The 72,089-nt window shown below is 40.0% G+C and overlaps 1 pseudogene; it reads left to right on the plus strand.

Moving 5' to 3' along the window:
- The first annotated feature begins 54,054 nt into the window (after positions 1–54,054).
- On the plus strand, positions 54,055–55,424 carry LOC117706331 (sentrin-specific protease 2 pseudogene; annotated as a pseudogene).
- Positions 55,425–72,089: the final 16,665 nt, after the last annotated feature.

Consider the following 72,089-nt stretch of genomic DNA (forward strand, 5'->3'; position numbering starts at 1 on the left):
ATACAAAGCAACAACAGCAGAATGGCAGAAAAATGACAATCTGCAAATTTTGCTGGAAGTTTCAAAGTGTGTTACTCAGGAAATAACAGATCAAAGCTGGTTTTATAAAACAGACATCTTTAAGATCTGAAAAAAATAATTAGTAAATTCAGGTTACTATAATGGACTTTTGGCCAGGAAAAAATTCAGGTTTTCTAGTATAAAGGCAGCATCTATGAAAGTTTATTTTATAATAATCTGAGAGATCTCAACTCCATGACAAAAGACTATGTTCTTAAAATATATTGCAGTGAAATTAGGAATTAGTAACAAAAGATTAATATACAAAAGCCTAAGGTTTAAAATGAAATAACCATTAGGGATAAAGAAGGAAGTTGTTTGCCTCTGTGTAGGAAGATTTCTCATCCCTGCATGGTATAGCTGAGTGAGACAGGACCTTATCTTAAGTAGCTGACGATGGAGTCCTTTGGTATGAGGCTGTCTGCAGGGCTTATAATTGAAAGTAGGATGAGAATACTTTTCATGTTGCCTGCTGTGGGGCCAGGGTACATTTATTGTCCCAGAATAATTGTTTACAGTTCTCAATTTTACTCCAAAATGCCCTAATTTGATCACTCTAGTTAAAGCTGCTGATTTCCTCCCATTAGTCCTCTTGCTACTTCAGAAATGTCCACCACTGGGAACCTCCTGTCATTCTATTTGTTAGGGTTATTTACAACTACTTCCAAATTTTCTGAGAACCGTCTGTCTTCTTGTTTCCTTTGGATGGTTCTTTTGTGCCTCTAGAGTTATTCTTTCCTAGCTTGCCTTTAAATGCGGTCCATTTCTGATCCAGGAGAGACACCCACACATCCTTTCCCCAAACGACTCTAAAACCACAAACCAACACTTGGTAGCAACTTCTGTTTCACATGTTACAGGGTATTCACACTCTTGGTGTGTTAATTAGCAGTTCTCCATGCTCCCTCCAAATAAGGAATATCTATGTGTCGCCAGGTGATCTCATGAAAGTCTAGCCTCACAGGGATCCCTGCCTAAGAGCAGCACGCTGGACATGCTCCCTTTTAATGGAGTAATGGCTGCTGTGCAGTGGGTCTTTAAAGAAATACCCCTTTATCCAAGTGTGGCAGCAGAACCTGTAATCCCAGCAGTTGGGGACTGAGACAGGAGAGCATGAGTAGAAGACGCCTAAGCTACATGGTGAATCTCTATATAGGAGATAAAAAGACAGATCAAAGGATGATGAGAAGGAGGAAAAGAAGAGGGGAAGGGGAAGAAGAAAGACCAGGAGGAGGAAGTGGAGATTCTCCTGGTCTTAAGAATAATCTCAGTGTGAATGGATGGTCCCTAAATACATGACCTGGAACTCAGAAATGTGGCCTTTACAATTTTATTTCCAAAGACAAAAACGAGGGAAACCTGCCTCACTCACACTCTGAATCTGTTCCATCAAAGCCCTCAATCACAGATAACATGTTGACTTACAACAAAAATAGTTATTTGAGTAAAATAAAACCATCTGGGAGTAGTTCTTTGTGACTCACAGTTAATATTTTCCTGCTAAGCTCATTCATTACAATGAGAGAGAGAGAGGGAGAGAGAGAGAGAGAGAGAGAGAGAGAGAGAGAGAGAGAGAGAGACAAAGAGAAAGAGAGAGAAAACTAAGAAACCAACTAAGGAACCCATTGTGTGAACATCATGGGGCACATTTAACCGCACTGACATGGCTCCAATGTTACCCAGCCATAATATCTTATGGAACTGCCATCATGTGAGACATTCACCATGGATGGGTCTCCTCATTCTCTAGTGAGTATGTTGTGCTAATGAATAGGCACCTCTTTTCATCAGCTAACACAGTCTCAGTAGTTAGTCAATCCCAAAGTCATAAAATCTTTCCTTTGTCCCTTAGCATGGACTCTTGTGAGAGACAACAGAACCACACAGAAGTCCAGGCCAGATCAATTGTTGTCTGTGGTACATTTCACAGGGGACTGCCTCAAACTCCAGCCTGGAATCTGTCTTCCTCAGGTGGCGCTGGTGTGCATGCTGCTTATTGATATAGTGTCCAGATGAACCCTTTGCTATGGTCTAATTCACCCAGCCATTGGCTTAGTATTCTGCTTAAATACTCAGGGGTGGGTCTGGGTGAGGTTTTGGGAAGGAGTGATGGGAACAAGCCTCGGAACATAGCTTTGTCAGTGTTAGCAGATTATTTGATATTTTTGCTGCAGAAGAAAACCACACCTGTTTCTATGAAGAAAGGAGAGACTAACTGAACACAATCTTGACCTGATAAAACACCCAGTGGAAATTTTTATTATTCCTCTGTTAAATTGTTCTTCTTCACAAAAAGCTGTGTGGACATTGGGTTTTAAAAGAATGTATATCAGGTTTCATATTCTGAAACCCAGCTAGAGAGGTGTGCTTTGGAAATCTCAAAATAAAGACTTAAAGTTGATGCCAAATCAACCAGGGAAGAAAAATGTATTTGGTTACATTTAGTTACATTAGATCATCTTGCCCACCCCACCCGATCTTGCACACACCCGGAATATCATTTACGGTCTGTTTCCTCATTCTGTCATATTTCCTAGCAACCGTTCACTCCAAAACCATGTGTAAAAGCCACCCTCCATGATAAAAAGCTTCGCTTGGACAAGCTCCTTTATTTGCTCACTTTACAAGCCCTTCTATGGACTCCCTCAGGAGTGACTGGGGAAGATTTCTTCTCCTGGGCTCATTAGGTCTACAAAGAAAGAAAAAAGTTTGTATATCCTTACCTTTCCCATTACTTTTCCATCTTCCCAGCTCCCCCTCCCGAGACTTTGGTCTCACATCCTGTGTTCCTTGCTGAGACTAGATTGGCCCCGCCTCCAGGTCTCTCTGAAGGCCTTTCTATCAAGTCAGCATTGCTTACGGAGCAGATGTGTAGGAGCTGGTGAACTGGATAGTAATGAATCAACCTAGCATTTTTTCACTAATCGCTCATTTGCTCTCCCTCCAGGTACCCTCCTCTTCTCCTGCTGGCTCTAGGAAAGTGCTGGGGTCATTGTCACATGAATAGTCAGGGACAGGCTCTCATCTCATCCCTCAACCCAGTGGGCAGTGGGCCCCCAATCACCTGAGAAAGGTTCATGGAGTCCTGGACCACTGCTTCCTCCAGTGTCTCTGAATGGTCAGAAATGCGTTTAGCTCACATTCCCCAGAAGCTTTTGGAAAAACATACAAGAAATTTCACTTAATTGTCACTTCAGATTCACTAGGTAATTAAGACTATGGAAAGTTCTGAGTGTTAGTTCATGTGGTTTATTAACATAGGACTCTGTGACTATGTTTTTATAATTATAACCCCACAAATCACCAGTGCTCTCTGTGGTCGGTGATGAGTTATCTTTCTTTACATAAGAATGCACTGCTTTTTGTAAATGAACTCCTTACAATATTGTTTCTTCATAATCCTTGTAGGCATTACGCTGGAAATTGGTTCTGTGGTCACATAAGCTTGGAAAAGGCTTTTGAAAATAAACTTAAATGGGTTTACAAAAGAGTCTCATAATGCTGCCCACTGTGTTGTGGTGCTTGGTGAGTGTGTGGAGGTGCTAGGGAAATATGGAGCCCTTCTCAAGTTCCTGTAACTTTATTCTCTAAAGAGCCTTTGGGTATTAGTATGACACAGAGCATGCTTTGGGAAATATTATCTTGCAAAACTCTTACAGGAACAAAAAACCATGAGGATAAATATTCTTAAATAAAAATTACCTCACCTTACTGATATTACATGAGAGCGTCTTGAAAGTCTGAAAGTTATTATTTTCATAAGGTTGATTCACTTTCTAAGAATTCGGACTTCAAGAACTTTTCTTAGCGTTTCCCCTTCTGTGGTCTTATGTCTATTTCCCTTAGTGCACAGGGCAGAGAGGCAGGCTGTTGTCCTAGAAACAGGCTCTATGTTTCTCCTAGTGAAATGCAAGCCACTGTCAGTACCCAAGCCGCTGTTAAATAGAGTGGGTATGATTATGCTTTCTTTAGCCCTGAAAGTCTGATTTGGTTGGTCCGAACATTGGTATCTCATAAAACACCCCTAAGTGTCACCTTTGAGTTCTGGAGTCTCTAGATATGATAAATTATTAAATTTAATAACTCAGAACTCAACTCAGTAAGTAAATTCAGTAAGTAAAAGGCCATTTGTACTTTTTAAAAAAAATAGTAAATAAATATCTACGAAAATGCAAAACAAGATAATTTAGAAATACTCATTTTTAAGAAACACTTTTTGGGAGACCATTTTCCATGTCTTAACACTAATTTTCCCCTTCAATGTTTCTCTGCCCCTTTCTGAGTCACTTGCTGCTTACGTTCCTGTTGTGTGTGTGTGTGGGTTTGCGCGAGTCCTTGTTGCTCACACATACACACCTGCCTGCACCCCCGTGTCTTTGTCTCTGTGTGACCTGGCCTCCTACTACCACATGCATGTGGTGTCTCCATCGGCTCAGCTGGGCTCCTCTCAGCCTCCTGCAGTTTACACAGGTGTCTGGCTCTTTGGCCTGGCCTGGTCTGCTTCCTCCAATCCTCGAGGGCGCCTCTGGCATGCATCGTCTCCTCCAGCCCATGCATTCTGTCTGTCTTCCTTCTGTCCCACAAGGACAGGAATACCAAAGGCCATCCAGACAGATGGTTTGGAGTCCCGATAATGGGCGTGCCCCTGGGAGAAACCTCTTCCAAGACTCTGGTACTTTACACAGTAAAGGCAGGCAGAGGGGACTGCATGCAGTTCTAGCATGGTTCCCTGTCAGCCAACCTTATCTCCCCCCCTCCTCCTCCCTCCTGGCTCCTTTTGTGCTGGCCTCATTTCCAACAACTTCCTCCTACATTTTGCTGTATTTTCTCACTCCCCACCCCATGTTTTGAAAAATCGTCTCGCTTTTCTTTCTCACTCAAGGTTTTTTGGTGGGGAAATTGAAACTACGGATTGTAAAGTAGCTGGGAAAGATCTGAGGTTGTGAGATTTGCATGGGGTGACTTCCATTCACCTCTAGCAGGATAGGACATGTGTGCAGATATCGTTCTTATCTTAAATCTGTATACAAATACTAGGCATTTCAATGTGGCTCTTTTCAAGACTTTCACTCCAAACAAGGGACAAATTTGAATGCATTCCCCAGACCTTGGGTTTCATACTAGAAAGTTAGACATCCAAGGATCAGAAAACAAAACAAACTAACCAAACAACCAAGAAAACAAAACAAAACAAACTAACCAAACAACCAAACGACCCTCCTTTTCCACCAAAGAACCTTCTGATAATATTTCTAAGCAAAGATGTTATTTGAATGAATTCCACAAAATCCCTCAGGATTTCTTTTGGGACATTTTTCTGTGATTAAGATGATCGGGCTCCCAGGAGACTTTAGGGTAATGTGTGTGTTCACAGTGCATGGGGATCCTGTCAGACAGACACATGTGGTAAGAGTGTAGCCGCAGGCTTGCACCTCTTGCTCTGCCCTTCCTGACCCAGCTTAAACTCTGCCTGCTATGCAAAGCTCACGTCTCAGGCTCCCTCTGCCTCCATGTTTTCCGGTTCTCTCACAATTCAGCACTTGGGGCATCCATTTGCCTTCAGCCCAGCAAGTTTCACCTCTCTTTCATTATAACTAATCAATCCGTTCATTTCCTCAGCTGGACCACCATAGTCCTAGGCGACCACTTACAATCAAGCATCAACCACTTGCTGAGTCTACATACCAACCCCAGGGCAGTGGGACGTACACCCATGAGTTCCTCACAGTTAGAGTTAAACACCATCGTGAAAGCAAGTGTGGCCTTGAAGAGCTCTTGAGACCTCTTGGGATTCTGGGGTTTCTTTGGACCTCACTTGAGAATATTATGGGCTTTTTATACACAGTAGTATTTACCAATTATTTAGACAGAATCACATGGTAAATTATTAACAATGTAATTTCTAATTCATATGTTTGATCTTTTATTATAGGCCACAAGTTCCTCATGTGTGTTGTGTATAGGGCTAAGCTTTGTGTTTGAGAGGCACAGAAAGGCAGAAGTTATGAGAATGTTAGTAGTTCTGTTTGCTTGTTTGTTTTGAGACAGGGTTTCTCTGTAACTGAGTCCTGGCTGTCCTGGAACTCACTCTGTAGGCCAGGTTGACCTTGAATTCAGAGATCTACCTACCTGTGCCTCCCTAGTGATGAGATTAAAGGTGTGCACTACCACTGCTTGGCAGGTTGATAGTTCTTAAGTACCATTTTTTTTTTTATTAAAAATAAAGAAAACAAGAAAAAAAATTGGTTTGTTTTCTGGCTATACTATAAAAAGAAACCTCAAAGTTTGTATGTAGAATTTCTTAAAGTCACATTTTTGTTTAAAAAGCAAAAAATTTAAAAATCTGTTATATATGTATTTACTCTGAATTTTAATGGTTTTTGTCTTAAAGTCTAGATTTCACATGATCATATTTTATTGGCTTAGCAGTAAGAATAACTTGAACTCGAATTCTAATTCTACCACAAATTGGCTACATAAGCTTAGGTAGGTCATTATGCTTCTTATATTTGGTTTTCATTTGTACAAACCAAGGCACACAGCAACACGGGTGTCTCTCTCGTCAGATTCTGGTAGCATTGGAATGAGAGTGTCTTTAACGTGCCTAGCACGGTCCTTTCATGCGTAGGACAGATGTTCATTCCATGCCTGTTGTAGAAACGATTATTCTACTGAAGTATGCACTACAATGCATTACAAAGTCCCCTTGAGGAAATAGGTTCTGTGTCTGTGCCTTCTTTTTATTTAACCATCTGTTATAAAATTGCTTCAGTTGCTTTTTCTATACTCTGTAAGTGTTTCACATCTGGGCCTTGGAATGTGTGTATGATGTGTTTTTCAGGTAAAAGCATCAATTATTAGAGAAATGTGTGCACTCACCCCATGTTCCCTATGCTTATATTCTGTTCCCAAATTAGGTAAACATATTGTGATATTATTGTAGCTCCCTTTAAGTTATTGCTCTTGTATTAACCATCATCTTTTGGGAATTGTGACCCAGACTTTTCACAAAGCACCCATTTGGGGGGATGTTTTTAGGTACTAAGTTTGCCTTGAAATTTTTCCAGTCTGTGTCTTCACTCTAAAAATGAAAATTAGCCAGCAGATGTCACGAGACCTTTTCCTCGTCTCTAACTGTTCTCACTCTCTCCACACCTGACATTAGATGCATGTGCCTGTGAGTGACCCTTGGTTTCTTCTATGACTCATTGTTAATCATTATAAGGAATGGCTCCATCAGTTCATAAATTTGAAGGAAACTCAATTTCCCACACAGTCTGTTAAATGATCATCAGCAAGCTGTTTGAGGTGATTCATAAGCTTCCAAACTCCCATTATTCGGCAGAATTTTGAGGTAATATTGACAAACAAATTTACATATTCCTGGTTTGTCCAAACTAGTGCTTTTCTATTGGCTAGTGTGCATAACTGGACTTGGAAGCATCTTGTCCACAAACTAAATATTTGAAATTCAAGCCCATTAAGTAAGTGCAGTTTTTATCTACATCTCATGTTGTAATGGGAATGAACTTCGAAGAATTCTACTCATTATGAGGTCAGCATCCATTCCCAAGCATCTACTGTAAACCAAGATCACTTAGCTAAAGATCACTGTAAACAGACATCAATCCACCAAATGGGGGCCTGTCACTAAATCACAGAGCAGAGAACAGCTTCCAAAATTCACAACACCCTTGTTTTGTAAGGCAGAGGTCATCACTCAGGAAATCACAAGTTGTATGCATGCATATACATGTGTGTAAAACTGCATTTTAAATTTCTTTGGGTACATATTTACAGAATCAGGAGACATAAATGTTTAAAAGAAGCCACTAAAAAAAAAAAAAGGCAAAGTGTCAATCCTACCTGACATTCTGTCAAGAAGAGATTTTTGGTGTGTTCTTAAGTTTATGAATGAGATCTGTAGTTTGGGCGTTTTGAAGGTAGCATGCTATTTTATTGCTGAAATAGGGGGCACAGTTCATTGCTCATATTCGTGTGTGATGCAGACTAATTTGATAAGTTTAGTATTATTTATTTCCTCATTTAAGAATGTCCATGGAAATAAAATTATAGAAATTCAAATAATAAGAAATGCTATGCTCCTAACCACAAGGTTATTCCTTTAAATAGTCACTTGTTTTCCTTCAGAATTTATTTTTAAGGAATAATTTACATATGATGAAACTCAAACATTTTAAAGTGTGAATTGTCTCATCTTGTTGACAATCTACAACCAAACAGTTGCCAATGTGATCATTATATAGAACATCTCCATCACCTAGGGTCTCTTCTTTGTACTCCCTTAGAGTCAAGCCCTCTTTTCACCCCATTCTTGGTAACTGCTGATATGTTTTTGTTTTTACTTTTTATTTTTTAATAATTGTACATAAAAGGAGTTAGATACTGTTCATCTTTTGTATCTGGCTCCATTTGCTCTGCATGATTTTAAGAGTTCTCCTATGGCATTGTGTAAATCATTTACTCACTCATTCATTCATTCATTCATTCACTTTTATTACTCAGTTGTATTTTATTGTGTAGATAAACCATAGTTTGCTTACTCATCCAGTAGTTAATGGACATCTGTGTTATAAATGGATTTTAGATTATGGATGTGAGGCATTAACTTATTGTACAACATTCTTGTACAAGTCTTTTGTGAAACTGTGGTTTGCACCTTTGATATTGGCTCAAAATCTAAGTGAGTGTTTTCATTGTTCAGCAGGTTTTCTTGTCTGGCAGATAAGTTTACATTTTGTACATCTGGTGTGTATGGTAATACACATGGTTTTAATTTGTATTTTCCTAATGATAAAGGATGTGGAATACCTTTTCATGTAACTATTTGACATCCAATATTCTCTGAGGAGGTATCTATTAAAATTTTTTACATTATTATTAGGTTGCATTTTTTATTGTTGAATTTTTAAGGGATGTTTGTCTGCCCAAGACACAAGTTTTCTACAAGATACATATTTTATAGGTTTTTTTTAGGCTACTGCTTCTTTTTCCTGATCTTAATATTGTGCTTCAATGGATGAAATCTAATTTGGTTGAAAATTATTTATCATCTTTGTCTTTTTTTGAGTTGTACTCTCTGGTGTTGAATCAAAGTTTTCACCCTAAATGAGGAGCACATGTTTTTCTCATAGTCTCTTGCTTAATTTAAGTTTTTAATGTGAAATCTGGGATTAGCTGAGAGATAATTTGGGGTCTACGAAAAAGGCTCAAAGCTGTCTTTACACTTACTTGTAAAATCACTTTAGGAATCTTGACAAAAACTATCTGTTGCTCAAGGGATGGCTCAGAATCTCTTGGAAAACCAATTGACTTCACACCAGTGTATGTCGTTATATCTGGACTCTTCTTCTGTTTCATTTTTTGTATGCTTTATCTTATGTGAAGATCATGATAACTTGATTTGTACAAAACTTCTCTTGACTTTATACTGGAGTCTTTTCTCCATCTCATGGTCATGATTTCTTTTGCTTTCTTGGACACACAGAACCTATTTATGATATCGCTTAAATCTCCTCTGCTCAATCACATCCTCTCTGTGATTTCTGTGGTCCCTCTCAGTTGGTTGATTTCCCTTTGGGCTATGAATACTGTATACATCATTCCTCACATCCAAGGTAATTTTTAATTTGATAACATGCATAGTGGAGTTTTCACTATTGATTGCAGATTTGTTTGGTATTCATTTAAATAGCATTTCAAACACTTGGAATTATGCAATGCTGGGGTTGGTCTTGTGTGCTGTGTATTCAGAGGCTGAGTTCTGTGCCCCCAAATCAGGTCGCAGTCTAGACATGAGCATTATATTGACCAATGTGCTATAAAGAATGTTTCCCAATAATCTTTGATTGTACACAAAAGGCAAGAGCCCATGACTGGGCAAGGGAGAGAGTAAGGCCAGACTTGAGATTGAGTAGGGAGTCTCAGGTAGATACCGTGAGGGGAAGGAAGAGAGGAGAAGAGGAGGACATAGCCATTAGGAGGGATGGACCAGGAGCAGGTGACCAAGAGAAGCACACCCTGAGGACAGACAGCTAGAGCAGAAGCTGTCCAGGAGCTCATTTGGTGAGTAATGGGGCATTCATGTGGGTTTTATCAGCGTGGAAGATTAGGATAGCTCAGAACCTGCCCAGCATCATGCCCGCAGCCTATTAATACATTACAGCATTTCTTGGTAGCAAAATAGGCAAGAGTGGGGCAGAAAGTCCCTATAAAGTTTCTTGAATTATGCAGATTACTATGAATCTTTCAAGACATTGTACAGTTTGGTTTGGGGGTACAGTGAGTGCAAGGCTGTGTGAGCCCCATCATCTACCTGATGTAGTAGGTATTACCCCTTGCACTGCAGCAGGCAAAGAGTAAGAATGACAGCTGAGGGTCCCCGCTCCAGGAACTGTTCTGGCCACATCCTTCAGTGAATCTTTCCTCTGCCTTATGACTGACAGGTAAGTATTCATCCTGCACTTTTAAGTGTTTTTCTAAATGCATCTGCTCATTTTATTGCTATTCCTGGATGTACCAGGACCAAATATTCAAAGAAAATCCGAAATAGCCACAGTTTCTGCCTCATGTCCTCTGTGGAAGTCCACTTTAAGTGTGTGTGTGTGTGTGTGTGTGTGTGTGCGTGTGTGTGTGTGTGTGTGTACCTTCATTCATACAATATACATATATTTCTGTACTTTTAAAAAGTTTCTCTGTGTACAGGTGTGCACAAGAATTTACAGGTGAATATGTCTGGTGTGTGTGTGTGTATGGTAAAGGGAAATCTTGATTGTTGTTCTCAGGTGTTATCTAGCTCTTTTTGCTTGCTTGATGTCTTTCCTTTTCCTCTCCCTTCTCCTCTTCCTCTTCTTCCTCCTCTTCCTCCTCTTCCTCCTCTTCCTCCTCTTCCTCCTCTTCCTCCTCTTCCTCCTCTTCCTCTTCCTCTTCCTCTTCTTCTTCTGGTTTGCTTTTGTTTTTGCTTTTGTTTTTGTTTTTGTTTTTATACATAGTCTCTCAGTGGCCTGGAGCTTGCAATGTGACTAGGCTGGCTGGCCATGAGCCTTGGAGTGCACCTGTCTCTGGCTCTAGGGATGAGACAGCAGCCCTCAGGCTCACGAGGTAAGTATCTGGCTGACTCAACCAGCTCCCTGTTCCCTCTAGTTTCAGTTCTTGACTCATTGACACTAGATGTGACCTGCCAAGTTGCCCCTATGCTAAATATGAGCTTCTTTTTTCTGACATCAGCTTCCGTTGCCCTCTTCTGATGACAGATTTATTTGTCTGCAGTGTGTCCTTCTTGATCCATCTGCTGTCAACTGAACTTCTTGTGTCTGAACTTTTAAGATGCAGGTGATCTTGCCCTCCCTTGGTGCCATGCTTCCTGTCACAGTCTACTTCCTACCTTCTCTACTCCTGTTTTGTGTGTGTGTGTGTGTGTGTGTGTGTCAGAGCTGATAATCACACTCTTCACTATGAGCCTGTTTTCTATCAGTTGTGAAAACCCTACTTTCAGAATACATATTTCTACATAACCTTTGTTTACCACAAAGCCTGTATTATCAAATGATTGGGTTTTATTCTTTGTGTTCTTTTCACTGTGTGACCCCAGTCAACTTCAACAACAATATTTTGGGGCTGGGAGATCAGTAAGTGTACTGATCTTATAGAGGACCTGGGTTAAGTTCCTAGCACTCACGTGGTGGCTCACAACCACCTGTAACTCCAGTTCCAGAGAATCTGAGCCCCTTTTCTGATCCCTGTGGGCACCAGGCACGCGTGTTATAATAGACATACATACAGGCAAAGCACTCATACACAAATAAAAACAACCAACAAGTTGAAGGAGGGAATTGGTAAAGGAGAGAGGGAGATATTTCCACTGGGGGACAATCTCTTTTGTCTCTCTGTATAAGTTTTCTGGATTTTATCTTCAGTCTTGGTCTTTTGAAAATGTACAAGAGTGTTCCTAAGAGAAGGAACACTAAGCTGAGGTAGGTAAATATCGACAACATATGCTTTTCATAAACCTATTGATGAGCCGGGCAGTGGTGGCGCACGCCTTTAATCCTAGCACTTGGGAGGCAGAGGCAGGAGGATTTCTGAGTTCGAGGCCAGCCTGGACTACAGAGTGAGTTCCAGGACAGCCAGGGATACACAGAGAAACTCTGTCTTGAAAAAACAAACAAACAAACAAACAAACAACCCATAAACCTATTGATGTTATTTTTATAATTCCTCCTCTGAACTCCCTTTTCCTGTTCGGATGATTTTTCATGGATCTTATTCCCTTTCTCTCCCCCAATTTTCTTCAGTTTTCTGTTTTCAACTTATTTCCTGACAATTTATTCAATTTTATCCTTTACATTTTAAATTAAATTGTTTCATTTTAGAATTCACCTTGTAATATTTACAAGGTCTTTATTTTTGTGTGTTTATGTTTTAAATCCTTCTTTTATTTTAAGGATAAGTATCTCCTTGATTCTCTTTAAAGATCTTAATTAAAGTTAGATCTCCATCACTTACCTTGACAGCTCTGTAGTTCCTCTTTCCTGGACTTTCTTTTCTAGAGACTCATTCACACCTATGGTTGAGTTCTGAAAGACATTTCTGAGCTGTGCCTGGGCACAGGCAGCTGGCTTTAGCTGACACAGAGGCATCATTGGTGAAGGTTTAAAATGCATATATAATAATATATACATTTATTATATATTTATTGTATATATGTACATTTATTCAGATATACACAAATTTACAATTAGCGAAATTAGCTTTTACTTTTTATTAACATTATACTAGTGACTAAAAAGATGGCTCCTTTTATAAAAAATATATCAAAAATATTTTTGAATATGTGAATAAAAGTTTAATTTCTTTTTTTATTGGATATTTTATTTATTTACCATTCAGTGTTATTCCCTCTCCCATCCTCCTTATCCCATCCCCCCTCCTTCTACTTCTATGAGGGTGTGCCACCACCATCCACCCATTCCTGCCTCCCTGCTCTCGAATTCTCCAACACTAGGGAATCCAAACTTTCAGGGACCAAGGCCCTCCTCTTCCACTGATGCCTGACAAAGCCATCCTCAACTACCTATATAGGTGGAGCCATGAGTTCCCAGGCTGGAGGTTTAGACCCTGGGAGCTCTGGTTGAGTATTTTGATACTCCTTCTAAAAAGGACCAAAGCACCCACGCTTTGGTCTTCCTTCTTCTTGAGCTTCATGTGGTCTGTGAGTTGTATCCTAGGTATTGTGAGCTTTTGGGCTAATATCCACTTATCAGTGAGTGCATACCACATGTGTTCTTTTGTGATTGGGTTGCCTCACTCAGGATGATATTTTCCAGTTTCATCCATTTGCCTAAAATTTCACGAACTCATTGTTTTTAATAGCTGAGTAATACTCCATTGTGTAAATGTACCACATTTTCTGTATCCATTCCTCTGTTGAGGGACATCTGAGTTCTTTCTAGCTTCTGGCTATTATAAATAAGGCTGCTATAAACATAGTGGAGTATGTGTCCCTGTTGTATGTTGGAACGTCTTTTGGGTATATAGGAGTGGTATAGCTTGGTCCTAAGTTTAATTTCTAAAATAAGTAATGATATCCTATGTGATCTAATCACAATGAAACAAACCCAACAATTGTTTGTAAATATAAAAAATAAATTTTAGCTTGCTCATAAATGGACCATGACTTTTTAATACAATTGCGTTTTTCCCTTTAATTTCTACCTGTTACCTTCAGTTATTCTGGCTTTTACATGGCTTTGTTGTTGTTGTTGTTGTTGCTGTTGTTGTTGTTGAGTTACCATGAGTAATACCTTTTATTTTAAAAAGAAATTTGCTTTTAAAAATACACTTCATTTGTAAAATATTTTATTAGAAAGCCTACAAACATTTTTTAATTTGTGGGAAATTTTAATGTTTATAGCTAGATTAATTGCAGCTAGAACTATGAAGAAACATCATTAGTGAGGTAAGTATCACAAGATTGGTGAAAAAAAATCCATGTTTAAGGACAAAACAGTACAGAGGATGGGGAGATGGCTCTGTTGGTAAAGTGCTTGCCACACAGCATGAGGACCTGAGGTAGATCCCTGGTGCACACATAAAAAACAAGCATCATGGCATACACCTGAAATCCTAGACCAGGGGCAGGGGGACATGGAGACTGGAAGCTTCCCAGATCTGGCTGCCTCTCCAGTCTAGTCAGTTGGTGAGCTCTTGGTCCAGTGGGGGAGCCTGTTTCACAAAAACTAAAATCAAAGAGCTATAGAAGAAGACATCTGACATTGACCTCTGACCTCCATACACATCTGCACACATTTTCATACATACACTATACACATACATACATACACATGCACAAAAATCTTATAAAATGATTTTATAAAGGGGAAACATAATGATCCAGTTTCTAATATAAACCTAAATAGGCCTAAATCATAGGTCACACAGGTCACAGATCACAGTCAATGGAGATGGTTATTTGAAATTCACTGGAAACATTTTTGGTAAAGTGGCTAGATAAAACTCAACTATCCTGATAACAAGGTGCAAACTAAGCATAAATTAAATTATATAGAGACTCTACCTTCCTGGCTCAACCTTTCTTTTCTCTAGGTAAAAACTTCAACTTCTCCAGGTTTTCAAACAAAAGGTTGTGTCAACAATTATTTTCTGCCTGCATGCATCCAGCTTAAACTCCATTTAGTCCCATGACATGCAGTCTCCCCAATAATTTTAAACAAGGCTAAATCAAAATATTTGGGGCTTAAAGTTTCCTGTTTATTTGGAGCCAACTGCTGCACTGAGAATGATCGATTTCCAGGTTGAGATTCCTCAGCCATGTGGCTTTCTGCTGGTCTTGGTTATCAGACCATCCTTCTTCCCACAGTTAACTCTAAATGCACTGAAGACTGTCCTCTTGGTCCATGTAAGAAAGCACATAGTTTTCCCTTGCTTGTAGTAGTTCGTCTTGGTGTAGAAGTTTAAGTTAAGACCCTCGGTGTTGTATGTCTATTTACTTGTGTATTGCAAATAATCGTTGAGCTTGTTTCACCATGATTAGAGCACATAGGATATAATTGCTTATTTTAAAAAAATTAAACTTTTCTTTGCATATTCAAAGAAAGTTTTTGTAAGTGTTTTCTGGAAAATAGGCCATCTCTCTAACCACTAGTATAACCTTAAAGAAAAATAAGAGCTACTTAATTTAATTGTAAGTTTGTGTATATCCGAAAAATTCTTCATTTCTAATGAAAAATCTTGGGTCAGAATCAAATGCTGTAGCTCACCAGATTTGTGTGTGTGTGTGTGTGTGTGTGTGTGTGTGTGTGTGTGTGTGTAACAGCAAGGCAAAGTCTAATCTTTTATAATTTTTTGTTTTGATGATTTTAATAAGGTTCTCTATTATTTTAAAAATTTATAATTTTATCATGCTTGGCTTTTCTTACTCTTCACTAAATTTATTTGATTCGTGATATGTTTTAATTATGTAATTCGCACTGCTTTTTTTTCAGTAAAGTTTTCTTTTTGTGCATCTTTGACAATTTATTCTATTCCATTTTTCCTGTGCACTGGCTAGATTTCCTTGACCAGTTTTCTGTCCACAGTCTTTACTCTTGTCAACTTAAGCTCTTTGTCATTCCCCTCTGTCCATGGAGGCTTCTTAGTCCTGTCTTTTATAGCATGCATTTTATTTTTAGTGAGTTAATTCAGGGTTTTTTTTTTTTTTTTAATGGCGTTTGTGCTATTTTGAAGCAATGCTGTCTTTACTTGTGTATATTGGGAGTCTGCATGCCTCCTCCCCGCTATGCTTTCCACTTAGCCAACTGTCTTCTTGGCTCACCATTTCTCTGTTTCAGAGACACCATATCTTCCGGAATCCTCCAGGAGGGGATTATGTAGACTCTGTTTTACATTGTCTTGGCTTATTTTCTTTTGTTTCATTTACTTTATTAGCCCTGGGTTTCCATATGTAACTTAGGCTATACCTTGGACTCACTCTCCTCCTGCCTCGGCCTGTGACTACTGGGATCATAGGTGTACCCTATCTCACCAGAAATCTTGGCTTATCTGTTGCTAATTGTTTCCAAAATTTAGCTCTTCACACTCTTATATTAATGTTATATTTTTAGGACAAGGAACTATCAAAAGTTTGAATCTGTACACCAAATATTATTTGTAAACCTCCCCACTTTGATTCATCCTCATTTTATTGATAAATCGGGGGTTCTGGCTAACTTAAGTTTACATCACCAGTTCAGAGATTCGGTATTCAGAAGAGAAGGAAAGCAGAAGCTTGGATTGATCCAGGAAATGAGTTGTTTTCTTTTCTCTGTTTACTGAAAACTATTGTGTTATCTTAATCTTAACATTGAGTTTGTCTACCTTTCACTTCCCATTGGATTTCTTACTTGGACTTATGTGCAGAAGTTAGGTCCGAGGTTTTCCTCCCAGCCCCATGCTCCCAGAAATAAGAACCAGACTCAAAATATATTAGCAAATACCTTGGCCATATGGCTAGGCTCTTCTCTGACTAGATCATAACTAAAGATAACTCATTTATATCAATCTATATTCTGCCATGTGGCTGATTACCTGTGCTCAGGTGCCATGCATTCCTCTAGTTACATCTTTCCAGCCCACCCTCCCGCCTGGCTCTATCCCATACATCTTTTCCTTCCAGATGTTCCACCTTTCATTTTCTGCCTAACCCACAAGCCATAGGCTTTTTAATTGACAGGTGGTGCATCCACACCACACACAAGATATTCTCTCTACACTTTTGGCTGCATCACCATATTATTTGTTTTCCAAGACAGAATAATTTTGAGGATGGTAGCAGAACCCTTACTATCAAGCTAGCATAACTGGTCCACACTGAGACTGTTGTAGTCACCTGGAGCATGTAGTCCCCCTCCATATGCCTTGCCACTGTTCTTAGCTACCCAGACTTCACATGATGAAGTCTTGGTAGGGCTCCCTGGAGCAGTTCCATAACTAACATACACATCAATCCAATGACAAATCCCAGTGAAGCAATGAGAGCATCATTAATATAACCACCCATTGAGCACTTGCTACAATGATAATCTACTGCATGGCTCCACAGGAAAATTGCATCTGCATGCAGATTTTAATCCATCTTTAAAACCAGTTTCTTCACACACCTTCCAAGACCCATCTCCCAATTTGGAGACCCACTGACAAAGACGAAAGCTGATTTGTCACTTTATCTTTTCTTTCTATTTGTTTGCTTCTACGCTAAGAAGATTCCTTTGGTTACTCCATACATTAAGTCCTTGCTCTCAGATGCTGGTAAATTCTGAGAAGGTGAATCTTTCTCCTGAACTTTGGTAAGTCTAATACTTCCCAGGGTGCTGGCTACAAAGCTCCTTCACATGCTGAGATATCCTTAATAGTGTCTAAAATCTTGCAGGTGGGGACAGTTTTCTTTTTTCTTTTTATTATCAAATCATAATTTTTACTTTTAACACAGGGGTTATAAACACAAAAATGCAGGATGTGGGGAATGGGATGACACAGGAGCATAGGTGTTCAGGAGGAGTACAGATATCTTTCAGAACAGGGTATCGGCTGGGTGAAGGTTCAGGGGACAGGTCACTAAGACTTTGTTTATGATTCACTTGTCCTTATCTAAGTTGGTACTATCCATTAAGGCTGTCTATTTACAAGGTCTATGACTACTCAGATTGGTAAATTTCCACAAAAGCTGCCTGTTTACAATAGCTTATAGCCATCTGTTTCAGTGTTTTTCCACAGAGACCCAAGATTTTGTGTTAGCAGGCATGTATTTCAGGCCTATTGCTGATTTTAGGCTTATGGCTGATTTTAGGTCTTCAGTGTATAAGCAGGGTTGCCTCTGACATCTCCTCCCTTCTCCAAGTATAAAAGGGCCACGGTGATTCTAATCTTGCCAAGGCTGGAATAGAGGCCTGACCTCCAGTAATTAAAGGGGGGACAGGTTTTCTAATGGTGACTATTTTGAACCTTCATTGTCTGGCTCTCATTAGCACTTGGCTTCCGACATGATATCACTGTTACAGCTGCCTTTGCAAAACCTCACATTTCATCTTAAAACAAAGACTGACCAGTTAGCCAGAGTTTATCTGTCTTCCCTTTCTAAAAAAAAAAAAAAAGTGAAATTCTAAATTCTAAGTATCTCAAGGCAGATTCTAAATTTGTGATGGCATAATTTATACAAAAAAATTTATTTAGTCTTGAAGAAACAAGCTATAAGTTGAGAAGATCCATTTGGCCATTACAAGCCATCCTTTGCCAGATCTGTATCTCTCCAGTGCCATTATTTTTTAATTGTGCAGCTACTATTTGATTATGATCAAACTACATTAGATTGATGAGTTCTAATTTCAAAAGAGTTCTAATTTCAAAAGAAAGTCATCTTGTTATATGGAAACAAAGGTGTGGCATATGGTACATGCAAGAAAAAAATGGACAGTAGAATCTTAAAAGACTTCTCTAAAATTAAATCCAATTGTTAAAAACCAAGTTTGACCTACAGCCTACAGAAAGACTCAAGACTCTTGGTTTAGAACACTGTGTATTCAGACACAACCATTATCTTCCACCATTGTTATGGGCTGGATAAACTAATCAAGATGGATCTGATGTTGCCTACTGCATCTCTTAAACTAGAAAAGAGAAGAAATGTCAGCAGACTTTTGAAAAACAGCTTTTCAGTTCAGTTCCCCTAGCACAGCACACACCCCCAAACTTCTCCACACCTCTTTGCTGCCTACTTAGCACCTCATTCAATTTTTGGGTAGTAGCCCATGCTTATTATGAATTTTAAAAGTTGAACTGAACTTTAATTACCAATTCTAGCAGACTTAGACCTGGTGTTTACTGAATTTTGAGAAAACATCTTGTCCCAAATCTACCCTACTTCAAGCTCGGTTCATGCTCAGATGTCTCTCTCTCTCTCTCTCTCTCTCTCTCTCTCTCTTAAAGATCACATTTAACTTTAAGATGCCCTCTGATAGAAACAAAAAGTTAATTGAGTTAATTGATAAGTCTTGATTTCATGTATTTTAACCAGATATAACCTGAATATATCTTTCAGGATACACTATATATTATCTAAACCTGATTTTTAGAAAAGCTATATTGGTGATGGTGTATTATCTGTAGGGCTTTATTCAGTCAACACTATTGTTGCACATTTTACACTTTAAATTATTATCTTGTATGGGCCTTTATTTTCTTTTTATATACAGAAGCTCAGTAAGTTGCTAATGAAGTAACTAGGAAAATATCATTTGTAAGCACACCCCTTTATTATCAAATTAAGTACATATTGGAAAGTTCTTAGGATTCTTCTGGGGCTGATGAGATGGTTCAGTGGGTAAAGCACTTGCCATGTAAACATTCAAATCTCCGAGTCCATGCAAAGCCAGATGAGGTAGCTTGTGCTGGCCATTCCAGTGCTACTGTGGCGAGATAGGAAACAGAGACAGGAGAATCCCCAGAAGCTCATGGGCCAGCTTTGCTGGATTATGTATGCAGTGCATCAAAAAGAGACCCAGCGTCCAACGTCCAACAAGGTAGAAAGTGACAGCTAATGCGGGAGGTTGATTCCTTTCATATGTAAATGAAGACTCTGTTTCAATGCTCTGATAGGTTAGACTGAAAATATATTTGCAAATACCTATTAAACAGATGAGGCCACTAGTAAATGTCATCTTGGGATGTCTTCTTCACAATGATCCCCTGCCTGTGCAGCACACTCATGCATGTAGTAGATACTCAGTGTTCACTCAGTGAGTGTGTGGTTAAGGAAGCGATGGGTGGAACATTTTTTCAAGTGGTTGGGATGGGGTCACCGCATCACTGTTGTTAGACGTATTTGTCATCTACAGAAGCATCTCCTGGCTAGCACCCTGGTTTCACTTCTCTTTGTGCTTACTTTCCCAGGGAATGCTGTGTCTTCTTGCACCCTCTGCCTCAGTACCCTATTGCATGCAGCTTGCCCAGCAGAAGGGATTCTGGTCCAGCCTCCAGAAGCACCATCCAAGGAAGCATTGTTTGCATGTGTTCTAAAGATGGAAATGATTATCATAGAAGATGTAAGCAGGATTATGTCAGGCCTTCGTTCCAGAGCTGCCCATTTAGCAAGCCATCCTGTTTTGTATTACAAAATCACATTCTGTTCTGCAGTTCCTCTGGGGCTGTTTGGTGTTGGTCATGGATTTGTGAGAGACTGGGGTCAAAGTCAGCAATGTTTACAAACACAGGAGGAATGTCAGCAAGATATAGCCAAATCCAAATATGATCTTTGCTATTTTCTAAAGGGCTCATCATTTGACTTGCAAACACAAAGCACGGGTCCTGGCTTGGCAAGGTGTTCCCTGCACTTGGAGCCTGAAATGGCGTAACCAAATCAAACCATTCTTCTGGCACTTCAAGAGCTGGCAGGCTCACCCCATCCCGATGCCAGAGACTCTGCCTAATACCTGGGACAGTTTTCTATGAAATTTTACAAGGAATCACAAGGGCCTGGTGCATCTCTGAGCTCATGATGAACTGAAAGCCTGGAAATACACACGAACCATTAGAATGGGGCTGCTGGAGTCTTCAGGCAGTTTCAGCCTTGTGAGTAAGCTGGGCAGGAAGAAGCAGACAGTGGCTTCATAAGTAGAGGGCACTGTGTTCAGTAGATATCTCCATGGTGTTTCCCTCTTCAGAGCTAGCATCTTTCATGATGGTCTCATGAGAATTTTGTGGCAATTTTCACTTTTCAAATGGAGCCATTTTAAGAAACACACACACACACACACACACACACACACACACAAGCACTAATCTTTGTGCTCTGAGTAGGAGAGTGAGAGGAGAGGGTCTTTTTTTTTTTTTTTTTTTCTTCTAAGTCTGTGGTTTGGTGGAGATTTGTGGTCATGTGACTGAGTCTACCCTCGAGGAAGCAGGATGCTTTTTACCAGTTTTATTGAGACCACTTTTTGCAGTTTCTGGTCAGAGTTCTGCTTTGGAATCTAGAAGATCAGCCTGAGGAGGAATTTTGGTTACATAGCATGCTTGCCACTTTTCTTTTAAAAAGAAAGAAGGAAAGAAAATAATAAAATATAAAACGCCATAGTTTTGGCATTACATTACGGGCTTGGATAGAGAGCAGTGTGACTATAATTCAATCTCTGTAGCAGTGCTCAAACATTCTGCTAAGATTCCCACTGGGCAGAGGACTGACATACACATGAACCAGAAAGAGAAGCTTTTGGAGCAGATCACATCCTTAAAGGAGTCCTGAGACCCATGTCGGAGCTGGGGTGTCAGTTTTATGTCTTGGAGCTGAGGAGTGAGTGTCCCACAGCTGGGTGCATGGTTCAGTCAACTGACTCACCTCAAGAGGCTTACTCAAAGGCCTTAGCCTCTCTGTTTCTCACCTACTCCTGCCTCTGAGCTTTTCCCACAGCTGCTTCAGATAGGGGAGCAGAGAGAGAGCAGTGGAGTGTGGAAAGGAGCAGGGACCTTAGCCAGCTGTATCCTGGCTAAGGGTGGGTTCAGTGTGAAGAGTGTATCAGTTATACTTCACTCTTCTCCATATGGATTTCTGCATCACCTATCACCTTCATTTAAGCCAAAGGGAGAGTGAAGAGAGGGGGGAGGGGTGGGAAGGGGAGGGGAAGGGAGAGGGAGAGAGAGGAAGAGACAGAGGAGGGAGAGGAGGGAAGAGAGAGGGAGAGGGAGGAGGAGAGAGGAGGAGAGAGGGAGGGAGAGAGGAAGAAGAAGAAGGAGAGGGGGAGGGAGAGGCAGAGGGAGAGAGGAGGAGAGAGAGAGGGAGAGGGAGAGAAGGAGAGGGAGAGAGGGAGAGAGGAGGAGAGATGGAGAGGGGAAAGAAAGAGGGAGGGGTAGGGGTAGGGGGTAGGGGTAGGGGTAGGGGTAGGGGTAGGGGTAGGGGTAGGGGGAGAGGGAGAGGGAGAGGGAGAGGGAGAGGGAGAGGGAGAGGGAGAGGGAGAGGGAGAGGGAGAGGGAGAGGGAGAGGGAGAGGGAGAGGGAGAGGGAGAGGGAGGAGAGGGAGGAGGGAGGAATAAAATTGCCACATGCAAAAGTTTCTGATTTAGGGAGGAACAGAGCAGATCAACATGTGCTTCAGAAATTCCTTTCTGGAGGTTTGTGATAAGATACTAGTGGAAGCTCATCCAGGATGTTTAAAAGACTCAGGAAGCAATGTTGAATTTTATGGTCTTTGTGTGGGTTGGGGTAATAACCTATAGAGAAATAACTGGGGTTGATTTGGGAGTGGAAGAGTAGTTACCATCTTGAAACTTAACCCTACAGAGCTTAGTTTTCTTTCCTTTGTGGAAGGGTTGTGCTACTCCCAATGACTTCATGGGCATCACAGACTCTCTCAAACTATGTGGGTACACAGGCTCCTCATGTCATTAAGTCTGTGCAGCAGACATACAGGGGGCTCTTTTATTCTTAACTCAAAGGCCCCAAAGAGCCAGTACTTAAAAATGCAAAAGTTGATGGAGATGCTAATAACATTTTCTGTGAAGGCATCTTTGTCTTGGCAACAGAGCCTAGAGACTCAGTCTAGTGGGAGAAAGGGCGATGAGTCTTACTGGATAATAATTGTGCACAAAGCAGAATTATTGGGAGAGACACAAATAGGAAATGGGAGATGGACAATGTGGTATGGAAGCCACCACTGAGTTACACACTTAAGAAGCATTTTAGTTATTTTTAATGGTTTGGGGCTTGAAAAATGCTGGGTATTTGTAAATCATAGTTTTTGAATTTTAACGTTTCTCAAGTCACTTTTTATTACGCTATATCCCAAATCCTGAAAAGTGGGTAGATTATATTTCACTCACTCGGGTATCTGAAATAACTGTGGTGGGTGATGCTGATGCTTTGAAATCTCCGAGGAACTATATTTGAGAATTGTTCTTTCTAGTTGCTACAAGCAATTTCCCCCATCAAGTCCTATAGGACCTCTTTGAAGCCCTCTAGCTCTCTGATGGCAAAAATGTACGTTAAGCTGTTCATCCTGGTGTTAATCGCAGTGATTTATGAGGTCTTTCAAGCTTTAATTCTCTGTCTGTCAGGACTCTTCCTTGGTAGTGAGTTGACAGTTTAAATTAGTGTGTAGACACGGCTTTTATAATGTCAGCTTCGTTTTGTCTCATGAGCCTTTTGAAATTCCTTCCATTGTACCTCAAGTGACTCACGGCAGTAAATGACTCCCTTTCCTTTTGTTCTTAATCAGGGAAGAATGGAATGAACCACAAAATGTTTGTAAGAGAGTAGCCTTAATTAGTTTTCAGTTGTAGCCAGAGATTCTTGTCTTGACTCTTCAGCAGTCAATGTAGGAGGTGGTGCATTCAGGTGAATACTCACCACTTTCCTAAAAAGCTTCCCTGGGTTCTTTTCTACAAAAAAGGAAACACTTGTGCAGCAGACACATTTTAAAGCCGACTTCCCAAGCTGGCAAGGGAGAGCCCTCAGTTACCTTCCAAGACTGTATTAGCTTCAGCTTTGAGGCTGACTCTTGGAATTGAATGACTCAACCACAAAATGAATGAAGGTCTTCTGCAGGGAGTTTCCCCGCTCACCCTAAGCCCCTCCTACTCTCTGGGGAATGGTTCCAGCATGTGCCCAAGGCTAAAGATGCCTTGTTTGCCAACTGCCATCCAACTCCTCATCATTTTAAATATAAGAGTAAATCCCAGATTCTCAAGGGTCCAAGCTTGTTTACTGGCAACGACGTCTGGCTCACGAAGAAAAATGGTGAACGAAAGTATAAAATTGCATTTAAAAACCCTCAAGGATTCTCAAACATCAAACAACCCTTATGACACAGGCCTTTGATGAGTTCCATATAAATGAATCAGAAGCATATGGACAATGCCCGAGCTCAGATGCATACACGTTTAAGACTTTTAGGAGAAGTTAGCTTAGTGACCTCTCCCTGGAGCAGTTCCAGCGTCGGAAAGAATTTGGAAAATCACTTCTCATGAGTCAAGATGTGGAAGAAATGATTGAGCACTTCTTGAATTGAAAATTGGGCACTTTTGGCAGTCCATTTTGTGTGCATGTCATAAACACAGTAGCAGGGGGAATAGGGTTGTTTGGGGCTACTGATGGAGCAAAGTGTTCCTGTGTCTTATCTGCCATCTGCCTGTACCTGTGCAAGACTGTTTCACACTTGAGAAAATGTGTTCTCTGGACTCACTGAGATCTTCCTAAATCACATTTTGTACTAGGATATCATAATCTATTAGTTTTGTAGCCTCCAGTCATGTAGTAAATGTAAAATACTGTCATGGGGCCCTATCTCTAATTATACCAGTGGTGTGTGTAAAGAGTAAGAGCATTGTCATATCATATGACATGACCCAAAGACCGTAGCATTTGTCACTGTTAGCTAGGCCCCAAATATGACATTTTAAAGGAACTTTTCCCCCCCAAATCTATGGAATCATTTGTGGAAGAAGCAAATGATAAAGGCTAGTAGGCCTTCATACATATTTTGGTTTCATTTCTATGGCTGCAATAAAATATCTTGATAAAAAATCAATTTAGGAGAAAAGAGTTGGTTTTAGCTGAGAGTCCAAGGTTCCTGTCCACCAGAGCATGGAAGTGACAGCAGCAGGAGCTCAAAACACCTAGTCATATTGTCTCAGTCTCTACTGCTGTGACAAAACACCATGCCCATAAGCCAATTGGGGAGAGAAGGGTTTGCTTGGCTTATGCTTCTGTAGCATAGTCCATCATCAGTGAGAGAGTCAGGCTAGGAACCTCAAGAAGGACAGGGATCTGGAGAAAGGAATGAAATACAATCCATGGAGGAGCACTACTTACCAGATGTTCCTCATGGGTTGCCTGTCCTGGTTTCTTATTGTTCTCAGGGCTGTCAACTCAGCGTTAGCACTACCTTCAGAGAGCTGGGCCCTCCCATGTCAATCATCAATCAAGAAAATGTTCTGGGCTTGCTCACAGAGCAATCTGGCATTGACATTTTTCCAATTGAGGCTCCCTCTTCCCAGATGACTCTAGCTTGTGTCAAGTTGATCTAAAAACTACTCAGCACACCTATCCGCAGTTCAGAGCAGACAGAGAATGGTTACATTCACCTCTGCTATTCAGTTACTGTACTGCTACTCTTATAAAGTCCAGGGCCCCAAACCAGGAAATGTTGCTGTCCCCCAACACTCAGATTGGTCCTTCCCATATCAATTAAAGCCGTCAAGACAATCTCCCATGCATGGGCCCTTTGGCCAACCTGATCTAGGCATTCCCTCATTGAGACTGTCTTCCCCCGTGATTGTGATTCTAAAGTAAGATGACTACTTTGGAAGTGAAAGCCTTCTCAGTGTCTCTTCATAGCTTCATATTGTGGAAGAAAGCAGTTATGACCTGTTCACTGTGATCAGTATACTAAAGGAGCTAAATATTTGCTACTGTGTAAGTAACACTGCACATGCTGCTGAGAGTATAAAATATGCAGATGGAATAGGATCTCTATCTGCAAAGAAGTTGAAACTGAGTGGCGGTTATAAAAGATGTAAGATAATATCATTGGTGATATGACAGTGAAGGTGCCAAGTCACTAAGCTAGTGACAAACAGCATTGTTGCAACGAATTGAGGGCTTTAGAGCAAATGTAAGTCATGTAAGCTCATGAGCAATTTGAACATGCTAACAAAAGCGGAGTCCACTGTATTTGCTAAACTTTTTCGAGATGAGTACTGTGTGTGTTGAGATGCCTTCAAAGGTCCCTTAGTTGACTAAAGGAAAGAAGGTGATAGAGTTAAAAAGGCCTGCTCTGTCGTGAACCAGTTCTGCATCTGTCCAAAAACAGCCATTTGAGCTGATGCAGCTGTGAAAGAGATGGTATATGTTAATACTTGCTGTGTCTTTACTAAATCTCTCTCTGAGTGCCTGTTGTATGCCAAGTCCAAGGAAGAAAATGGAACTATGAAAACTTGCAAAGCTCCATTGTTCAGCCTGGCAGGGCTGGTGGACCCAATGGGGTTGGGTAAGACTGAAATGGAAGTGGAAGGTAAGTTAATGCTATATACTAGACAATTTTTACGTTACCTCATAGAACAAATGCTTTAAAAGAGAATGCCCAAGAAATACCCCCATAACGTATTGTAATATTGTTTTTTTTTCTGAATCAAGATCTGTACACGTAACTCACTTAATTGCTGGTCTATTTCTTTTTATTAATTTTTGAGATTATAATATAATTATAATATTTCTCCATTCCTTTTCCTCCTTTTATAACCTCCCAAACGCCCCTCCCCACTCTTTTATAAATTTATGGCTTCTTTTTTCCCTAATTATTATTGCATATGTATATGTTTATATATATACAGATATATTTCTGAATATATCCTGTTCAATACATATAATATCTGTTTCCAGGGCTGACCATTTGGTACTGGACAACCATTTAGTATTCTCTTCTTTGAGGAATTCCACCTTGCCCGATTTCAGTGTTATTCAATTGGGTTTGGTTCTCTGTGTCAGATTGGTGACTGGGGCCTCTTAGGATTTCCACCATCCACTTTGGCACGTCTATTGTTGTCTTTGCTCAGCTCACATTTGAGCAGTCATGTTAGTAAGACTTTATGGGCATACCTTCTGATATAGAGACACAGTCTCACAGCAAACTCCTTGATCCTCTGGCTCTTACCATCTCTTTGGCCCATCTTCCACAATGTTCCCAGAGCCCTAGGTATGAGAATGTTTCGTAGATATATATGTTGGGACTGGGCTCCACAGCTCTGCACTTGATTGGTTGTGTGTTTCTGTGATGGTCTCTATATGTTGCAAAGATAAATTTCCTTGGTGAGGAGTAAGGACTGCACTTGTCTGTGGGTACAAGGACAAATGTTTAGAGATTGCTGGTAGAGATTACTAGCTCATTGACTGTGCTCCAACAGCCATGGTTTCACTTTCTTTACTTCCTGTTCTTCCACATCCTCTCAGATGTGTATCATGATGGGAGTGATAGGTAATGCTGCTGACTGTAGCCGCTTGCTTTTATTTACAAGCTTGGTTCTCAAATGGAACTTGGTTTAAACATGGCCTTATAGGATGCCATGCTGCTGCTCTGCCGTTAGTGTAGTGTGTGACTTTGGGAATGTCTAGCATCTCTTTCTGTGTCGACATCTCTTCATTTCTTTTAGACTTTATTACCCTGATCTTTGTAAGACACTTGTCTTGCCTTGTGATACCAAAGGAATAGGATGCAGCAAAAAGAACTGACATCTTGTGAGGCAGGGCAGAGAGTAGGGCACTGGTGTGGGTTAAAGAAATTGGAAATCGGAAGGACTTTGATGACACTGTATTTCAAATGTGGTAACCATACACACATATATGTGTGGATATGTGGATATATATATATTTTCATTTGATTTGGTATAGCCCATTAAATAGCCTGCTCTAAATGTATTCCAGATTACCATGACAGCTAAGGACCCACTCATGTCGGAGTAGCTTCATACTAAAGAAGCCATACCCTAAAGAGACATGATGAGTTATGGGTAATAGTAAAAGAATCAAAGAGGGAGAATATAGACTCTCTTGCAAATTATCCACAGAGTCACATACACGGGTCTGTATCATAACCTCAATGGGAGACTGTTCTTCAGAATAAATGGCTGATAAAATAGTAATGTTAATTGTGGTTCCATTCCACCCACGTCACTTTCTTTATATTCAACATAACAAGTTTCCCCAGTGTTCTTAGAACCATGGAAATGCTGAAGGGTCACAGGCCTTATTTTCCTTCCTTTTCTTGCATTGAACTGTTCCTTCGGATCATGGGAAACACACTCAAAGACTTTGAAAGGTGTCATATGATTAGCCTGATGGGAGACAGGTGAAGCTCAGGAAGAGTCCTCATGAGGGCTGAGCCCCCTCAGCACTGAGTGAAGAAGATATGCAGAGGGAGTTGGATACTACACCGCTCATAGATGCTTGGCATCTGGTGTTATTCAGTCCTTAATAATGGGATTTTGTGGGTACATTCAGTCAGGGTAAAAATAAAAGGATGTCTAGGCAACTAGCTTGTCTTCCTGAGAGAGACATAGGTTTCTAGCAGTAATATTCAATCCTCATGAACTATCTCAGACCTCCAAAAGAACAGTGAAGTGGAAACTGAAGGGTTCTTCAGAAAGTCAACTGTGTTGGATGGTGTTTTGTTGGTGCAAATACGTGAAGGAGTGTTTTCCTGAAGTGGACACAAGTGAAAGGCTAAAGTACACTCATAAAGAAATGTTTAGTTGAGCCAGACACAGGAGAAAGAATGTTCTGCTATAGTAGACATGTGAAAGGACGTGTGATGAAGGAATCTCCACTAAGTACACACATGTATTGGTCTGCTTTACGTTGTGTAGTTGAGCTCCATTTGTTAGGACTCAACAGGCGGTGCCTGGGGGAGCTTGGCTTACTGGTAGAGCTACCTGTGTAACTCTTGTGGGTCTTGAGTCTTCACTGATCTTCTCTTCCCTGAGAGAGGCACAGCTGAGAACTTCTCCTGGCATTCCTACTGGTCTCTTCTGCTGACCTGTGCTGAGGCTGAGGCTGAGGCTGAGGCCTAGCTGTCTCTGCTAGGTCATGTGCTGTTGCTAACCTGACTACTGAACTGGACTGCTGGTGTATCTGTGAAATGTTTGTGAGTGGATCGAGTTGCTGCTGCTGACCTGTGAACCAAACTGCTGATTTCCAAGCAACACAGATGGGAGTTGCTCCAAACAACCTTTCTAAACAGGTCCACTTCCCCTACATCCTTTCTCTTCCACTATCTCTTTTGGGTAGTGGGCTAAAAGGAAGGTTAAATCGTTTTTACAAACCATCATTAAAAATAGGTGTTGAAAAGCTTAAAGTTACAAATAGGCTCCACCATCACCCCTAACACATGTTGTCTTTCATTAGGGAATATGTAAAATGCATGTCAGTGTAAATATTTTTTGATTTAACTTTATTTTTAACATCATTAAAATATAACTACATCTCTTCTGACCAACAGCATGTTGAGATAACAAGCCTCTCCATTCAGTTCTGTGAGCCTGTCATATAGTCCTCAGAGAGTCTCTGTCTTTCTGGAGCTCTGGTTCCTTGTCCATTCACTGGGGCATGAGGATAGTTCTATTCCTCAATTTCTCTGCTGCTGTCGGGGCTGGGATAAATGGTAACGTATTTTATCATAATTTCTTCAGTCTATTTGCAGAATGTTGTTCTTCTTCAAAGCCCATACATATATTTTCCTATTCATGGGAATCAAGTGAGTACTAAGGCTTCTTAGATATGAATTTCCACATATTTGCACATTGAATTATTTCCACGTTTAGGCCAGAGAAAAGCCAAGGTTTCAACATTGCATCAGGAAAATTTACTGTTAAGCATACAAAAGACCTACAGGTGCTGTTTTCCTTCCTCTCTGTACGACCTCCTGTTTAAGTGTGCCGAAGAGTGACAGTGGACCATGAAGACTACAAGTCACTGCTTGCCATTAAAAAGTAGAAATAAAGATCTATCTAAGCTACTACAAGGAAGTTCACTAACATACGTATTTCATCTCAGTACATGGAAATGTATTATTATTAAAATCAATGGTCATTCTGTACAATAAATCTAATTCTTTCCCCACTCCATTTCTATTTCTCTCCCCAGAGCTCTTATTTCTGAGTCTCTGAAAATGAAGAAATTGGTACAATCCCATGAAGTATATTAATCTACAACATGAACAATGTGACTTCTGTCATATTGTCCACCATCACACCCAATGTTTAAAAAAAAAAGTATTCTAGTTCTTAAATGACATTTTGACACCAGTGCTGTAAACATTATTAACTAAAGTCATAAGTAATTTCACATTCTTAGCCAAAATTCAATTTAAAATTAACCATGTGGGCTGGAGAGATGGCTCAGCAGTTAAGAGCGCGTCCTTTTTCAGGGGTGTAGAGTTGTGTTCACAAGAGCCACATGACAGGTTACAATTTCTTTTGACTAGTGCTCAAGGATACCTGACACCCTCATCTGACTTCCAGGGACACCTGTGTACATTGTGCGCACACACACACACACACACACACACACACACACTTACACTTTTTAAAGTAACTATGAATTTGCCATTTAAAACATAGTTCTTTAAAATTCTAAACAATTTTGGTACTGAATTTTAAAAATATCCTAGTTTTTGGGTTGTTATTCAGGACAACTGAAGCCTGAGTAACTACCCTCATCCCTGGTTAGCTACACTTGTATCATTAGTGATGCTTTCAATCAGGGGTTTTACATTAAAGGACATGTTTACAGTTTTGTCCATGTTGTGCAAATGGACATTATCGTGAAGTGAAGTCACATAGCTGGATACAGCAAGGTTTCAATGGCTTGGAATCCACAGTAATACTTATGTCTGCGGCCTCCTGATCTAGGATTGCCTGATTAGGATTTGTCTATGGCATATACCACATAATATACACAGTATAGGCTTCCTTGTCGATCTATAAACAATTGAAGGCAATACATATATAATATACCAGTAGAAATTCTAGAGTATTTATGTGCCCGATGGATCATCTCATTACTGTTTTAGGAATAGCCTTTGAGAGTGTTGACAAAAATTTATTAATGTTTGTGGTCACTAAGTATGACCTCTTAAATATTATATCACTTCCTGTCCGCATTCCAGATCTTCACAGCCTTCTGGGATGGACATTCCTAGACTGGCTTAGCATTCATTAATATCTGGTTTTCATAATGACTCTGTTCACTTCAGGGTGTGGTGATGGTAATTCATTGGTGTGTAAGGCTTCCCTATGATGCCTTTGATGTCTGTTGATGTCACTGAGAAGCTATAGTTGGCACGAACGCTGACTGACAGGTTACTGGCTCAAGAGAAGCAAACAGGAGGCTTCCCAGTGACGATGTGAGAGCTCCACTCTCAGTGAGGCTATTCTAGCAAGTTTACCAGGCCAATAAAAGAGATTTTGATGTAAAAATATCTGCTTGTAACATGGCCAGAAGAATGCTGCTTTATGCAGTGTTCTCCTGGTTCTCCCTACTTACTCTGTATATTTTGTAGGAATTGGCATTAGCTATTAATGGTCACCACAGATAAATCTTGCAACTTTGTAACACCCGACTTTTGGTTTTTTGGGTTTTTGTTTGTTTGTTTGTTTGTTTTTGCCTTTTCCCTTTTTAAATCCCACAATGTCACAGGTATTGATGTGACAACAAGGTAATGTTGGAAGAAATGTCACAGTTAAATAAAGTTGAGTCTGTTAATACTCTCACCCTTCTGGTCTGTTATCTGAAAGAATCCTGTGTAAGTTTCAAAAATCTTAGACAGTCTCAGACACTTGGCAAGGTTTTCAGACTGTTTAATAAGCAAGACCAGGTGGCTTCTTAAAACTAGCCTTGCTTGGGCAACAGGCAAATCGTAGAGCCTTGCCTCGGCTTTATTGGATATGGTTCAAGTGACTGGTACTCTCATAACTACAACGTCTCTTTTCCTACACAGAATGGAGATGGCTAGCTTAGTCAGTGAGTCTTCAGCTATAGTGGGGACGCCTTGAGGAGGTATCACGCCATTGACTGCTCCCTGCTAAGCATATCCTTGTCCTTCTCTTCCTACTGAAGGGTCTCCTGGAACCTTGGGCACCAGTACAGCAGTGCTCACTGCTATAGATACTAAAGCTTTTAATGACAGCTCTGTACAGGCAAGAGTCTTCCTTGAAAGCTTACTTCAATCTTCCTCTGCAGTTGCCTTTCACTGTGGGATTCTGGAGCAAGCACTGGAGGACAAAATGGAGTGAGAGGTGCTAGGCTGCTCCTACTTGCCCAACTCTTCTGACTATTGGAATCCTTCTGAACCAACTACTATGTTTGGCCCTATCTTTCCCTCAAGAGTTCTTTCCCAGGAGCCTCCGGGACTCCTTTTATAATTCACGAGGGGACCAGGCCTGCACAAACTTGTTTGTAGCCTGTTGTAAACACAACTGTTGGTGTGTATCGGGGCATGGTGGTGATGGGCACACCTTATCCACACAGCTTTAATAGGTAGAATCAATTACTAATAAGTATATTTTCATATTTTCAGATATGTTCAGCTTGTTTCAGATGTGTTGAATTTTGTTAGAGTCTGACAGAAAAAAATGGTACAATGGCAAAAAAAATTTATAGCTCTTATTTTAATTACTCCCAGATGCTTTTATTATTTTTTTTTTTCTGGAACCAGCTGGCTGACTGATTCAATGTAAATGTCCAGAAGGGTGGGGCAGTTTATAACCATAGAAACAAATACCAGACACTTACCATCAGCTCCACTGGGCAGATAAACAAACACGGGGAGGGACAGCTGATACCTTTTTAGTCCTTTAGTAATTGTTTCTAAAGAACTCACTCTGCAGAGAGAACTCCAAGCTCTTTATCCTGCAGCAGACTGGTTCTTTTGTCAGGCAATTGTGTTATGTGGAATTTTTCAAAAATTTTATAGAGCATATTAAATAGATGGGCTAATGTCAAAATCAATTATTTTTATAACTCAGTCTTGAGAACTGAAACATTATTTATTATAGTAACTATGAAACAGATGTTGTAATGTATGTCCTAATTCAATAAAAGAAAAAAAAAACGTTAAAGCAGTCATTTTATAATTTCTCCAAGAACACCATGTTAAGGTTGATGTATGAAGCTTAAAATAAAAATTCACATGAAGTTTGAAACAATAAACTTAGGCTAAGAAATACGCAAGTTTTGGATCCAAAAGGGGGTCTGAAAAATAAAACATCCGATAGCTCACAGACATCTAGAGAGCCTGGGCTGGAGGTGCTGGCAGAATTCAGGAAGCATCATCCGTCAGAGAGGGCTACAGGTGAGGCACAGTCCATGAGAAATGCACCCAGCCCAGCTATGTTCCGCCAGGACAGACAATGGGGAGCTGGCATCGCTGGGGGTGGAGTTAGAAAAACACCTGCTTATGGCTATTGCTAGTGTGAGAGTGAAGTAACAGGTAAGGTATGAAGGCCAGCCATTTCTTCTCAGCCTTTGTCGTTTTGTCTTTTCTTTTTTTTATATTTATTTATTTACTCATTTATTTTATTGGATATTTTATTTACATTTCAGATGTTATCTGATGCTAGACTCCTATCTGTAAGAATAGCAGACTATCCTTAATAGTGTCAGGGATTGGTGCTTACTCATGGGATGGCTCTCAAGTTGGGCTGGTTATTGGTTGGCCATTTTCTCAGTCTCTGCTCTATCTGCTGTGCCTGCATTTCTTGTAGACAGGATAAATTTTGGGTCAAAAGTTTTGTGGGTGGGTTGGTGTTCCTATTGCTCTACTGGGGTTTCTGCCTGGCTACAGGAGGTAGCCTCTTCAGGTTCCATATCCCCAGTGCTGTGAATCACAGCTAAGGTTGCTCCATTGATTCTGGGGCACCTCCCTTATCACAGGCCTCTGTCTTGTCCAGGAGATATTATCTACCCTCCCTTTCCTCATCAGTTGCAGATTCCCATCCATCTCTCCTGTCCCTCCCCACACCTGATCCTGAACCTCCCCATTCCCTTCCCCATCCCCTCTTCTACCCAGTTCCCTTCCTTCATCTACCTCTTATGACTATGTTACTCCCTCTTCTAAGTGAGATTCAAGCATCCTCATTTGTGCCTTCCTTCTTGTTTAGCTTCTTTGGGTTTGTGGAGCATGGGTATACTGTATTTTTTGGCTAATATCCACTTATAAATAAGTGCATACCATGCATATCCTTTTGGAACTGGGTTACCTCACTCAGGATGAAATTCTTAAGATCCTTGGGGAAAGGGGATGACATCTGAAATGTAAATAAATAAAATATCCAATAAAAAGAAAAACAACAGCTGAGTAGTATTCTGTTGTGTAGGTGTACCACATTTTCTTTATCCATTATTCACTCGAGGGACACCTAGGTTGTTTCCTGTTTCTAGCTATTATGAATAAAACTGCTATGAACATAGCTGAGCATTATTTTTGTGGGATGGTAGAGCATCTTTTAGGTATATGCATAGGAGTGATATAGCTAGGTCTTGAGGTAGATCTATCCCCTGAGAAACTGCTAAATTAATTTCCAAGGTGTTTTTTTTTTACAAGTTTAGACTCCCACTGGCAATGGGGAGGTGTTCCCCTTGCTCCACATCCTCAACAGCATGGGCTGTCTCTTGAGGTTTTGATCTTAGTCATTCTAACCAGTGTAAGATGCAACCTCAGAGTTGTTTTAATTTGCATTTCTGTGATGACTAAGAACTTTGAACATTTCTTTAAGTGCTTCTTGGCCATTCAAGATTGCATGAAGAGCTTTTTTAAAGACAGTGTTCAGAAGGTTGAGAACCATTGCTCTAGACACCCCCCCCCCCTTTTTTTTGCTGTGATTCACCAGATGTTGGATCCCCCTTGATTAGTTACTAACAGTCTCATCTTATTTTGTAAAAGATATTCCTAAAATATCTGAATGAATACTGAAATAAAAAGGGAAGAATCTGTAAGAGATTGTAGATTCACAATTACATTGGACATTTAGAGCTGAGCTCGGCTTGTGATTTGATTTATAAAGTGAATGATCAGACACATGTTTAGGGGCTATTCCCCATCACAATACAAGGTGTCCACTTCTTTGTGGGGTTCAGGTAAGGAAACTGCACAATTTTCTTGGTCTGTTATGTCCATAAGTTCTTGGGCCTTGTTTGCCTGATAGGATTTTAATTATGCCCATGTGGCCTGCAGCCACAGTTCACCTTGAAAATTAAAAGGCATCATTCTCTTTACTTCAAGGAACAACAGTCATTATCGGTATGTGTTTTTTGGGGGGTGCAGACAGACATGGTCATTCATGTACCCACCCACTGCACAGTCATCTTCTGTCCTTAAAATGTTTATCAAAAGCTGCTCATAGAATGGATAAGGCATGGCTGTTAGAACTACATTCTTTTACACAGTGTGAAATAGCTTGGGGGTGGGGCAAAATCTGGTCTCAACAAATACTTTGCCCTCACTGTTTTTGTTTGTATTTCTTGAGCTCTTGCTTCTCCAAGCATTGTGAATGTACCTCACAAGACTGTGATGAACAGCTCCAGAGCCTTTCCCTCAAGGGGCTCCCCTAGGTTACCAACTTCAAAGGTTTGGAATAATGCAAATACACTCAATAGAAAAAAAATCATATTGAATCAATTAGTCTATGATGATTCATGAGATACTTCCTGATCTTGCAGTAATCAAGGTCATATTATGAGCATCATTTATCATGGAATAAGCAGAGCCTTGCTGTTCTAGCTAATAAGATCCAATTTGGGAGGCTGCAGCAGAGATCACACTGGGTTTAGCACATTATACTTTATAACAGAATCTCAGAGCCAAGGACACATGAGGACAAGGACTTTCAGAGCTGCTATAGAGAAAGGAATGGATCATTCCTTTATAAATAGAAAAGTGGTTCGTGCCCAACAGAATTCGAGAGCTTCTTGTTCAAAGCAAGATATCTACTGTGCTGAGTGTCAGGTCCAAAGTCAGCCCCCCCCCCCCCAATGGCAATAATGTTTAAATCTCTTAAATGATGACTAAGGCCAGCCTAAGCAGGACCCTGGCTAAGTTAACAAAAGGATTACTGTAGTGTAAACAAAAACCTAAACATTTCTTATGACTCTCACGAGGCAGGTTTTGGTTTGTCAGGAAAGACACCACTTCCTTTATCTGCTCCCAATGGTCAACTACTTCATGCAAAGGACATCTAGTTCCTAATTAACTCAAACAGGCTGCAACAGATCAAAGGCTAACTCCCAGGCCTCTCTGGCTCCCAGGTCCTGTTCACCACTACCATCCCAATAAAACTGGCTTTTCTGCCAGGTGCAACCTGGTAGTTTGTGTCCTCCAATAAATTGTCTTTCTACCCACAGGGTGGTCTAGGTTGGTGGGTTTCCTGCACCTTGCCTAATACATTTGGTGCTGAGACCCAAGAGGAATGCTTAGGCCCCCTAAATCACTGTCCATACTATAACAGAACAAAACAGCTGACTTTGCCTTCCTGGGTACAGATAATTTGTCTCTTCTAACTTCTGCCACCTACCATATTTGATTTTAAATTTAGAGTCCATCTCTTCACCTGCTTTCCTCTTCTACCTCTTCTAATCACCTTCCTCTCCTCACAGACTCAGGTAAGTGTCCCCTTGGAGCTACCTTCTCTGCCTCTCTCTGTTCACTCATCAAAAGTCATGTCGGTAGGTCAGGCAGCATCCCATCAATGGGCAAAGGATGCCTATTTTCTGAGATACTAGGCATCTCTCTGACAAATCTCCATTCCCTGAAGATGCTCTTGGATTTAGACTCTGCCCTATAACACTTACCCCTTACTTTGTTGCCTTCTATGTGTCTCTCTTCCTTCCTATTAAAACACTCCTTCTGGGGAGACTCCTTTTGATATTCCTTAATACCTGGATTTGGAAGGAAATATCTTTCTGAAATCTCTCCTACCTCCTCTTGGCTCTGTTCCTCAGAATTCTTTATTGCTGCTCTTTCTTCAAGGGAGTCTTCCTCCTCCTTCTAACCAACCATGGGCTCTTCCCATTCAGAATTAGACTCCTCTGGCCTGCCTTCTCCAATCTCTTAAACTTCTTTGACTTAGGGATACCATTAAGCCATTTAATTTCTTACTGTAATATGACTTGGCCACAAAAACAAGCTCAACCATTAGACTCAATGACCAGAAAATGGCACATTCAATTTCCAAATTCTCATGAATTGTAACATCTGCCACTGAACAAGCAGTAATCTGAAATGTCATATCTCTAAGTCTTCTTCGCTCTCCACTCTTGTCCCTCCCTCTGATCACTGGGTTTAATCTTAAGGAGATTCTAATGTCTTTTAGGCAGGGATAATATTGGAAAATTGTCTGAAAAGCTGGCTCTGGAGATGGGAATTGGACCGCCATCTTTATTTGCCTAAAAGTTTCCTCCAAAGACTCTCTCCTGGGTCTCGCTGGTCCCCTAGTTTCATGAAAAGGAAAATAACAGGACAGTCTAGGAAAAAGGCACTACACACTTGAGAACACCTAAGAGGTAAACTATTTCCAGTAGAAGTTACTACTGCATATTTCACAGTACATAAAGATTTTTAATTAAGAAAAATTTATGTATAAAACTAAAATGGCTAAATATAATCATAGATGTTTAAACTTTTTAATATCCTTCCCCCATTTTCTTGGTTTTATTTACTAAAATGTTTCTTTATTCAAGGTTATAGATATATTTGAAGATTTTGCTAAATTCTAAACTTGCTTTATTTCAGGATTTATGAGACCTTTGGAGAGGGGTATTTATTATTTTATTTTAAATCTGTAAAATCCCAAACAGAAAAAATTAGCTTCAAACTTATAACTAAAAAGGATTGAGAGTTAGAAACTCTTTGTATAGGTGATCTTAATTCACTACAAGACATAACTTAGATATATATGTAACTTGGATTCAACTCTTGTTTAGATAAATAGTTTTTGTTTGTTTGTTTGTTTGTTTGAATAAGAAGGCAACAGCAGAAACCCAAGGTGTTTTGGGTTTTTTGTTTGTTTGATTTCCTTAGACTACGGAGGCTACAGGAGGCCTGTAAAATATTTTGGATAAGAATAGATACTGTATGAAGATTTTTGTCCTAAAATTTAAAAAAATAACAGGTGAAGAGAAAACCATAAACAGGTTTATGGAAAATGGGACTTACCAACAACATATGCTTGATGATTACAAGTTATAAATTCCCAAGGTTATAGTGTCTATTCAGGCTCACAAGGCTATAATGTCTATTTAGGCTAACAGAAACTGGCCTACAGATGTATATCTAACTGTGTATGCCTTTGATAACTTTGTTATGCTTAGCTATTTGGAGAAACTGAATCATATCAGAAACTGTGATATTTTATAAAAGTAAGCTATAAAAAGATTGGGGAAATGAGGTTCCTAGTGTCTCCATCAACTGTACTTATGGCATAAAGTTTATTTTGATGCCAAAGAATCTTCAGTGCAACAACTATACATTTTAAGGCTCAAACTTAACAGGGATAAAGTTATGAAATCCTAAATTTCTAAAAGTTACTCACTATAAACTGTCGAAGATAATTAAGATATACAAGGTAGTGGTCAGTCATAGAATAAGTAATCAAAAATTTGAATGTGCTCAGAAGTATATTTGCTGTCATGCTACATACAAATGCAATTTACTTACAGGAACAAGCTTGAATGGAGGGGTCAATTTATATATCCCATTAAATAGTCTTCTGTATCTGTTGTCAAAGCTAAGCCTGAATCAAGTAATTGAAAACAAGTTTAAAGTAATCTTGAAGTTTGTTTAGTGTAAATTAATATTTGAAATCAGATATATTAAAGACTAGGTTATAGTTCTCAAACCCTTCAGAAATATCTGTTGAACATGGCATTTAATGTGTTTAACGGAAGGCTAGAGTAGAGAAAGGGTTCTCTGATAGACAGTTTCTGGTAGCAGCCATTAGGCAACCCCTAAAGAAGACGGGTACCAAAGACTCCACCTGGAATCTGCTTCAAATGTCGCAACATTAGTCATTGGTTGCAGAACTTCACTTTATTTCAGCTGCTGCCAGGACCTTGCCCAAACTGTGAACAGGCTGGCAACTGGAGGGTCAACTGCCCCCTTTGCCTTGTCAACGTAGATAGATCCCCCAATTTTTGTCTCTACAGGAAAATCTCATGAATCTTCTGGACCTGGCAGCTGAAGACAGATGTCGTTCAGGAACTTCAGCACCTGACAAAACCATCACTATTACCACAGAGGATCCCAGTAAAACTGCCTCTGTCATGTTTTAGCTGACAGAGGCTACTTGTCATACTTGTCATACTTGTCTATACTTCATGCTTACTCTGATATCCTTCTGTGATCTATGTGATGAGTGTTGACAGTTAGCCCCTGTGTGTCTCAAGCCTATCTTCATCAGACAGTTTAGCTGCTCTGCCACTTGCTGTTATGGCGGCAAGCAGGCCTCAGCCAACTCCTCCCTGAAGGCTGCCTAGTCACTCCATTCATAGCTAAAATATTCTGGCTTTTTAATAACTTTGGGTATAAAGGATGAACATGTTGCTTGCTGGTGATACACTTGAGAGCTTTAACAAAAAGTTTGAATAAAACGAGTCTCCTAAATAGAAAAAAAAAAAATCTCTGAAGCTGAGGCTCAATCACCTGTCAGCCTAAATTTGCTAATAAACAAATCAATGGAGCTTTCCACCAGGCTCACAAACTCAGTCACAAGAGTTTGAAGTACACGAGTGAGTGAAGTCCCCAATCAGTAGAAGTTGTGATGAAGGTTAAATGGTAGAAGAGTTTCAGATGGAAAGCTGGAAGGTTTATACAAGTTATGGTAAAAATTAAGGTGGCTGGCAAAATAGGTTTATACAAGTTGTGATGGTCTGAGGAAGTGATTTAAAGTATGTTAAAAATGAGACTTAGAATGATATGATACTCAAATTTCGAAGTTAAAAATTGAATCCATAATGATAAACCTCAATTTAAATCAGTATAGTTGTCATGCAATTCATCTACTTTCAGTAACAAATGTAAGTACTGGCTGCTAAAACTTAAAAAAAATTATTAAAATCAAAGTCATAGGCTCAAAACATTTAAATTTCCTTATTTCTTTTTAAACTTGTTTATGTTTATGCTGATAGCTTTTCAGGTTTTATTTTTGCTATGGCTCAAAAACAGAAGCCTGTTCAAGCTGATTTTAAACATGTGTTAACTGCTTCCTCTACAACAAGGATTTTAATATGGCTTAAAACAATGATCCTACTGATATATCTAAAATGTTTATCGCCTTTGTCAATTTTCTAACATTCACATCTCCCTTGGTATTCTCTATAACCCCTAAGAACAAGTTGTAACTTGTCACTTCTCTGGAGGCTGTGAGATCTGCAGGAGTGAAGTCAATAAATGAGACAGACTAAAGTCTCACGCAATAGCCAACTTTATTCTGAGCATCAGACAATTTACACTGAGGTCTAAGAAGAATCACATAAGTAAAGTTCTCATGAGTTCAAGCTGTATACAATCACAAGGATGAGCCATACATGGTAAAAAATGTCCTTTTAAGAAGGCATACGAACATTTAATTGAATAAAAAGTGCAAGCAATAGTGAATAATCTGAAGTAAACTCACTCCTACCTGCTATCCCTGGGAGGAACACAAAAACCACATTCCAATAACAAGTCCATATTTTGAAGAAGTTGAGATCACAAGATTAGTCTTGTTTTCTTGGAGTTTTCTCACAAACACACAGAATTCTCACACATCTCCATTATTGGACTGAGTTCTGACAATAACTGACCAAGCTCTATTGGTGCATAGATAAATCAACCAACCCACAGCCAAGCTACCCCATTCTATGTTGCTACACTCAGCTGGCAGACCCCATCCAGAAGTCAGACTCTGCCCTAGACTTCCCAAACCAACTTGCCTCTATCTCCCTAGTTTTGGTGCCCCACAAAACTGAGAACCCCCAACTTGCTGACCACTGAAAGGGTCTTTCTTTTGCTTCTTCCTCAATAAAGTATGCTGCTACTATATGAACCAGTCCAGCTAAGTGGAATATAGAATAAAAGACTTACATGAGCTGACACTGAGTGAGCTTTTACTTCATGGAGACTCTATTCCTAAATTGGAGAGTCCACAGAGAGAAGGAAAGCACATCGGCATTGACTGAGTGTCTATTTTGTTGGAACATCATTTCAGCATGCTACAAAAATTTCTCCTGGTCCTTGTGAAGCAATGCTGTATATATCTTATAATTCTCATTTGTAGAGGCAAATTCAAAGTGGTCCTGACAAGCTTCCTTTACATTTCTCCAGTATTGAGTTATAAGTCAGTGTTGTAGTGCAGAATCATCTGAATTTATTTTGATGACTATGTTTAAATGCTATAAGATAAAGGAGAATTGTCAGCCCAAGTGGTTTAACTTCCTTTAAGATATATGTATGTATGTACACATATATACATACAGTAGAGACATACATATACATATGTATATGAATATATAAGCACTTGTGTTTCTGTGTATTGTGTGTAATTTTCTGCAAATATTAAATAATATGACTCCTTGAAGTTTTATCAAACAACCTTGGTTTGTTTGTCTCCCCTTCTGTATGATGCCCCCTCAGTTGGAGCTCCCTCCCTGTGATCCACATCCCACATCATATCACCTGTATCTTGCTATTCACTTCCCAAGCCTCCTTCACAATGTTTCTTTATACTTTCCTGGTTTCTGTAATTCCTCGATGTTGTATACTTACATTTGAGATTTGGAGCTAGGGACCTCAGATGGACAGACCATGTGGTGTTTGTCTTTCTGGATCTGGATTGTCTCACTCAATATAGTATTTTCTAGGTCCATCCATTTACCTGCAAATTTCATGATTTCTGTTCTCCTTACAACTGAATAGTATTCTTTTGTGTACATGGACCATATTTTTGTTATCCATCTACTGAAAGATACTTAGGTTGCTTTCATTTCCTATTCAGTGTGAATAGAGCAACAATGAACTTGGCTGAACATGTATCTGTGGAGTAGGATGTCAAGTCCTTTGGTCATATTCCCAAACAACACTACCAACTGGGGACCATATGTTTAAATACATGAGCCTACGGGAGACATTCTCATCCAAACCCCATAGTGAGCTTGTCAAAAGGTTTCTAGTCTCACATATAGGGATTCAGAAAATAAACTCTGATGTACAGCTGCTACATTTCTGCTTTGTTACACCAGCCTTTCATGAACCACTGAAAGATTTTCTAGTCCCTATCTGTCCTTCAAGACCAACCTTCAGTCTTTACCCAGATTTAGCAAGTACTCTTAGTTAAGAAAATGGCTAAAGAGGGCTGCCCCCCAAGGAGAACCTGCTCCTCCTTCCTGTAGCTCATCCAGTTCTTTGTTCACCTCATATATTCAATATCCCCCAAGCCACGCATGTACATATAATGATAAGTAAGACTATGCAAAATAAACATAAAATGCAAAGTGATTATATGCAGAAGTAAAAATCATATACATGCAAAGTCAACTTTCATTATGTGAAGTATTTATCTTCCTTAAAGTCACCATGAAGTGTGCATTAAAGACTACTACATCTCTGCCCTTGGGGAAATGTAGGATTACAGTATACATATTGTTGACCCTTTTGTTTGGAATTATCAGGTAATACTGACACTACTATTACCCCTAATTAGATGAGGCTTGTTGAACATACCTAATTATTTTCCTTAAGGCACACAGAGCCTTCTTGCATTTAGAAGCACTAGCCAACACCTTAGGCCTGTATTTGGGAACATGCTGAACAGTAAAATCATGCAAAAAGAAGTCACAAACTAGCAGTAAAGAGACCATGAAAGGGACACTTTGTAGTTGAGCACCAAAATGAGAGAGAAAGCAGACACCAACTTTATTCGACCACTTGGGAATGTCAGACCTTAGAGCAGTGGTTCTCAGCGTCCAGATGCTCTGACTCTTCATTATATTGCTTCGTGTTGTGGCGACCCCCAAGGCAAAGTTATTTTTGTTGCTACTCCATAACTGTAATTTTACTGGTGTTATGAATTATAATGTAACTGTGTTTTCTGATGGCTTTCAGTGACCTCTGTGAAAGGGTTGTTTGGTTGTCAAGGGGGTCATGACCTTAGAGTAAGATATCAGTTTCCACTCTGCACATATATATGTCACCAAGTTTTTTAAAACACGGGAAGTTTTGATTTTGACATTAGAAATTTTGACAAGTAGGACAATTTAAAAATAAGGAATTTATCAATGATCTGTATAAATATAATTCATCATAATATAATAAAATACAACATATATTTTTTAAAGTGTTTACATGTAAAACTATATTTTATACATTCTGTATGTCCAAAAATAAATCACACATGTTGAATTTCACATTCTTTGGCTCTTTTAGCTCCTGTGCTAAGACTTTCTGCTTCCGACTCTGTCCTTGTTAGAAATAGGCGCCCTTAATTAACATTGCAAGTTTCATTCACTTTCTCATTAGTACCATGAGCTACCAAAGCATTTCTTTCTAGAGCCTCTGGGAACTTTCTGCTAGACTCACATCTGGCCACAAGCAGTGAATAATTTATGGAACTATTGGATTATTTTTTCTGATGACCAGTGTCACCTGCCCAGCCAGCTTCATCCTAACCTGGGTAACTCTCACCTCTTTACCAAATCTGCTTTTAGAAGGGTGGTAATACTTTTATATTTACTGGTGTGTATGGGCAGTTATTAAAATGGGTACTGTTAGTCTCAGCTCCCCTGTCATTTCCAAGAACATTCTATTATAGTTGCTGGGAAGAAGGTTCTTCTAGAATTGTGATATCTAAACTAGATTATAAATTATCCCTGGATGAGAGAGGATATACCCCCAATGGGGGATGATCTACAATGGAAAGCAAATGCCAGTGAAGAAGGGGAACAATTGTTATAGTTTGAATGTGAAATGCCTTGTCAGGCTCATATATTTGAAGATTCAATTCCCAGATGGTGGTCTGCATAGTACCCTTCACCTTGTGGACTAGCTAGCAGAAATGTATGGCTGAGGTACAGTCCTGGAAGATGATTTCTGTTTCTGGTTCTGCTCTTTGCTTCCTGGTCCACCAAGATATGAACCATCTATACCACTAGTTCCCATTGCCCTGGACCTAGGCCATCCTATGGCTTCATCTTCTCTCCCATGACAGACATGAAAGAAAACAAAAGAAAACCTTCTCTTACAAGATCCTTCATCTGGGTATCTTGTCACAGTGGTGAGGAAGGTAAAGAACAATTTTTCTGAAGTCATTTTCCTTCTCAACTCTACCTCCTTCCTCTCTCCATGGACCTATATAGATTTTCAGGGAAGCATGGAAGTGGGCAAAGCTTAGAGAAGATGGGATAGATAGGAGAAAAGCTGGCTTGTCAAAGTAACCTAAAGCTTGCCAAGAAGCTGATGCAAGAGCCCCAGGCACAGGAGGGTCTTCTTGGAATATTAATTCACTGATCACTTCTGGGCCCCAGGACAAATGGAGCTGCCCCTCCACCACAGTAACATCAAAGAGAGCTTACAGGATGATGCCCATCCCCAAAACAGAGGCCTAGAAGATGCAGCCACTATATCTTGATGGTGCTTTTGATCAAGTTTTCTATGCTGTGCTCAAGTACGAAACTCCGTTCATCCAATGGGCCCTGTTTCTGTCTCTGCGATTCAGGAGGAGTTAACCAAAGCTCCCCAAACAAAGCTGCACAGAAGAACTGTGCCAGGTATCTCTCTACCATGTAGAAGAGTTATGCTGCCCCACTAGAACTCTGGCCTAAATTATTTCCTTTCAAGAGTTTTTATAAAGCAGAGCAGACAGAGAGGTGAATCATTTCAAGATGATAAAATGGCACCAAGCCCGCAATGGCAGGAGGAAAGATTTTCCCCTTAATCAGATGTAAAAACAGTAACATTTAACCATAATATAAGTAATCTGTTTATAAACACTCTACTCACACAGACATACAGAGTGAGACACAGACACAACCACAGACACACAGACAAATAATGATGATGATGATGATTTTAAAAACTTTGAAAGAAGAAAAAGAAAAAGAAAGACCTCATATGCCCCCAAAGGAATGATTTCAAGATATGGGAATCTGGAATCTAAAACAGAACTGAGAGCTCAATTACTTTGACTTCTCAGAATTTGACCCACACTTCTTTGTGCACATTGTGACAAAGGTCTGCTCGTATGTCAGTCTGTACACTGTGAAATTTTTTTTTCTAGGAAAATAGGTTCTTCCTTTCCCTTTTTCAGCTTCAACATGACTGGAGCACAGAAAATGCCTGTTGAAACAGTCCCAGGAATCTTGTTACATCACCCTAATTGAGGGTGCGTTAATCCTAACCCGAGTGTTTTCAGTGAGTAAGGGCACTCTCTCCTTTTTGAGGCAGCCCATTCCAAATCTGGAACACTGTAATTATTGCAAAAATTGCCTTCATATTGAGAGTAAGTATTCTTCCCTGTAATGCTCACTCCTGGACCCGAGCCCCACCTTACAAAACATATAAATGGAGCTATGCTCTCTCTAATACAATGACAAAATAATGTGGCTTCCCATTATGTTCTCATATATGTACCCATCTGCCCTCACCCCATCACACTCGAGACAAAGACGTTTACTCTTCCTTGGCCTAAATACCTATTTCCCCAAGGACTCTTCATTTAAATGGGCTCTGGATCTGCTAGGTCCCAAAGTTAACTTAGGGATGCTTTCTACTGTCTCATGTCCATCCATGTCCAGTGGCTTTTGTGATCAGGAAGCACGTTCCTGTCCATGAAGCACAGGCTTTCTTCTGAAACACACACACACACACACACACACACACACACACACACACACACACACACACAAAACATACACACACAGCTCTAGTGGGCTGATGCTTCCAAGATTTTTTCAGGGGGTTTGTTCCATGTTCAATGGAACCTCCCCTTCCATTGCCAGCCTTACTGTTCAAGGACTGAAGAAATGGAGACTTGAGGCCAACAGAGAGTGTCAGAGAGAACGCAGACGGGCAATGCAAATGTTTTCGTTGTTTGGTCATTTCATCTTCGTCCATTTTCTTATGGCAGGGATCATAGCTCTCTGACTTAGCATTGCATCGATGCAACTAGGACAGAGCCTGTCACATCACAGGCACTTGGTGAACATTTGTAAATGACAGACACAATGTGTGGGCTCTTTCATGTCCAGGATATAGGAATACTGACTGTATGCTACTCACTATGAGTTCAGAGCGCATAAGTAATAGATCTCAATAGCAGACAAATAATTGGTCCTCTACAATGCCTTAAAATCAGGTTCACAAGAGTGAGTGGGTCGTAGGCAATCAATTATTCAGAATATCATTTATAGAGATGATTTATATAAATAAAAATATTTTATGAACATCTAAATGATATTTTCAATAGTGGGTCTCCATACAAAATTTCCTTTTGAAGATACAGCTCTTTGTCTAAGACTTTGTTTTATGCAGTAGTGATATTGATTTTCTAGTACCATGCCTGCCATGCTTCTTGCCATGGCAATAATGGGCTAAACCTCTAAACTGTAAGCCAGCCCCAGTTAAATGTTTTTCTTTATAAGAGTTGCTGTGGTCCTGGTTTTTCTTCACAGTAATGGAAACCCTAACCAAGATACCCTAGAAAAGGGAGGAGACTTCCCTCTCTCTTGAGACACTCATGAGAAGAGCTGAAGAAGTGAAATTATGTAAACACTACCCTTCTCTACCTGCCCTCTGAGCCTCTATTGCTCTCTAATGGGGCTCTGGTTAGGGAAGACCTCACATCAGAGCTCACACAGTACCTCAGTGAACAGATGAAACCGCCAATCTGGTCTCTCAAGTCGAGAGAAAGCAATGGCTTCTCCAGATGTACCACAACCCTTTTATTTAGGGCAAGTCTTAATTTCCCAATTTTCACACCTCCTCCAAGGAGTGTGATCCTGAAAGAAGCCATCTAGAAAGATACTAATTTGAGAGTTCCATGCGGCTCCTCAGCAGCCTGTGAGTGGCAGTGTTTTGTTCCCAAAGCTACATCTTCTCAAATGGAAATTCACATTTCAGACCTAAATGACATCTCAGGCCCAAAGCATAAGCTTCATGTGGCACCAGGGTAAATACTGAATGAGTTCACAGACTTTATCCAAATTAAACATTGGAAAACCCTAGAGGCCTTAGTTTCCTGAAGTAAAGAAAAATCATACTTCCAGCTTTCACTGGAAAGATCACACAAAATCCCAGATGTATGTACAATTAATACACACGCAAAGGACCATTTTCATTTGTTTAATGTTGGCGAGCTGCTCACCCAGCAGGTGATGGTGTCAAGAATCCCAGTATTCACCCCGATTCCACACAGCTATAGACGGACATCTTGCTTTACTCCTCAGTTTAGGGTGAACTCTCATATTAGTTGCTCACGTGGCCAATCAACATACCAGAGCACAATCATGTGTCTTCACTTTCTGAAACGGTTTTCAGGAACACATGGTGATCAGCATATGCTGACTTCTAGAAATATTAGCTGCAAAACTGGCAGCCAGCTCTGGCATCCGTGCCCATCCATATGCTTATTAGATCACTTGTACAAACGTTTAATTGTTGTTGCTCTCAATTCCCGGCAAAGTGTTTGAAAGCAGTTCTTTTATGTTGCCTTCCCAAGGACTATGGGCTTCGGTCAAATTTTAATTGAAACATGAGCCTGCAACTGCTTTGCTAAAATTAATTGAAATTAAGATTTATGAATATTTCTTGAGGTTTGAAAGCATTGTAGTAGTTTCAATTTAAAACATTAGTCAGCACTCAGGAGTGATGTCCAATTTCTAAAATGCACGGGCACCGTGGCACTTTGCTGCTGTTTGAACATGAGAATGCTGTGAGCATCTGAGCAGATCTGCATGGCGTGATGAAGTCAGAGAGCCAAGGGGAACCTGGAAAGATTGCCTTACCGCAGCATTTGTCTGCAGGTCTTTTAGGACCACCCAAGATAAATGAGATTTATTCTACTGTGAAAGCTCATCCCCAAGAGATGTTTTCCTTCCTTAAAAATAAATCATTTGTCAACCTTTATTGACAGGAAATATTTGTATAAAAATACCATGATGAAATCCATTGTTTTGTACAACAACAACAACAACAAAAAACTTTCAGAATGAGATAAAAAGATTACATATACATATATATGTCCTTGTTGCCTTATTTGTTTTGAAATCACCTTCACACTCATTAGGTAAGTTCAAAAATTCCCTGGTAGATCACGTGGGCTACCATTCCCATTTTATAGATGAAACACTGAGACACAGGCGTTACACAGTTGCCCTCAAACCTCATTAGAGAGATGAGTCATAGTTGGGAGTGAGAACACAGAGCCGAAACCTTCATTCCAGAGTGCTTTGTCAGCCCCACATTCTTCCTGAATACATCCAAAATCAAAAACAATCACCTCGGAGTGGCCAAACAATGCTAATCAGATCGTCAAACCGCTGGCTACTGCCAAAGGAGCTGGCCACCCTACAGAGCCGAGTCCCTCTGCATATGGGCTCCCACTTGCCTCCTTTCCCTAGGATGAAAAATGAAGAGTGATTAACTGTCAACAAAACAAATGCAACTTCACATTCTTCTAACCAAAGTCACAAACAAGTGACTCTCAGATCTGCCCAGGAGACAAATTCTTTTAGTTGACTTTCAGTAAGCAACGCAAATGAATCTGTGCTCCTATCTGACTGGCTACACTGCTATTGTTCTCCTATCAGGTCTCCTTGGTGAGCTTTAATTAATATCAGAAACAGCACAGGAAACATCCTTAGTTATTCCTCTTGTGTTCAGAGTAAATGTAGCCCACTAAAGGCAAAGTAAACTGCGACTCTTTGAACTTGAGCGTTATCTTTGTCCTTTGGCTTACAAGGACTCGGTGTTATCAGACATGATAATTTGTTCTCTGTGATACCCTCACTGAAATTAATTTTGTTGTAGTCTAGCATACGTTTCCTCTTGCTGATACTTTCACTCTTGGCAAGGTCTTATCTGGGCAGTTAGGGCAGCCCTCGTCTGGCTCTGTCTGCTGAGGTTCAGTAGCTGCAGGGGTAACAACGTTGTTGTTTTAAACAAAGATGTTTACTTTGTTATTAATGTAAAATTCAATCCACTCCCCCCCCCCCCTTTAATCTTCTCACAGTGCAGACAGAAACCCCACCCTCCTTTCTTCTTTTTGTCAGAGATGATGGTCTGGGACTTCATTGCTAAGTTTCCTTGGAAACATCCTCTCAGATCCTTCCAAATACATTGTCATCACAAGGGAGGAGCCATTTTCAGATTCTGCTCTATGCACTCTGGTTTAAACTCTATTGATATCTATCATCCAGAGATAAACATGACCTTTCCCCCTCTTTCTCTTTTTCATGTGGTAAATGTGTGTGTATCTTGTATACCTGTGTTCATGTGTGGGGACTGATATCAGGATATCGTCCACAGTTGCTTCTGTGCCTTATTTTTGAGATAGGCTTTCTTACTCAACCTGGGGCTTATTGTTCCATCTACACTAGCTGGCCAATAGCCACCAGAATTTTCCTGGTCTCTGCTCCCTAAGTGCTGAGGTTAAAGATACACAGTTATGCCTGTTTTTTGTTTGTTTGTTTGTTTGTCTTTGCTTTTTAATATAGATACTAAGACTCTGAACTCAGGTCCTCGTGCTTGCCAGCGGGTGCTTTGCCCCAGGAGTCATCTTTCCAGTCCCAGTTTCATCTTTAAATATTAAAGTTGTATACACTTAGTGAAAAAAATAATTCACATCCCAACATCAGTGTGGCTTAGCACATGCTGTGTACTGCCATGTGATTTTTGTTCCAAGGGAAGATTAGTATATGGACAACAGACTTTATGCAAATGAATTTATGATTACTATTCTTCAGTTAACTTGAAAATTCTCTTTTTAGTCTTTGAGAAGCTCATATATGCATATAATGTTTTGAGTGTACTCACTACCCATTCCTTCTTCTTCCCAACACTTCTTCTTTCGTATCTTTGTATTTTTTTTTAATAGTCCACTGAGTGTTATTGGGGTTGCTGGCATGAGCATGGATGTGGGTTTATTTATTAATTCATGGGCAAGAGGTTACACTCCCCAAGAAAAATTACTCTCCTTATTCCCTAGGAACCACTAACTGTCAGTAGCTTCTCAGTGACAGCAGAGCCTCATGTACCCCTCCTCTATCAATCCCAGGGTATTGTGGAGCTATGGAGAAGAAACTGCAGTTTCCGTGAGCTCAAGATGGCAACAGCCATGTCATGTCCGGGTAACAGTGTTTCAGTGCACTCTGCCCATCCTCTGGCTCTTACATTCTTTCTGCCGCCTCATTGGGAACATATTCTGAAGTGTGTGTGTGTGTGTGTGTGTGTGTGTGTGTGTGTGTGTACAGAAACACATGTGTGTGCTTTTATATGCTCATGTGTATGGAAGCCAGAGGATGTCCTCAGGTGTTGGTGATCAGGCACTACCCACATCAGAAAGTCTCACTGGCTTACAACTCGCAAAGTGACTTAAGCTAGCAGGCCAGTGAACGCTACAGGTCCACATGTCTCTTCCTTCCCAGCACAGGGATTACACAGCTATAACCATGCCCAGCCTTTCAATTGTGGGTTCCGAGTATCAAACTGGGATCTTCATTCTAATAAGACAAGAACTTTACTACTAATTGATCTCCCTGACCTTTTCTTGGACATGTTAAAAGTTTAATTAGTGTTTTTCTATTTGCTCAATGGAAAAGTCAGTGTTTCCAACTTTCCATGATTCTTTGAGTACAAGAAAGGTGTTCTAGCTTTGGGAGTTAAACAAAAATTCTGTTTTATATAAACTTAATATGCATGGTCTGAAGGTATTTTATGCTATACTTAAAGCAATTTTGTGCATAAAACACAGGCACAGGAAGGAAGGGCATCACTGGCCACCGTGTAAGAGGTTTGTAGCATTGCTTATGACACATCCTCTGAAGATCAGCAATGATGTTCTTACGCTTACACACACATGAGTACTTCGAAGAGAAGAAAATTTGGTGCACCTCTGCTTTCCACGCATCACAATGGCTTTGTAGCAGCAAAAAACAATGCAGCCTCAGTGTCTGCCTATGAAGCTGCATTGCATGTTCAATGAAAGGCTGGGTCAGCAAGATAGTTCAGATGCTTGCCATGCAACCCTGACACCCTGATTTCAACCTCCAGCACTCTCATGGTATCAGGAGATAAGCGACTCTGGCAAGCTTCCTTATGACCACCACATAAACACCATCACTCACACATGCCCAGCACCCCCGCCCTCCATGAATGTATAAATATACACACATTTAGATGTTTGGTAACTTGGCCTGTCTTTTATCAAAATAATTTATTATGCAGGAGCTTGAGAGATGGCTCAGCAGCCAAGAGCACACTGGTTGTTCTTCTAGAGAACCCAGATTTGATTCCCAGCACCTGCACAGTGGCTGGCAATTGTCTCTTGCTCCAGTTCCAGGGAATCTGATGCCCTCCTCTGGCCAATATAAATTTTGTAATTGTCTTGTCAAGATTTGAAAATGAAACATGACAATTTTGCTTCTCTGTATATTTAAAGTTTAGTAGAATTAATGTCTTTGCAATTCAAAATAATCTTTTATGTTATATTTCTGAATATTTCTCCATAGTTTATGCTTTCTTTAATGGATGTGGTTCACATGCTTCCCATTTCTTGTTTAATATCATTTTTTATGCTGTTACACCTAAAGCAAAGAAAAGGAAAGAGGAAAGTAAAGAAAAGAAAAATTTGACAAATTAGACATTGTTGTATAATTTCTTCAAGTAGGATATTGTTTCAAACACTGGAGTACTTACTACAATATGAGAACATTTTATGCTTCCAGATAACACTATGAAAAATGCTATGAATTGTTTTCTTTTTATCAAAAGAGCACTTTGGTAATTTAGTCTGGAGTTGGCCAAGAGGCATTTTTTTTTTCAATAATAAACTTTCATCTTGTTGCGAGCACACTTCTTGGGATGAAGTCAACAATGTGTAACCACCTAGAGAAATGACCAGTGGCAGCCATGTTCAGACCACACAGGGACCAAGAGAATTCTGGGGTCTGCCGATTTCACAGAGTGGTGAATTTGTTGTGAAATTTTGGAAGTTGTCATAACTCCAAAGAAGATCTTCTGAACCAGGCTGGCAGTGTCGAGAGTAATGCAAGATATTAGTAGCAGCTATAGGAGTGGGGCCAAGGGGTGGCGGGGAGAATGTCAAAGCAAGCACAGAAAGTGCTAGTCCACAATTTGAAAATGGCTCAGAGGACCCAAAACACTTTCTAAAAACTGTGCAGACTGATGATTAATGCTCACCACATTTCACTCTGATTTCTACAGAGCTGTCCAAATGTTTCAACACCTGCTTCACATGAGGGGAAATCCTCTTGTAAACAGGAGTGAGTCACTACCTAAGGCCTGTGAGCAAAGACTCTTGGGTATATGCACATTTTCTCCAGGTCTCCTTTGATGGACACTGACTGAAAATAGGGCATAACCTTCTTTGCCCTGGCAATGTTTGCTGGAAAAGGGGAAACTCTAGAGAGGAAAAAACCCAGGACACGTTGATACACCTAAGCACATAAATAAAGCCCTCCCTTATGTATTTATATAGGTGGGAGTCATGATAATTACATTTCCAAATGGTTTTCAAAAACTGCATAAATGTGTACTTAAAAAGTCATAGCAATGAACGGAGACTGGATGGCTCATTAGTCATGAGGTAAAGAAGCATTCCCTTTGGATCACCTAGTCCAAGAAAGATGAGGCCAGACACAATTTGATTGAACAGCACAAAAAGTATCCTTTGTGGATGGATACATGAGACCAAAAACCAATATTGCAGCTTTCAGAAGAATTATTCATTCGCTCATACCTTCAGCCAATGTTTATTGAGTCTCTCTCATGTCCAAGGTACATTAATAGGATAAAAGATTTGAAGAGTACGAAACAGAACATTGCCAGACCTCAGAGAGCCCATCAGATACAGGAGGAAAGACAGGTGATCTGGAGTCATAGGGAGATGGCACGAACACCACCATAGAGAATTAGTAAATAGTTGCACAGGAAGTACAGAGGAGAGAGAAAGCATAAACTACTGTTAGTAATGGCCTATCCACTATCCTATGAAAGATAACAAAGATGAGCCCATAGAAACCGAGAGTAGAATGGTAGGTACTGGAGACCAGAGGAAAGTGTGTGAATGGGTACTAAGTTACAGACAGATAGGAGCATGAAGAGTATGGGTATGATTAATGTAACATCTATTTCAAAATGCTGATAGGAAGAATTTTGAATGTTTTCTCCATAAAGAAATGACATGTTTGAGGAGACGTTTAAGTTAATTTAAATATTATACATTTTTGGAACATTCACCATAAAGAAATGACAGATATTTGAGATGTTTAAGTTAACATTATTTGAGATGTCTAAGTTAATATTATACATTTTTGGAATATTACATTCGTTCCCTCTAATATGCATTTGCAAACATTTTAATTTATTTTTAGAGATTTCTTTTTTTAACTGTAAAATTCTATTCTTTGTAATTAGCAAGCATATTGTGAGAAGATATTTTGAAGGGCACTTATATTTTGTTTTCTATAATTGACCATGATGGGACAGTTTTCTAAAAGACAAATGTGCTAGTCAGGACCAGCTGATCTATGTTGAGATGATTTAGGTAACCCTGTGCTCTGCGAAGGGAACTGAGATATGTATCAATTCATTCAAACTTCCCACTCGGGCAAGGGAGCACTCTGAAATCCTGGACCCAGTTTGAGTTGGGGAGGGCCCCAGTTTGGGTTGGGGAGGGCTTCCACCATCCAGACTCATTGATTTGCATTCTTTCAGGTGATATCATAACCAGGTATGGAACCTTGAATGCTGTGAGTAGGGGCAACCCCTGAGTTAGACATCACTCATGAGGTTGCCTCAGATGTGTTACCTGCTAGGTTTAGGCCTGGTGTCTTAATAGGGATTAACGAGGACAATTAGTCCAATTTCAAAATTTCGGGTAGCTGGTTAAGTGCCCTAGAAGGATACTTCTGAGGAAGTATTCTTAGAACTCCTCAGAGTTTCCCAGAGTGGACCCTGGTGAACTGCCAACATCTGACTATTCACCAATCAGTTTTCGATATTGACAACTTAATTATCTCCATTCTTTGACTGACCCTGTCATGCAAAGTCAACTCTGTTAAGAAGAGCTTTCCTGAGACATCAGGGTGAACAACCCAAGAGTGCCAACCCAGAGCCAGGCATAGAGCTCTTGGAAATTGGAAAGGCCGGTACTGTCAAAAAAGCAATCCAAGCAGTTCTCCATGTGGCAACCTAAACAGCCTGGGGTGGAGATGAAGCCCAGAGCTTCAGGAAAAGCTCAAAAACGGAAATACCAAGATGGAAATGAGACAGAGACAGAGTCTGAAGCTTTGGGACAAAATCCAAAAAGGAAATGCCAGGTATTTAAGGAACCCAGCAAGGCTTGGAAGAAGACCCCTTGAGAGCATCAAGACCTAGAGCTTCAGAGAGACCAGCCAGGCAAGGATCAGGTACAGAAATCCTAGGAAAAGAGTTCAAGACAACTAAAACCCCTAGAGTGTACCAAAAGGTCCTCCAGAGCAAGCTGTAACTGAGAGGAAGCCTGCTGATCGCAAGGGTCACAAGCACCCCTATTCTGTCATGGAGGAAAATGAACAAAGCCCCCCCCCCCCCAAGGAAAAGCACAGAAGGTTATCACAGAAAAGAGATCCAGAACCATCTACACCAGAGAGAGAGAGAGAGAGAGAGAGAGAGAGAGAGAGAGAGAGAGAGAGAGAGATGTTCAGAGGAGAAATCTGTTACACAAAAGAAAGGTGGTGAAAACCATGAAGGAGGAACATCTTGGAGCCTGACTTACCAGGAACACTAGCTCTAATCATCCTTGATAGTGGCAGAGGCGATAGGTTACTCCCCAACAAGATGGCAGTACTTGCGGCAGAGAAAAAGCCTCTCACAAACCAAGAAAGGGCAAAGAAGTGGATCAAAATTTTCATGTTACAGAGGATATGGAGAAGGAAATTAAGAGTGCACTGGGTCCAGGACCCCAAGAAGTAGGGGATTCAAGTTGCAAATCACCTGAGGAGATATCCAGACCCTCAAGAATGGTCAGTGGCTCAATGATGAGGTCATCAATTTCTACATGAACCTTCTGGTTGAGAGAAATGAAAACCAAGGCTACCCAGCTCTTCATGTGTTTAGCACTTTCTTTTACCTCAAGCTAAAGCATAGCGGTTACAGTTCTGTGAAAAGATGGACTCAAGGAATCAATCTCTTTGACAAAGAACTTATATTGGTGCCTATTCACCGGAAAGTTCATTGGAGCCTGGTGGTAATGGATTTGAGAAAACAAAGTATCGTATACCTCGATTCAATGGGACAGACAGGAAAGACTATCTGTGAGACCATCTTCCAATATTTACAAAATGAGAGCAAGACACGAAGGAACATCGAGCTGGACCCTTTGGAGTGGAAGCAATACAGCATGACATCAGAGGAGATTCATCAGCAACTGAATGGGAGTGACTGTGAGATGTTCACCCGTAAATATGCAGATTACATCGCTAGAGACCAACCTGTCACCTTCTCTCAGCAGCACATGTCCATCTTCAGGAAGAGGATGGTATGGGAAATCCTGCACAGACACTTACTGTAACAACATCCACCTGATTGCTGTGGTCACCACCCCTGTATTTTTCCATTGATGTTCCTAATATACCTCAAATAGGATGAGTTGAAGAGATTTAAAACAGGTACTGAGCTGTCTGATCAGGTGAAGCCCACTTTCTTTAATATAGTCCTAACTTCGGTTGTCAGACTGATGCCCTAATGCCATCTCTAGGATGCATGCAACGACTGCAGGCTTGGATACTGCTGCTGTCCAACCGACAGGAGACCACATGTTCAAGAAATACTGTTTTAATGCTGAATTTAGTCAATGAATTGCTGTTCTTTGTTTTATTTTGTCTTGTTTTGTTGTGTTTTTTAATTTGTGTTTTGTTTTTTTGTGTTTTTGTTTTGTTTTATTTTGTTTTTGTCTTCCTAACCCCACCACAGTGATTATTTTCCTTGACTCACTTGCAAACCTTGACCATTATCATTTTCCAATCCTCTTGTCCTTGTTCAAACTGTCTATTTCCTAAAGGAATGTCCATCACAGTGCCATTCTCTGCTGAAGATGAGGAGGGACATCAGCAGGAAGAGGCAGAAGCTGTTCCCTGGCATCTCCAATGCTGGAGTTGGATGCTGTTAAGTTAAAGCTGGGGGTAGTGGTGGTGGTGTTTGTTTTGTTTTTATTCTTAAAAATAGTATATGAAATGAAAATGAGTTGCACAGATTGGTGCTGTTCTGAACCACCGCACTCTACTGGACTTGTACAGGATGTAGAACTGCAGCCAAACTACTGACTGGACTCCAGAACTATTAAGAAAAGCACCATGGTCATTTAAAGACTCATTCTTTCATAGACCTGCCTTAGTTTTGGATGTTGATTTGAAGTAACTATAATGGCAAATGTCCATTTTTATCTCAGGTCTCACTGAATTGAATTAATTTTTCAAAAGTTTTATTCAATTTAAATTTTTATTCTTAAAAAGTTTTGGTATATATTAAGATGAAATTGAGATTTTTTTTTTCTCATTAGATTAACATCCCTACTGTGGAAGTTGGGGATTTAGTATTTAGGGTTGATACTGCCAGTTATAAAATACCCTATTTTACATGTGATAGTTTATATTTAACTTTTCTATCCGTTATCTTATAGTTGTGTTTATACAATCTTTACTTAATAAAGTTTAAAGTTATTTAAACATTTCACAAGTTCTGGTGTCTCCTGTTTCTTTTACGGTGTAGTAATAAAACCTGGATTGTGAGGAGAAACCTGAAAAGCAGATGTCCAGGACTTGACTCACCAGCTTAAGCCTTATATACACTGTGCACATCAGTGATTGTTATTCTGTTCTGGGCCTGTACAATGGAGTTAGAATGTTCCAGAGAGCATCCACTCCTTGATCTTGGGTTGTAGAGGGAGAATATACATGGAGTTTAGTTGAGCAGTGTCCATCTGAGCTGTAGAGTGGTAGCAATGGACAAATGTATTGATGCACACGAGGACACTTGTCATTGAAGCTACTCTGCATTACTGTAAAGGGAACTCAGGGAGATCCATTGCTCACGGCTACCACAGAATGAGACTGACCCTGGAAAAGGAAACAATATCTTCATAGTTTTGGCCAGATGTAGGGAGAGAACATGTCTCAATTCTCTTTTGTCTATAGCAAAGAGATGATGTATAGAAAAGACTAAACAGAGTTGGGGAAATGGCTCAGTTGGCAAAGTACTTGCCAGTAAGTGTGAGGATCCAAGTTTCACCAAAAACCCCATTAATAAAGATCATGATGGGTGGCCATGAGAAGGAAGAGACTGGGTTCTTTATGGCAGAGTGATTTTCCATCTCATCTCTTTCCCCAGCCCTCCTCCTTCCTTGGGAGAATGTTTTTTCCTAATCAGCCATTCTTGCTTTTTATGCAAGTAGACGTCTCTAATCAATTTCTTGAGGACAGAAGATCCTAGAAATCCTCCAGAGGGTCTTCTGAACCTTGTTACCATCCAATATCAGTGGTGTCTATTATCAAATGCTTAATATGTACACTTTCCTAAAGAGCATCACATGAGCTGGAGCGATGGTTGAAAAATCTGAAGCTTGGTGGTAGATGGGAGAGCTTACCCACTTAATGTTTAAGTCTATATGTTCAGTCCTCAGTACCTCCTCGAGACCTCAGATTCACCACTCTCCAGTGTGTTCCGCCAGGAAGTCAGCTTCCCAGCCAATGCACCAAATGTAAGACTCTAGCGAGCAGAGCCTTAGGTTGCCGGTGACCCCCTAGAGAACCATGCAGAGACGTGAATCAATGCAAAAAGCAAGAGGAATTTTAATGATCCAATGCATTGGGGTTGTCCTGCACCCGAAGGAGAGGAGACCTTATTTTTAGAGATTTCGTATACATATAAGATGTATTTTTATCATGTACGTCCTGAGACTTCCCCTTTCAACTCCTCCAAAATATCCCTCTCTCAAGGTCATGTATTTTTCTTCTGTTTTGGTTTGATTTTTATAACCCACTGAGTTCAACCAGTGCTTTTAGTATGTACACGTAGGCAAGGCCATCTATTGAGCATGAGCAATTATGAATGACCCCATCCCCCAAAGAAAACCAAGTCTCCTTCAACCAGTAGCCATTAATTGTTAAAAGCTCTCTAGCTAAGTGGGCATGGGGGTAATGTTCTCCTCCAACTTACTCCTTGACACCTGAGGTAGTCGGAAGAGCTGGGACTGAGGTCATGAGAGTGGAAGAACTAGCCATACCGTTCACTGGTTGTAGAACTTGGGAGAACAGGCCCTGCACCTCACCTGGGCAATACATTAGAGCTGGCCCTGATGGCAAAGGCATGGATGAGCTAGCCTTGAGGGTATGAAAACAGGAGAGCTATCTCAGCCCCTCCCTGGCTGCAGCACTTGGGAGAGTGAGTTCTACACCGAGATTGGGCAGCACAGTGGAGCTGGTTCTGAAGATGTGGGAGCAAGTGAGCCAGCCTGAGAGCATTAGAGAAAGATGGCTGATCCTGCCTCCTGATGACGTCAGCATTGGGTGGCCTAGCTGGAGAGTTCACCCTGGTAGTATAACTACAGTAGAGTTGGAGGGTTGATCAGCTCAGCTACTACACAAGCCCAATCTAGGGCTTTGAATTGGCCCACCCCAAAATCTACACCATCTATGAACTCTTGGAAGGGTCAGTTCTACTGATTCAAAGCTTTAGGATCTCCATGACACAGGACAACAGGATAACTGGAAGGAGTCCCAATGAAGATACAATATTGATGATGTCATAGAAGCCAGAAATCTCAAATCAGACAAATGACTCTTTGCTATGAACATTTGTAAATGAAGCTGTGTGGACAGAGGGGTATACTGTAAGACACAGTGTGACATACTACACAAAGGGATGGGGGATGAGTATGACTGGGGTGGTGCATGATATGAAACCCACAAAGAATCACTAAGAAACAAAATGAAAAACTCAGCAAGGTGTGGGCCTCAGGAGTCCTGCCCCCATCCATGCTGAACTTTTGGCTGTTTTGATCTAAAAAATGTACAATTTGTATATTTAATGTATCCACTAAGATAAAATTGAAAATAAAAAAAGCCATAGAATTAAATAACTAAATGATTTGGCCACAAAAATCCATTTTGGCTGAAACCATAGAAGATGGCCTGTCTTTTATCAAAATAATTTATTATGCAGGAGTTGGAGCTGGAGAGATGATGACTCAGCAGCTAAGAGTACTGGTTGCTCTTCTAGAGAATCTGGATTTGATTCCCAGCACCTGCATGGTGGCTAGCAACTGTCTGTAGCTCCAGTTCCAGGGAATCTGATCCCCTCTTCTAGCCTTTGAGGGCACTGCATGCAGATATTGCACAGATTTATATGTTGGCATGATACCCATACACATAAAATAAATAAAATTTAAAAATTAAAAAAAAATCACACCAGTACAGTCAAAAGAATAACACTTGTCTTTAAATGTTGTCAACAGTGTGGTTTTCAGGGTTTGGTTTTAGTGTTCGTGTTGTTAAATTTGCTCTGTACAGAGCCCTTTCTTGCATGTTTTAAATTTCTAACTCATGTTGTCCAACTCATGTAAAGAAGTACAATTTTTAAGTTGCCTGCAGCACCTCAGTATGTAGTAACAGAAGGAGTCCACGTCTCCCAGGCCAGCTGCCCTCTACGTGCTCTGAGCAATGTAGCACTGGTGGCATCTTCTAGGATTTCCTAGACATCCAGTCCTAAGCTTCATTGTATTATTTACCTTATTGTGTATGTGTGTGTGTGTGTATGTGTGTGTGTGTATGTGACAGAGAAAGAGACACACACAGAGAGAGACAGAGACAGAGAGATATGGAGACTGAGAGAGAGAATGTCACAGTGTATATGTGGACAGAAGGCAACTTGGGGAAGTAAGACTTGGTAGTAAATGCCTTTACCTGCTGAGCCACCTCATTGCCGTGTGTGTGTGTGTGTGTGTGTGTGTGTGTGTGTGTGTGTGTATCCATTTTTTTTTTCTGAGACTGGGTCTCTCTGTGTATCCTTGGCTGTCCCAGAACTTACTCTGTAAACCAGGCTGGCGGCCACCTCAGCAATTTGCTAGCCTCTGCCTCCTGAGTTCTGGGATTAAAGGTGTGTACTACCACAGCCTGACTCCATTTTACATTTTAAATAAGCAGTTCCTTAAGAAACACAGGACATACAATTCACATCCCAGCCCAGTGAGATTCTCTCCTCCCTGCCTCAAAGCTCCCTTCCTCTATCCTAGCCCAACCCTCAGCTCTCTCATTATCTCATATGCCATGTAGACTGTACTTACTAGGATGACTGCGACAACTTTGTGAAGCAATTTTGTCTTTGATTGCTGAACACAATGCTTCATGCCCTCTTTTTGTTTAAAGGTAAATAACATTTGGAATTATCTATTTACTGATCGGTGAGGCTTTAGCAACGGACAAGTTGATGTGTCCAATTCTGACTCAAACAACAACATACAGAGAGCAAATGAAAAGTCACTGTACAGTGAGATTCAGACCCAAACTAATAAATAGTGCCATTATCCTCCTTAGAAAGATGTGCACAAATGTGTTCAAAGAGCACAACCTGGGCTCAGATCTCAAGTATACTTTCCAGTTCTTGTGGGGGTGAATGCTAAGCTCTCATTAAATTTATCTTTAAAAACCGGTTTGTGTGTGTGTGTGTTTACTCCAGTGTGTCTTCAGAAAACATCAACAGATTCTAAGCCTCACTAATTCCACGGAAAAATGCTCAGGGCAAAACCATTAATAAGTCTCACAGGACAGCAAAGCACATTGAGAATGTGCCAAAGAACTCCATAAGGAAGGAGGTGGCATTGAGTCCAGTATTCCAGGCTTTCACTGGGGACTTTACTGAGACCCTCACACTTGCTGTGACCTAAAGATGTGGTCTGCATCTGATGCACTAGGTAGGTCCAGTTTTTGGCATTAGTGATAGCAGTTGTCAGGGTAGGTTTACTACTAGGAGTGTGGACCAAGAAGTGGGATGTGCTTAGAGATTTTGAACAATAAGCAAGTCCAGGATGAGTGTAGTATGGAAGGGCCAGTGGCATCAAACATGCCTTAGAACTGATATGAAGGTTACTGGGCTTTATCAAAGGGACATGGGATCCCTATGCAACAGAGAACTTGGATTGGAGGATCTTTGGGGATTTCATGAGGAGAATCAAAGTACAGTTGTTCGGTAACATCTTCAAGCAGCAAACTGACTTGATGTCATCAGGTTCTCATCCTATACCAATTGTACATGCATATCCCCAGAAGGAACCAATTGACTGAATGTACGAAGGTAAGGAGGTTTCTTCAGCACACTTCCTAACAAAGAGACCAAGACTCGGGGAGACTCTGTTGATGCTTTCATCTTACCTCTCCCCTTGTCATTAAGCCTTGTGATAAACAACGGTACAGGCTAACTGTAGAGAGTCTCTATCGAAAAGATTTTTCTGACATAAGGGGGAGGATTTCCATTGTGGATAGACCTGAGTCTTGAGAAGCTACAGTTGTGGAAGATGCACTTTGCAGCAGCCTGTTTCCACATGTAATTTGAGGACATTGGGCACGTCGAGTGGCTTTGAATGTAGCAACCCTTTACTGTATGTATGACCTGGATAAAGAGGTTAGAATAGCTTGAAATCATTCTAAGCAAAGTGTCCAGTCGGATTTACTTGTTGGCTAAGCAACACATCACTGCAGAGAAAGAGAAGTCAGGGTCCTAACCCTGCAGTATGGGAGATTTCAGTATGCAATGCCATAGGCTTTTTAGATCTTTCATTTACTTGTAAGGGTTTTAATTATAAACATTCAGAACGGTGGTACAGAAAAGAATTCAGCTTCTCTTCACCCCTCAAATGCCTTCCTTTCAGCCATTTACAAAAGATACATTACTTTCTGATGAAAAGGATTAGAATCAACAATAAAGTGGCAAAATTGTCTGAAGGAACTGGAGAGGTTTCTTTGGACAACAATTTGTAAGAAGGCTGGGCAGCGGTGGCACACGCCTTTAATCCCAGCACTTGGGAGGCAGAGGCAGGCAGATTTCTGAGTTCGAGGCCAGCCTGGTCTACAGAGTGAGTTCCAGGACAGCCAGGGCTACACAGAGAAACCCTGTCTCGAAAGAAAAAAAAAACAAAAACAAAAACAATTTGTAAGAAGTGTAACATATTCTCATTGTGCAAATTGGTTGGATTCACTGGTTCTTCTGTACATGCCCCAAGCACACTTAACAGTAAGCACTTGCCCTCAGTGGACTCACACTCCCACTTCTTGGTGTTTGTCTGAATACTTAACAAGCACTGTTGTATTTTCAAAGTGATGTGTTTCACCTTCCATGTATGCAAGAAGATGCTTCTTTCCCCAAGTCTGCCCCATTTTGCTTCACATAATGATATATCTAGTTCTGCCCATTTTTGTGCAGATGGCATGATTCGCTCACTTATGGCAGAGCAGCATTTGATTGTTTATATTCCACATTCTCTTTACCCACTCATCTATTGATAAGCACCAAGGCCAATTTTTTATCTTTAGTCATTGCCTACGGCATTGCAATAAAAATGAGCTTGCACGTATCTCTAGACGATGATGTGAATTCCCAAGAATAAGGCATGGAATCTTGCAGCTATATCACACTGAGTTCTATATTTAGTTTTTGAGTGGCATCTATATTGTTTTCTACCGTGATTACACTATGTTCCCACCAATGGCGTATGAGTTATTTTTTTCTTTACATCCATGCACACATTTATTATTTTTTGTTTTGATAATAACAGTTCTCCTTGTGCTCTGATGGCCTGTCGTTAGAGAGTTCTGACTTTCAGTACACTTCTGGTGGTTAATCTGATGGAGCATTTCCTTCAGACAACTGTCCACTCTCCATGTTTCTCTTGAGATGTGTCTATCCAAGTCACATGCCCTTCACTCTGTGGATTGGTTCGTTTGCTGTGTGGAGATCTCTCTGTCTGACACAATGCCATTTGTCATTGTTTACTTCTGGTTCTGTACTTCTGAAGTCCTGTTGAGAAAATAATGGTCCATATTGGTAAGGACTTACCAATATGGACTTGTTGCCCTGATAGGACTTGGATCCATTTAGAGTTGATTTGCATACATGATGAGAGAGAAAGGTTAGCTTTTTAGGTAAGGGCACACAATATCTAGTTTTCCTATCTATCTCAGTTCTCATGTTGACAGAGTCACTAGGCTCTAGACACATGGTTTACTTCTAGGCTCTTTTTCTGCTCTGTGGATCTATATATGGGTCTATTTTTTCCATGCTATTTTTGTTACTGTGGCTCTGTAGTATGTCTTGACATAAGTTTTCAAAACCTAAATGTTCTATCTCATATGAGGAATCTAGTCAAATCTATATCTATATCTGTATATGTATCTACATCTATATTCTCCCCATATACATATATGTAAGTACACACACACACACACACACACACACACACACACACACATATATATATATATATATATATATATATATATATATATATATGCACACACACACATAAAACCATCTATCAGGTCTAACAGTCTTCTGGTGGAGTCATGCAATTTTTATGTATATGGAATCATATTACCTGCAAACAGAGACAATTTGACTTCTTTTTACCATTTATACAGGGTTTTGTTCCTTCTCTCTCCTTCCTAATCGCTCTGGATAAAATTTCTATTTTGCCCTGAAGAAAACTAGAGAGCATCACCACCGTTGTTATGCTCCTAATCACAGAAGATATACCTTGTTTTACTTTATCCAGTGTAATTTGGCCATGGCCGTTGCCTTTGAGGCACAATCCTGTTATTCCTAGTCGGTTCAGGGATTTGGAGTATTTTACTGCATCCAATGTGGATTCTACATTTACTGAGATGGCCATATAACTTTCATCTTTCCTTCTATTTGCAGGACCTGCTCCAGCTATTGCTTCCTGGAGACTGCACCATGTTTGCTTGCATTCCCTAGAATGAAACCAAGTAGATCATGGTTATGGACATTTTGATGTGTTGTTGAACAATATTTGCCTGTATTTACTCTTAAGTTATGCATCCCTGATTCTGTATTCAGCAGAGGCATTGGTCTGTAATTTTCATTTTTGCTGTGTCTCTGTCAGAGGTTGGCAAGAGGAGAATGCTGGCCTCAGAGAAAGAGTCCAGAAATGTTTTCTTCCAGCCATTCCCATGAGCCTGAACAATGTTTTTTTCTTTTTTTCAAAATTCCAGTCAGATGATTGGACCCAGGCTGTTTTGTTTTATGGGTTTTTGTTGTTGTTGTTGAGAGACATTATTACTGATTCAGTCTCATTACCTGTTAATGATATATTCATGTTTTGAAATTTTCTCTTGTTTCAATTTTGCTGACTCAAGTGTGGCCATAGATGTTTGCATTTCTTCTAGATATCTTAGTTTTTTTGAATTAAGTTTTTCATTTGACACTCAAGAGGTGTTTGTTTTTATGAGTTTGGCTGATCGCTCCTAACGTACTGATTATGTATCACCTCCATCCATTTTCATGAAAGTATTTTGATTTCCTTTTTCCTAACTGAATAAAATTCCATAGACCATCTTCTTTTTATCACTCCATTCATTGGTAGACACCTAGGCTGGTTGCATTCCTAGGACTGTGAATAGTCCACCAATGAGCATGGATTTACGAGCATCCCTGTGATGTGTTGAATTAGAATTTTTAGTTTTTTTGGAGAATGCCAATACTGATTTCAATGGTAACCACATTAATTTACATTCCCACCAGCTGTGTGTCTTTCACCGCATCCTCAACACTCAGACTACATTGAGATAAAATCTTAAAGAAATCATAATTTTCATTTTTTTCTAATACGTGTTGGACATCTCTTTTGAGAACTGTCTAGCCAGTTTGTTAGCCCATTAGAGGATTCTCTTTCTTTCCTATGGTTAAGTTTCAAGTTCTTTAGATATTTTCTCCATGCTGCCTTTTAGTTGGGTGATTGTTTCCACTAAAGGAAACATTAAAGTACAAAAGTTCTTAAGTTCATACGATCCTATTTGCCAACTCCTAGGACCACTTCTGGGATCCTTTTCAGAAGGTCCTGGCTCACACTTGTAACGAGCCTTTGCCTCTTTGCCTCTGCAGTTTCAAAGTTTCACGTCTTCCACACAGGTTTTTGATCCATGTGAGTTGATTGGGTTTTTTTTGTTTGTTTGTTTTTTTGTTTTGTTTTGTTTTGCAGCGATTAGACATACAGATCTAGTTTCCTTCTTTGCATATGGCTATCCAGCTTCCCCAGCACTACTCATTAAAGAAGTTGTCTTCTTCCTAGTGTGTGTTTTTGATACTCTCATGGACAATGAAGGGTTGTGATCCCATGGGCCTATCAGGCACGAGTCATCCTGCTGGCTCTCTGTGTGATATTTTGAAAAATCTGTCTTCAAGTTCTGAATTTTTTCCACTTGATCTAGTCTATTTTTGAGGCTTTGAACTGAATTTTTTTATTTGACATATTGAGATTTTTTTCACTTCTAAGATTTTTTTGGTTCATTTTCAAGTTCCTTTTTTTTTTTTTTTTTTTTTTCAGGAGTTTTTATTTATTTCTTGATTTTTACCTAACATTCATTTCTATTCTCTTGGATCTCAATGGCTTTTAAAAACTTTTTTTTTTTAGTTCCTTATTAGACATTTCACCTCTTCAATATGTTTGGAATCTGAGAGATGACGTCAAGAGTTATCAGATTACTTTGTTTTTAAATGCTTCTCGTGTATTTGACTTGACCATCTGGTGGTTTGGTGGAGTGGATATCTACCACTTTTATAAAATAGCCCTTTTACAATTTTTTAATCTTTGAAAGTTTCATATATGGATACAATGTTCCTTGGTCATATTCTTCCTCACTTTCTCTTTCAACATTCTGCAGTGCCTCCTGCAGCACATTTTCTTTCCAACTCCATTTCTTCCCTTAAACATGCACGCACACGCACACGCGCGCACACACACACACACACCCCATTCCCACTGAAAACATATGTGCAGAGAGGGAAGATTGAGGCCATCTACATGGACTTGACAAGACTTCTAGTGGCCATAGCCCCAAAGAGGAGTGACTCTCCCTCCCCCAAGTAGCCATCAACTGGCAGTGGCTCCTCAGCTAGGAGTAAGACACCAAGAGCTCATCTCTCATATATGATGGAGTTTTAACAGCCTCAATCTTGTGCAGGAAATCATCACTTATCTGGGCTCATGTGTGCTATAGTTATGTCATAATCCACCACTGATATAAGCTCACGTGGGCTATGGTCAGGTCATGTTCACAGACAGCATTTCCCAACATTCTTCCCCACCTTCCTGCTCTTACACTCTTGCCACTTCCTCTCCTATGATGTCTTCTGAGTTAGGGGGATGGGAAGGGTAGTTAATAAAGATATCCTACCTACTGTGGTTTGAATGTTGTATCTTCCATAGTCTCAGTCATTTGAATACTTGGTCTTCAGTTGATGGCACTGTTTGGGAGGTTTAGAAGTGTGGCCTTGTTGGAGAAAGTATGTCACTGAGGAGGGCTTTGGGTGTTAAAAAAAAAAAAAAACCAAAACACATCATTTCTAGTTCTCCAACTGGTTCATGCTTGTTGTTCAAAGTGTGAGCATCCAGCTTTCTGATTCTGCCACTGTATTGTTATTCCTCCATCATGAGCCATAACTTCCTGGAAGCATAAGCCCAAATAAACTCTTTCTTCTATAAGCTGCCTTGATCGTGGCATTTTATCTCAACAACAGAAAGTGACTAGTACAACTTTTAAGCACTTCACTAATTATCATCCTTGTGACCAGCTCCACATCTCAGCATTACCTGCTGCCCACTGTGAAGGGAAGTTTCTCTGACCAAGCCTGAAAGCAACACAAATCTATTGGTATAACCATAAATAATTAGAAGGGAGTTTAACAACATTGGCCATTGAATAAAACAGCAGTTACCTTTCCCTCAACTCCTCAAGCAGGAAGCCATGAGACCTCCCAGACATGAATTTTTGACCAGAATTACACTACCAGGTATGAATTCTGACCTACGACTCCAATCTATTTTGAAAGCAGTTTCCCATGATAGCTATGCTACTATTTCTTCAACAGTGTGCACATCGGTATTGAAGCACGTGGAATCCAGAGCTGAGTAAGACTGTTCATATGTTTTCTCCTCCAAGCAGCCTATGTAATGCCTCTGAAAGCTAGACATAAAGGAAATAATTTCCTGTTCACTTTCAGATTGATTTCTCTATGTCCTGCAATGAAAGTATATGGTATCTTTGGCAATAGAGTCTTACCATGTTATAGTTGCCATTCAAGAGCAACAGCAGTGAACCGCAGTATCTTGGGTGCCTCAGTGGATTCCCTGACCAACAACTTACAGTAAAGTGACTTGTGCCTGGTATTGGGATTTTCATGTAATAATCCACATCTCTGGGGGGCAGCATTTTTCACCTTTGCAGGCTACCTCTGTTTCAACTCCTAGCTTTAAACTATATTTTTAATTATCTTACAAACAGGTAAGTTTCCATATGCTTCATAATACATGCTTAGTTTTAATGAAGTCATCCCTATAACCTCCTCTTTCTCATCCCTCTACACCAATACCCACTTAAACCTTTAACCTTTAGTAATCCCGTTATTTCCAATTAGATATGTCCCAGTCTGTTAGTATACTCTGTACTCAGGATGTAAGATCATAGGTAGACTTCTAGCTTTTTTATACACCTTATCTCTGTCCCAGTCACTCTCTTGAGCCAAGTTTGGTTTGTGCGGCAGCTACCCACTGAGCCAGGGCAGTGGGATTTGCTATGGAACCCAAGCTATAGGAATACATGAGTTTATGATGCCCAGAGTGGTCTAAACTTGAACCATAGGCTCCTTCTCAAGGTGGCCCTGGCTGTAGCCCACTGGGAGTTTTCTGGAAGACAATATGACTTTCTGTCCAAAGCCAGGGCATTTTCAGATGATGAATTCTTACCTACTTAGGATACAAGTCTGTAAGGGCGATGAGTTCCTGCTCTGCCTTCCTTTAATGACAGACTGTAACTTGGAAGCTGAAATAAACCATTTCCTCCCCTAGGTTGTTTCTATTCAGAGTGCTTTATCACAGTAGCAGAAGAGAAACTAGAACACTCAAATACCTTCCACTTGCAACTTTTTTTGAAATCTCATATAAGCCACAATTGCTCTCAATTACCTCAAAACATTAAAAACCAATTAATTAGGTCATTTATGGACCTGACTTCACAGTGGATATTGACCTTGGGTTGTATTTTTACATTATTTTAAGGGGGTACTCTTGTTATTTTATCCAGGCTGGCCTTGAACTTTTGGGTCCAGGTGATCTATCTATCTTAACCTCTTGAGTTGCTGGGAGCTATTGGTGCCCATCCCAGAAAAGAAGCAGCAAGCATAGTTTAAATGTGAATAGTACACCGAGATGTTAACCTATTTAAACTCTCTGCAAATGACTGAAAAACAAAAGCTGAGTACTTTTAAGTCAAATCTCAGATATTCTGTCTATGTTATTCCTGACTCTTGCTCGTGGGCTCTGCAGAGAAACCTGGAAAGGAAGCACCATGTCTTTGATTCAGGGTTCTTGGCTCCAATAAGACCCTAACAGCTGACCACTCTGCCACCCTTCCTTCTTCACCACTGTTGATCTTTGTAAAAAGTTGGAGGTCATTCTTATTGGTTTAATATTTACTTTATTAAAAACACTCCAGTTCAAATAGTTAGTTTGATTTAAACTTTCCAAAGATATTAGGAATGTCCATGATACCCTCTGGAAATTTTGAAGCTTCCTTAGCTTTATCATTCCTAGGAATGAGGTTTTTCTAAAACACCAGAAGTAATGCTTGGCTATGACCCTTGCTTTACATGAGGGGTGAACAGCCTATGTCCAGATATGCTGGTTTTTATCAAATTCTTGATAAATCAGAGGAGAGCATGGCATCTTGTATTTCGAAGATGGGAAGCAATCTGTTTTGAAAGGCTTTAGTTCTATTGGCTGGTCATAAAATGTGAAGGTTTCTGGTTAAATCTGGGTTTCTATATTGACACCTGTATTGATATACGTTGGACTTAAGTCCTTCTGGAATTACTCTTAGGAGTCAGGGCTCTTTATGAATTAATGAATTTTCTAAAGTCGACCAACCAATTTGTCACTTCAACTGGATGGTTTGCTTTGAAATAAGTGTATAACTAACTCTTCAAGTGAATTAAATGTTTTCTTCAAAATAGAAAGTCAGACGTACTTTTGGTTTACAGGAAGTTCAGACACTCCATTTGGTGTACTATTATATTCAGAAGAATTAAGTATAGTTGGATCAAAGGGTTAAGGCTTGGGCTTTAAAGTAATCTGTGGTATCCAGAAGTAGCTTCTCCACTGGGACTTTCTTTTTCTCAGTACAAGAGACAGAACCCAATACTTTGTCCATGCCAAGCAAGTGCTCCACACACAGTGACATCTCCATCCTGAGAAGTAGGTCTTGATGGAATTTATCAATGTGTGTCTTTAGCATTTACTGAGTAATATTAATTAATTTCTTTATTTAACATATATGCATTAACACCATTATATCATTAGCATTGTCACAGATGTTAGAGAATCAGAGCTTCTTAACCTATGGCAAGAGAAGCATCTCTAGGGTGTGCCAGTAGTGGAAGGTTACTTTTTATTCTATACACCACATATCACTCAAGATTCCCTTCACTGTGGTAATAGTACTTAAATCTTGCCAATAAGATCCTTAATACACATAAAGATTTTCTGAAAAATCTCTAGTTCATCTGATATTAAGGTTATGTTTAACTTTCAGTCTCTTTATCCAAACTTCTGTGGCTAGTTAGTGGTACTCACTATGTTGACCACAACCATAGCCAAGGGTTTTCCTGGCTCTCCTCTCAAAGTTCATGTCTCTTCTCTATGTTAAATAACCAATGAAATCAATATTTTCAAAGTTCCTTTTTCTTAGTCCCTCCTGTCAATTTATTCTTTAATGCATTTGTTGTCTTACTTTTTATTTCATAAATACTACCTGCTTATTTAGGAAACTTAGGAACTGGAAAAGCACAGAGAAAAATAACTTACTTTGGTAGTTTCTTGTTTTCTCTATCAGTTGAATTTGTAGTTAGCATGAATTGATGTGTCTAGTCCCCCAGACTAGGAGCACCTCCAGAGACGATTGCATGCATTCAGCAATACATTTCAGCTCTAACTAATGTTTAGTGCATCAGATCCATGTCATAGTTTTGAATAAGCCTTGTGGCAAACTCTTGTCTGAAGAGATGATAGTTTATACTTTTATCTCGAATTGTATTTTCTTGGCATCCAGGTCCTCGGTTCCTTGATGTGACTGTTTTTAAGAAACAAACAAACAAACAAAAAAAAAAATCCAACTCCTCGACAAAAACAACTTTACCGGAAAGTTTTATTCAGCTCACAGTTCCAGGTCACATTCTATCACTGTGGAGAAGTCAAGGAAGAAACTGGGAAGAGTTGGCCATATCTACAGTTCAGAGAAAACTAGGGTAAGTGCATGCTTACAATGTAGCTCACATACTCCACTCTAGTATGTATGGGTCAGGAATCAAATGAAGAGACTGCTATGACCTAGGTGGGCTGGGGCTTTCCACGTCAATTAAAGCAACAAAAAAGCATTCCACAAAGACATGCCCACAGGTCAAACTGACCCAACAGCTTCTCACGGAGACTCTCTTCCCAGGTGATTTTATATTCTGTTGAAAACTAAAACCATCCATTATAACAAAAATGCATATACTAACTATACATGGTGATGTTTTATAATAATTAAATTTGCTTCCTAAAACATAGGTGGTATGGACAGCAGATGATCTAAACTAATAATAACATTAAAAAGATTGGCAGAATTTGAAACTGGGTTATAAAATATTTTGAGTAAAGTTTATTTTGTTGAAAAATTATTAAAGAATAAGATTGTAAAATGAGATTGTATGGATGATGAGTAGGTTGGTTACAAGTTTTCTTAATGCCTTTTGAGTTCTAGAAAGGACCAGAAATTAAATTCAGCACAAAGTCATAACTACTCCACATGGTTTTAAGGAGTGAAGTTTTTAGTTAAAAAATGTCTTGTTACAACACTTGAGAGAAATCTAAGTGAAATTTCTATTCTCTCTTCCTCTCTCTCTCTCCCCCCTCTCGTGTATGTGTGTGTGTGTGTGTGTGTGTTGTATACGTATGGACGTGTGCACATGCATGGTGTGAAGGGTGCACATTTGCCCTTGTCAAGCAGAGGTATTCTTCCTCTATTGTTCTTCACCTTATATTTTTTTGTTGTTGTTTTGTTTTTTGGGAGGGTGCTTTTTAGAAATATTTTCAATTGAAATAGAATTGCATCAACACCCCTGCTTTCCTCCCTCATCCCTTCCAAGGTGTACTTCCTTCAACTCTTCCTATGACTCCACCCCCACTCTCAAATTGATAGCCTCTTTTTCTTTATTATTGTTATGTACTCATATACATACATACATGTGTATGTGTATGTACATGTATATAAACCTGCTTAATCATTTTTTGTTGTTTATGTGTTTCAGGCTGACCACTCTGAATTGGACAACCAACAAGGGGGCTCATCCCTGGGAAAGGTAAATTCTCCTTCTCCAAACATCCATAGAGAATTGTAGCTACCACCTCTTAGCAAAGAAGTCTCTCTTTACAGTGAATGGAGATTGTCACAGAAAACCACACTAGATACAACACAGAGTTCAGTGGACTAGGAGGAGTGCTTCCCCAACTGATATATCTGTATCACAACACTTTCCTTTTGAAACAGAGTTTCTAATTGAACCCAGAGTTAGGCTGGCTGGCCAATGAGTTCTTAGGATCAATCTGTCTCCACCTCACACCCCCAGTATAGGGTTATAAACAAATACTACCATGCCTGGCTTTTAAAGAAATCTGAGTTCAGGGACCTAAACTGAGGGACTCATTCATTATTCAATGATTTGACCACACAGAGAATTTATAGTTGAAATTACATCTTTCAATCTCTACCCAACCTGAGGTTAGTCCAATGGAAGTCTCTACAAAAACTGTGACAGAACAAAAAAAAATATGTTAGCAGAAACTTTTTTTCAATATTTTATTGCACAGTGAAATTGAGTTCTCCTTTGTGAATTCATACATGTGTCAGTGTGTTGTTGT

This window comes from Arvicanthis niloticus, chromosome 3, assembly GCF_011762505.2.
Source record: "Arvicanthis niloticus isolate mArvNil1 chromosome 3, mArvNil1.pat.X, whole genome shotgun sequence".
NCBI lineage: Eukaryota > Metazoa > Chordata > Mammalia > Rodentia > Muridae > Arvicanthis > Arvicanthis niloticus.